This window comes from Pinus tabuliformis, chromosome 4_2 (assembly GCF_031772625.1).
Source record: "Pinus tabuliformis cultivar Carrire ecotype Pingquan chromosome 4_2, CPIR1, whole genome shotgun sequence".
NCBI classification, from domain to species: domain Eukaryota; kingdom Viridiplantae; phylum Streptophyta; class Pinopsida; order Pinales; family Pinaceae; genus Pinus; species Pinus tabuliformis.
In genome coordinates, this window is record NC_142304.1 from 536,682,466 (window position 1) to 536,754,554 (window position 72,089).

The following is a 72,089-nucleotide window of genomic DNA, read 5'->3' on the forward strand; positions in this document are numbered from 1 at the left end:
CACACACTTAGCTATGGACTCTACTAGGCCTCTGCACACTCAGCTACAGAGCCTCTACCTACTACTACGACCCAATACACTTTAGATCCACTTCTATCTTCTAACCATGCCTTTGCATCTATCTATTACTTACTTTTTTTCCCAAAAACTGTCCTTACACTTAGAGCCTCGCTCTATTTATACAATCCCATGGTCCGTGGGCCATGGGTAGGTCAACACAACTTTACATTAAATTACATTATTTTAGGGCAAACAACCCTATGACTCATCCTAGACTCTCACACTCCGTGCTCGCATTTCGTAGGGTCTTTACATTACATTGACCACCACTTAGGCTTTAAGCCCCAAAAGCATGCTATGGGGGGGATCCATTGCCCAACAACAAGGTGGCCCAAAAATCGTTATATGATATGAAGGCTATCCTCATAAATTCTCTTATGTTGCATCCGTTGGACCATTATCGATATTACTTCCTTTACCTAGCCGTGGCCCTTAGCACCATTGCTATGGTTTTGGTCCAAGACAATGATGAATGCAATGAACATATGATCTACTACCTTAGTCAAAATCTCCTCGACACTGAAACGCATTATGAACATGTTGAGAAGTTGGCCGTCACTGCCATTGAGGCTGTTCAATGATTTCAGCATTACATCCTTTTACGTATGACTAAAGTGATTTCTGAATGCAACCCTATGACCTATATCTTGACTTGTCAGTTGCTGGGGAGAAAGTATTATAAATGGATAGTTATCCTGCAAGAATTTGATTTGGTCTTCACTACGACCAAATCTAAGAAGTCACTTATTTTCGTTGAATTGATTTGTTCCCTTCGCTCCAAAGCTCTCCCTGTTGGTGCAGATGAACAACTCCCAAATAAGACCCTTTTCCTGATGAGCACCCTTCATCCATGGTACGGTGATATCATCGTGTCTCTCCAAACCTCCACGTTTCGGTCCACATTGACCAAAGATGATCGTTGAAGGATTCGGCATCATTACCAACCCTACCATATTATTGGCGATACTTTATACCGTGTCGTTGTCGATTTTGTTCTTTGCCAATGCCTCACGATCGAGGAAGATGAAAGAGCTCTCAATGATTGCCACTCTGTGGCATGTGGTGGTCATATGTCTAGTTATGCTATAGCTTAGAAAATACTTTGTGCTGGTTATTTCTAGCCATCCATCTTCAAAGACTGCATTCTTGCTGTTTGTAAATGCCACGAAAGTAAAATTTACCAACACAAGATGTGCACCCCACCCGCTCACCTACACCCCGTCATTATCATTGGTCCCTTTGCCAAATGGGGCATCGATTATATGACATGTAGCCCTCGTTCGGCAGGGGGGCATGATTATATTATCGTTATCATAGATTATTTCACCAAATGGGCCGAAGCGATGCCTACATACTTTGCAGATGGTTAGACGGCAGCTCAATTCCTCTTTAACCATGTTATTTCCATGTTCGACGTACCCCGAGCCATTGTCACAGACCATGGCTCCCACTTTAGAGATTACATGATGGCAGAACTAACATCTGCATTGGGCTTGCACCACGATGGCTCGACCCCATATTACCCTCAGGCCAACGGCCAAGTTGAAGCCGTGAACAAAGTTTTGGTCACCATGCTTCAGCGTACTAATGGGATGCACAAGTAAAATTGGCATCTCATGCTATTTTTAGCTCTGTGGGCTTACCAATCTTCAACCAAAGACGAAACTAGTTTCACACCATTCCAAATGGTCTATGGTCTGGAAGCAACATTACCGATCTAGTGCGAGATTCCTTCCCTCAAGCTAGCTGTTGAACTACTCCCTAAAACATCACCTCAAGAGGAACGCCTCTTATATTTAGAACAATTGGACAAGACTCACCATCTTGCTGCCTTGGTCATCGAAGCACAAAAGAAATGGGTGAAATCCCATTTCGATTAGTCGGTCTCCCCTCACGCTTTCTATGAGGGTGATTTGGTCTTGTTATACAACCAAGCTAACGATAAGCTAGGGGTAGGCAAGTTCGAACATATGTGGCATGGGCCCTATATTGTAAAATGAGTTTTGCAGAAAAGGGCCTATGATCTTATTGCTTATGAAGGAAATCCTCTCGATAAGCCCCGAAATGGGCTTTACCTCGAAAAGTACTATGCTTAGGTCATCTTGCATGGTTACTTATGTACATTAGTGTGTGATTCATTTTTGTACAACGTGGTTTTTTGTGATAGTTTTAAAAGAACTTTCCTGTTTACTATGCTTTTCTTTCTTTGTAGATGTCTGCAGCTCCTCACGTTGGTTTCATCGATGGTACTTGCCGTAGTATCTAGAACCTATCATCCACAGCATGGGCTATCTATGATGCTAATGGTGAGTTGATTGACCTTCAAGGTATCTGCCTAGGTTGCACAACAAACAACATTTCTGAATACAGTGTGGTCATTGAATTGTTGTCAGAAGCCATTGCTCTAGGCATCAGAGAATTGGTTGTCAACTTGAATTCATAGCTTGTCATCCTTCAACTCAACGGGAAATATTCCGTCAAGAACCCTCAAATATTATGAATGTATCTCCATATCCATCTATTGGAAATGAATTTTGATTATATTACATATCATAATTTTCCTAGATACATGAATACATTGACAGATTCATTAGCTAATTATGTGTTGGATAGACATTTACAAAATATGTAAAATATAAGACAAACCATTTATCCCATAATAGATAGGAAAATACAATATATATATATATATATATATATATATATATATATATATGGTGAAAATGTTTGATACATAAGAACCCCAAAAATAATATGTGTCTGAAATAACATCAGCAGCTCATAGGCCTCATACTTCCATTGCACGTAGGCCTAAAAAAATATGTAAGTGCTAGTGTTGGGCGCGGGATCCCCCAAGGGAATTTTTGGGGCTAAAAGCCCATATTTTGGCTACAAAGTGTAAATCCAATGTAAATACTCTGCATTTTGTGGGTGCTGAGCGCGAAGTTGTAAATGAGTCATAGGGTTGTTCGCCTCAGTTGTGTAATGTAATGTGGCTTTAGAGATCTACCCATGGTCCACAGACCATGGGATTATATAAATAGAGCGAGGCTTTACACTGTAAATCAGTAAAAAAATAGAATAGAGAATAAAGGATGAAGAATTGAGTCTTGTCTGAAGTGTAGAGTCAAGTCTTTGGGTCGCAAAGTAGGAGAAGGCTTTGCAGCTGAGTGTGAAGATGCCTAGTAGTCCGCAACTGAGTGCGCGGACCCTGCAGCTGAGTGCGCATGGTGAGTCAAGTATGTAACCATTGAAGCATTAATAAAGAGATGTTTCACATCAATTTTGTGTATCTATTTCTTGTTTTTATGCTTCGAGTATATTGGGTATAAATTGCATTTTCACTATTTATATGGTGTGCGAACTTATATGATTGTGTTGATTATGTAAATGTGAGAAAGTATTTGTTTACACAAAGATAACTAACAATTGCAAGAAGATAAGCAAGATCCGTGGTGTAACTTAGGGAAATAGCTTAGATTTCTGTCATAGGCAACGCGAAAGCACCTCTGCCCCTGGTTAGGGCTGCACAAAGGTGGGTATAATAGGTCACGAAGGTATCATAGGTCAGGATAGTGCATGAAGTGACTTGCGCGAAGGTATTCACAGTTGGACTAAATCGACCCCTCAAACATCTCGAGGGTGCGGAAACTTGGTTCTAGCATCACCCCATACTACTTCAGGTGAGACTTTAGTCCACGCTTCGTAGGCTGATGTCGAAAGGGCCAGTAGTGTAGGGATTTGTTTGGCTAATTAACTCCAAACCTGGGTCAGGTTCCCTCAAGCCAACAAATGGTTCATTTGCTAGGAAACAGAGGCACATGAGTTGCAAATATAGTATGATGATAGTAAAAGGATGACGTAGATGGTGGCCCTTACACAGAGGCTCGCGTGAATGCAGTAGGCAAAAGTGCTCAAGGAGTAGGTAGACATTGCACGTTGTCCTGAAAGCACATGTACAACCATAGATCGATGAGGCATTCGTCATTACAGCCTTGATTGAATCTAAGCTCACGCAGCTGTAGGGAACACAGGAATAGGTGCAAGGTAGTAGTTCAACTACAACAGTCTCTAAACAACATGTCCAGGAAGTACAGCAGGCAACTACTCAGTGCGTTGCTGATCTTGTAGTGGTCCAGGAAGAGTTGGGAGGTCTCCATGCGAAGATCTCCACATCGACAGAGTGACTTGAGGGCGAGTCATGATGTTTTTGTTGGGGGCCTGTTGGGCACAGGATCCCCCAAGGGAAGTTTTGGGGCTAAAAGCCCAACTTTTGGCTACAAAGTGTAAATCCAATGTAAAGACTCCACATTTTGTGGGAATGGAGCGCAAAGTTGTAAATGAGTCAGAGGGTTGTCGCCTCTTAGTTTTGTAATGTAATGTCAGCTTTAGACTTGACCTAGTTTTGTATATTGGGTATAAATTGCATTTTCATTACTTATATGGTGCGCGAACTTATATGATTGTGTTGATTAAGTAAATGTGAGATAAGTATCTAGTTACGCAAAGATAAATAACAATTGCAAGAAGATAACAAGATCCATGGTGTAACTTAGGCAAATAGCTTAGATTGTTACCATACGTAGTGCGAAAGCACCTCAGCCCCTGGTTAGGGCTGCGCAAAGGTGGGTATAACAGATCGCAAAGGTATTGCAGGCTAGGATAGTGCACGAAGTGACCTACGCGAAGGTATTCATAGTTGGAATAAATCGACCCCTCAGACATCTTGAGGGTGTGAAAACTTGGTTCCAGCATCCCCCGATACTACTAATTAACTTCGAACCTGGGTCAGGCCCCCTCAAGCCAATAGCTGGACCTAGGAACTACTCAGCATGGTGGTCATGGTAGCACAAGATAGCTTGTGCAACACGACTCAATAGTCAGTGGATCCTATTTGAGACTCCCATTGTGTGTCTCTAGTACTGACAGGGCATGTCTCCTATTTGAGCATACTCTGGGATACCATGAGTTAACCCCTCGAGGTTCCTCGTGATCTCATCCTCGTTGTCGCTCCCTTCTTGATAAGGGGCAACAACGTTAATAGGGTGGGGTACACGCCTAGCTATCAAGGACATCCCGACAGACCATTCTGGTCCAACATTTGCATAAACAAGAGAAATTTTATAAGCACACATATACCAAAAAGAATTAAAAATATTAGAATTAAAAATTTGATTTTTACCTTCATGATTGAAGTCCTCTCCATCTGGTAAGGGAATATTTGGATCTCCACGGAAATCAATGCCGCTGTATGGCTAGTCCTCCATGACAATCTTCTATCATCATAGCCATGAGAAGAATGCAGGTCGGTATGACATATGCTGACCCCTAGTGATCCTGGGCATCAAACGACTCCAGCGGGCCATCTGCGGATCACGTGGCACAGGAAGATCAACCTCAGTCAACTGATACTGGAACAATGGAACTCATTCCAGGAAAAATGTCACAAGTACTGATCCGAAGCTAAATTGCTTTAGATTCCCTACCTTGGCCTTGGACAACTAGCGCTTGATGTTCATCTTCATGGCCTCTGCCCTGTTGAAGATGGTAGGAGATGTGCAGTTAATAGCATAAAGGAACTTCGACTTGTTAGTCTCATGTTTCACCTGGGACATCGCCACTCTGTTGATAGTCAACAGAAGCACCCTCAGTGTCAAATCCCGCACACTGGAAATATCTATCTTCCCACTCTTAGATTTCAGAGCCTCAGGGTAGTGTTCAGCAAGTAGGGAAGATATGTTTTCCCCGATTGGACGTGACCCATACAAGTTTACTGGCTCACCTCTACGAGACAGTCTAGTGATGAAGTAGATATCTAAAGTTGTCAACTCCAACTCCTAGTCCCCAATGACAAAAATCTCCCGATTAATGTCCCAAAGGCTTATCAAGTATCGAAGAAACTCGAATTAGGCCTACATCCCTGGTGTACGGAAAAATTTGAGGAGCCCACAAGCCGTTAAAGCCTCCAAGAAATTTGGATCATTCATTGCTTGGGTGTCAACATCTTCATGTTCCCTTTCCTTCCAATCCACCATTTTTGACGATTTCTCTCTTACAAAAGCCATTAATTTGAGTCAATAATCATCCTTGGCACATAAAATTCAAGTTTAAATGGTCAGTTTTTGAGAAAAAAATGGTTTTGCCTTATCCATGGCGTTGGCGCGCCTATTTTAAAAACAATTACACCGATTAACATGGATGGTTGTGCAAATCACCCTCAGCCGGCGCGATCTTGTGCCTAGAAATCGTGCTGACCAAGGGCAATTTTTCTTTTCAAAAACCTCCCTAAAAATTAAAAAAATGGCTAAAAACATAAATGAATGGCATGAAAATGGAGCTCAATGCTTCGGCTGTTACCTGGAGAAGCCATACATCATCACTGTCACAAAACACACTCATAACCAACATATAAACACCATAAATAACAATGATACAACAACCATAAAATCCGCATATAAACTAGTACCTGTACACATGAAATATAAAGGAGAAGGAAATCTTATTAATGAATGCATAAGCCAACTAGGTATGGGACTTCCACGAACCACCCAACCATAAATTGGCTGAACCAAATATTTCTTTCAGCAAATCACCTCGTGCCATATTCCAAGCATGAATGTGGGAATCATAACCAAAATCAAGTAGGGCTTACTGAGGCTACACCACGTCACCTTAATCAATAGAACTAGGCTTTACAGAAATCCACATTGGATCAGTAGGCCATAAAAAACATAAATGCCACCGGATTTCTCCACCTAGACCGTGAAGGTTTTTTTGTCACCTAGTCTCTAGGATTTACCACAATCCACACTGAATCACTAGGCCCTAACTGAGACTTCACCCTCTAGGATTTACCATATATCTTTCCATTCACTGGCTAAGGATTCCTAGGCCTGATTGAGGTCACCACCTCTAGGATTTACCGCATATCTCACCATTCACCAGTTGCAGATTCCTAGGTCCATCGAGGTAACACAAAATCCAGCTTTACTACAACCCACAATCCGATTCGAGGGTTACTAGGCCAAATATTTACTGCAATCAATATTATGATTCAATGATCACTAGGCCATGTGATATTTCCTTTAGAGACCACATCACTGAGTTTCAAATCCATCTAGCAATCTAGCTCAACCAAAAACATGAGAACCCATAACACCATGGCTATACGGAAATGGAAAGACAAGGTTGAAGAACACTATCACACTTGGCGAAACCCATGCCAATGACAACAAGAGAACTAAGAACACAGATGCATAACCATGCATGCCAAAACTAGCAAGGAAATCACACATGCAAATCGATGCCTACAATTAATCCCATTGTAGTTTCTTAATCCTTCTCGTCCTTGTTTGATATTTGCATCCTCTCCCCTTCTTTTATTTTTCCTTGATTCAAAGCTGAAGTGCTCCAAGAAAAATATAAGTGTCCAAGAGTGTGTCAGAGAGAGAATAGAGAGGGAGCTCCAAAACTGAAATGGCAAAAGGTACCAATTGATCCTCGGAAGCCTATTTATTAATGAGGCCTCTATTTTCTTCATTTTCCTCCTCACATGCAACCAGTGACCTTTCACTTTCCTTTTCTTCTAATTTCCTTTATTTTCATAAATAAAATTCCAATTAATGCGTCATGCCTTTCCAAATCCTTTACCATTGCCTTTTCCAATTTCCTTATCCATAATAAACCAAATGAACACCCACACTATGATGCTTTTACCCAACATTAAGATTGGAATAAGTGCCTCATACCATGGTTATTATTTTACTTTTATTAACTTTATTACATGGAATTTTCACTAGGGATGTTACACCCTCTCTAAAAGATATGAAATTACATTCAATAGGGGAGTGAGTAGGAAAATTAGGTGTTTTAAATTGAAGTGCAACTTGATTGTTGGAATTAGGATTTGGTTGCACAAATGGTTGGAACCATAGAGAAGGATAACATGGTGGTGCATTGGAGATGACTTGCAGTCATTGTGGCTCAAGCAATGGAGTTTGCATGGGGAATTTCCTTAGAGAGGATGATCCAAACCATCCTTGAAGCTGAAGGAATATTTGGCTCGAGAGAGAGGGCCACTATGGCCATAAGGTGGAGTATTGAGTCGACAGAGGATTATAAGCCTACCATGGAACTGTAGGGTTATAGATATGCTAAGGAACCTACTGCAACAAATAAATGCTAGTCCAAGTATTAAATTATGATGAGTTTTGAGTTATACCTAGCGGTCCATTTATTTCCTTACTTGATTCCTTACATACCTGTTGTAACCCTAAATATTATGGGAAATTTATCACATGATCCTCCTTGCATTACTTCTATTCTTCCTAAAAATCATCCAATTATAAATCTAGAGAGGATTTTGTAGAAAATTTCAAAAATTGAAAGGAAAGTTCATGAGAATTATTAGGAATCTTGGATACTTAATGCATAATTCACAAACATCATCATATTGTAAGTTAAAAACATCACTTACTCCTATTAGATTTAAATGTTCTAAAAATTCATCTTTAATTCCTTTGAGTAGGAGTGTTTTCATGGTCTCTTTTTCCAAATGTTTATGTTTTTATTTTTGAAGGTGTTGTGACCATCTACAACCCCCGTTTTATTAGTGTTAGCAATAACACTAATAAATGGGGACCCTTCCAAAAAATCAAAACTTATCATTCAATATTGCTTTTTGTTTAAAATAAAACAAGATATCAAAGTAAAAATTGCTAAAACGTGTAAATTTACCTTTTCCATACCTAAGCGCTATATGGCCGTAAAACCAAAGAAAAGCTTTGAAAGAAGAAAGTCTTAAATATTAGGTAAACCTTTTACAAAAACCGCTTTTCAAACAATAATATCGCATCACAAAAGGTCATGGCAGACATCTCTTACACAAAGAACTCCTTGAAAATGCGATCCATGAGAATGCGATATCACAAAGCCTTACAACCTCATCGCACATCGCAGATTTGAAATTCCGCATTGCCACTTAATGTAAAACACCCAAATATCGCCAAATGCGATAGCCTCTTGCAAATCTCATATCACAGCTGCCCGAAAAACAATGGTTGTTAATGATAATAGGTTTTGCGATATCGTGATCTAGGACATTGCGAAGCAAATTGCAAAATCGGTTTATCGCAAATCTAAGGGCTCAGAGTTCTATGACAGTACTTTCCGTCGTTCGATGCAAAGTTATGAGCATTAAATTTTAGCTTAACGGTCCATTAGTGGTTATTTATTAAAAATTATTCGGATCAGGGTAAAAGGACCATCTCATGCAACGTGATATCTTTGATATGATTTAAAGAATTAAAATCTTTCCCGTCACCTTATCTTTGTTCTTTATTCACTATCATCCTTATCGTATCTTTGTTCTCTGCCTCCAATTTTTAGGAGCAGTACACAGAGCAGCACACAAAGCGTAATGGGAAAGAAATGCAAGGCTCCTGCATATGAAAAGTCAGAAATGACTCCGTTATTCATAGACACCACTTGTACTAAGGAAGGAGGGATATCTACCTAGGAAGCCATTTTCCGACTGTTAGAAGAGGAAAGCTCGAGAATTATGAAGGTTACAGTTACAGCAGATGGATGCGGCTCCTTCGAAGCGTCCCTAACTGAGCTTGCATGCTCATTTCTACATCGTATTGCGGTGAGGCTGAAGATACTCCCCTACACTGATATGGTTAAATGGGTCATAGATCATGCATATATATCTGATAGAGAGTTCAAGATAGCCAGTCAAATAGTCATGGGGTCATTTACCCCAAGCAATTTGAGACGCATGTATCACTTGCCAAAACCTCAGGCTTCCTATAACAAGCAATTTGTAGAAAAATTCGCCAAGGAAAATGAAGATTTGGTGGAGTGCACAAAAAGCTGGTCTACCAAGGAGGAACCACTAAAGAAGGATAAAAATGCTATGTATGCCACTAGCTCTCTCTGTTCTCCTTATTATTTCACCGCTACAATGTTATGTAGACTATTTTAGAAGCCAGATATCAACAAGTTTTTGTCAAAATGGTTGCCTTTATTGGATGCATCCACCAATGCCACCATAATGGATTGGGCCCAGATTTTATTAAATAATTTAGCCTCTGCTATTTTAGGATATCGAACTAAAAGAAGTTTTGCTTAGAGGGTTTACCCTCCATTCTTTTTAAGTGCCTATGTCATGGATGCCATTTTTTTTGTCTTCGATTTTCCTATCATGGGGTGGAAATGGACAGTACAGAACCCTCTTCCTATTCAAGTTTATCACAAAGAACTGTGGGAATCCAATTTCATCCCACATTTCTACAAGATTTTTCATCGGGTGATGCTCCCTATTCATAGAATACTTTACAACAAAGACGCCCCAAGATTCTCCCCAGAAACTGAAGTTGATGTTCTCCCTGTGGGAAGGTGGTTCGGGGAGGAATTATTCACATACATCAGGGCATTTTGTAGCATTACTTCCCCCCACGTGCTTCCTTTGTATGTCCCAGACAAAGTAATGGCTAGACAAATAGCTTACCAGACCTGTGGTGTTAGGGGAATGAGCAAAGTACTCAAGGATTCTAAGAAGGCCATTTGACCTTAATTCCCTGTAGTCTGTGGGGCTTTTGAATTATTTTATTTAGGTCATGATTTTAAGGAGGTTGATAATATGCTATGTTTACAGCTACCAAAGTTCCCGGGGAGGCAGTACGATCCCTTTGGTGTTGTAAAGAATTTTACCACAGTGGTTAAAATAAAAGTGTTTACCAATGAAGAAGATTCCTTTGACAATGTCTTTCTACAGAAGTACACTTTTAGAGAGGTCTTACATATGGCACAAATTTAGTTTGATCAAGAAAAACTTCAAAAGTTTAACAATCACAGAGAACAGAGGTTAAAAGGGTCCCATTGGACAAATTGCATATTGAACCAATAAGGGAGCCCACTCCCAGTATTAGCATAAGTGGAATTTCAGAAGAAGAGAAGTATAAATCCAATTCCGAAAAAGAATTGGTTGAAAAGTTCGATGATCAGTTCAAAAGTGAAAACAGCAGAAGTGAAGGGTCAGTTAAAGATACAACCCAATCTATAGAGAAGCCTGATCAGTAGGTCTTGTCCCTAGAACAAACTAAACCTCCCACTTCCCTTCCAAAGCCAATAAAGCCACTTATAATGGATCTAGAAAAGGAAAGGAAAAATTTTAATGAGTTAATCAACACTGAGGAATAGAGTGCAGAGTCATTGACAAACCTAGGAGAGACAGCCACAGAAATGATAGTAGAAGGGGCTATTAATACTTTAGAGATTGAGCATATTCTTGTTGCTCCATCATTCGAAATCATACTGAAAATAGAGGATATTCCTCCTCTGTATGTATTTTATAGCCCGCAACATAAGGTTGTCGTCAGGAGGCAAAGGAAGAAAAGAAGAATAGATGCCATGCTCTCTCTAGAGGCTGAACCTCTGGATGTTCTATGGAAAGACCCAACTACAGACCCATCAAAAAACCTAACTAGACTCTCTCAGATCGCAGGGGCATATGCTTCTGCAAAAATTGATAAGGCAACTGAAGTTCAAATCCTTTTAAAAGAAAAGGAGGATAGGATTCTATTTTTGGAACAACAACTACAGTAGGCTAGTATCAGTCAAGAAGTAGAGATACAATTGACAAAACTCCAGCAGGACTTCCAACAAATGCAATTGGATTATCAAAGAAGTTTGGAAAATAAAGAAGAACAGTTACAGACCATGACAGGACTACATAAGGATGATCCTAAGATTGAAGAATTTATCACAAAATCACTCGCTCTTAATGCCCAACTCTTGCAACAGGAAGAAACACTCTTCCAAAAGATATCGCAATGGAATTCCCATTGCGAAAAGAGCGATAACATTACAAATCAAGTCGTAGACTTACGACTTGATTATGATTAAATTTTTAAGAAGGTTTTTGACTTTTTGAGCTGGCAGAAATCAGATGAAGTAAAAAGAGTGGAATTTCCCAAAATTGATGAATCTCATAAAGAAATGTTATTTGCAAAATGGGATTCCCAGGTTAAAGAAGCAGAGCAGGCGATGGAGGAAGCAACGACAGCAACAAACAACGTCATCGAGTGCATCAATGAAAATCTGTACAAGGAAAATTTGATATCAGAGACCACTCTAGGATTCCTCCCAAAGGCATAACAGTTTCAAACAAGGTGGAAACAAATAGCAGAGGAAAAGGATGAGTCAATTAAACAGGTAAAGATATTAAACTAGGACACATACTGGCAGTACCTGGTAAAGCCACATAGCCAATGGATGACCCTGAAATGCCTCATAACCTCCACCGAGAAGATAGTGCCAACTCTTGCCAATTCCGTATTTGCAGGGCAATTAAAAGCTGAAGTCGACCAACCGATGCTCTTCAAGCCAATGCTGGATATTTTCAACCTAAAAGAACAGATGCATGATTTATCATAGATACAATTTAGTTTTATTTTTAGTTCATTTTTGCTTAAAATGAGGAAGGTGGTTTAAACCTCCTCATCTATTTTTGTAATATTTATTTTTAGATTTCATTAGAGTAGTATTTAAACCCCTCTCATGCATTTAGAGAGGGGTCTAGAGTTTTATCAAAAACAATTCTTTAGAACATGCAGTTTGCCCCCCACTATGGATGTTTTGATAAAATGAATGGAATGAGATTTATTTTTATATGAGTTTGATGTCTGCTACTGAAATGAACTTTTGTACTCTTAGTGGATGTTGAGTTATTTGAAGATAAATCTATATTGCTGAAGCTCATGAGTAGAACCTATTACCAATGGTATTTTTATCTCCTAATACTTTTTACTTATGTGCCAAGTGATCAATTATTTTCAATTATTGATATATGAAAGTCTGAATGTTCAGTTGTCATTATTGCACTTCTGTATGGTGATAACTATTCTTTTTATGCTAAGTATATGAATAAATATTATGCGATATGTTTCTCATAATTGTTTCAGCTAATTTCTTATACGAAGAAATCATTTTTAATGGATTCATTTCTCGTAGTGATTGAGTGATTTTTATTATCAATTGCTGTTAGAAATTACTTTAGATCGCATAAGTGAAGCATTACTCCCAGGATAGTTTAAAGTTAGATGTTTTCTTTCATTAGAATAAATTGCATATGTTAGTTAATAGATAGATTAGATTTAGAATAAGCATTCACCCCATAAAACCAAAAAGAAAAACATCATCCCGATAACACACCATCATAAACAGATTGGGAAACTGGTCCCATCACCCCCAGTCGGAGCCATTATTCCAAACAGAAAAGGAACTGCTTTCAAGATCCAGACCGGGTGGTTATACCCCTTGTTGTAGACCTAATTTTTGGGCCTTCAACATATTTGGCGCTAGAAGGAGGGCATGACTGTGAATGGCAAGTAAATCTACATCTTCACGCCATTCTAAGAGTAAAACTCCCTCACCCTCACCTTCAACTTCTCACTCGCATTCCGAATCTTCCATCACTAAACCAAAAGTTGAAAAGAAAAATACAGAGCACATTACTGAAATCCCAAAAAAGCCAGATCATTCCTCTTCAGATCCCCCTGAGTTACAAACTTTGATTCATAAGTTATAGGGAATTTCTTTATCTAAAGAGGAATTTGAGTTTTCCCAAGGTAGTGTCACTTCTCATCTGACCCCGACTCGATACTGACTAGAGCATAAAGGGAAAAGTTAGGAATCCCACCTATTGAGTTTCCTTTACCGAGTCATATGAAAGCTAGAAAAACACCAGTAGAATCTTAGAGTGAGGTTTTATCATCATCTTCATCTACCATCCCATCCATATCATCGCAAGTTCATTCATCCACCCCACAACTTCAGATCATGGTTCACGCTGGTATAGGAGTGACATCCTCCTCTACCCAACCACCTTCATTCAATGTGAAATCTTCTCCTACTCGTACCCTAATGATGGCAGGAAACCCTCCATTATGGCTATGGGCTAATCCAGGAGTTGTGAACATGCCTGCACCCTTATCGCAATTACCAACTCATCCTGAGAAATGGCTCCCTAAGTTCAATCATGACGATGGTCTATTAGACAAAGAGCACATAAATAATTTCATGCTGTCCATAAATTTAAATGGAGTAACAGAATAGGATGTAGTTGTAAGATTATTCCCTTATACTTTAAAAGAAGCAGCAAGGTCGTGGTATTTCTCTTTACCATTATGCTCCATTAATAACTGGGATACATTCCAAGATCAACTTTTAACTAAATTTGGAGATGATCGATCTACAATGACTTTAATCAATGACTTCTCCAATTTAAAAGCTGAACCAAGAGAACCAATTAAGGATTTCAATTCTCGCTTCAACAAATTGTTAAATAAAATACCAGCAGCATCGAAGCCTAGCAACGAAGTCCAAAATGAATGGTACATTTCCGCTTTGCCTTCAAATTCAGCCATCTTTGTAGATAGGGCTGCCAAACCAACATAATTTAGCTGAAAATATGAAAGAAACGATAGCCGTAGAGAAACGTATCCTAGCCGTAGAAAAGAAAAATGTTGTAGATGAAAGAAAGTCTGAAAAAGTGTCTTTTAGAGATGACCCTAAGAAAAAACAATCAAAAGACTCGTTTGACCTGGAAGGGTTACAGAAAGTCTTGAAAACCATGTCTAACGAAATGGTATATATAAAGAAACAAGTAGCATAAACCTCTTCCAAGAAACCTTATAAACCCTTTAAGAGAAACCCTTCCACTGATCTGAAACCTCCAAATGCTATAACAAACGTAGAATCGGAAGGGGAAGAAGAGGAGGTTTCAAATGAGGAACATATTGATGATGATGAAGTTGTAGAACTACAAGGAATGTGGGACTTCATTCTTCCTGATGAAGAAGATCAGAATGCATTACCAGTTACTACCAGAAGTAGGAATCAACTTGATCCTCCACAATCCAGTTCTAAACAGAAAAACCCAAACCCAGCTTCTAAAGATAAAATCGCAAGTAAGAAATCCTCACTAAAGGCTGCTCAGACAAACCTAGTCCAATCTGATTCAACAACTACATCTAAAATTCTTATCATTTCCGATGAAATGGAGTGTAACATTGTTGAAGACATGAAGAAGACTAGGGCCAAAATTACTTTTCATGAGCTGAGTAAATTAAAGCATCAACAGAAACTACTTTTGAAAGAGCTGCATGTAGTACCTATTACGCCTCTACCTGCCGCTGTAATCTCACAAGCTACTCATAAAATGGGAAGACCTCCAACTGGTATGTCAAATAAAGTCGATCCAAATGACATTGCTTTAATTGGAGGAAGGTCAAAATCCCATTCTCCTCCATTCCTCCTTACCTTTGAAGTTTTCAATAAAAAATTCCATAATTGTTTGGTAGACTCTGGTGCTTCATCTAATATTTTTCCTAAGATAGTTTGCACAAAGTTAAATTTCCAACCTCAAAAGTTTGCAGTGTGCATAGTACAACTGGATCAGTCTCAAGTCGAAGTTATCAATGAGCTTAATCAAGTGACCATAAGATTTTCATCAAATCCAAAGGTATGTAAAATCATTGATATACTTGTTGCAGATATTCCTGAATTTTATGGACTAATTCTTAGCATGGATTGGTCATAGAAGCTTCACGGTCACTTTGCGACTGACTGGTCTCATATGTGGCTCCCTTATAATGATAAACCAAATTAGATAAAGGTTGAGCGAGAAAGACACCAAAAGTATATAGTAATGGAGTTAGAAGGAGAAAATGAAGCTATAGTGTACAACAATAATATGATTGGAAACTATTATGTTGATTCATTCTTAGGGAATTTCAATTCTCATACTTCACCTTTTTTAGAAAATTCAGTTTTATCTCAGATAGAAATTTTTTCTCAAACAGATACTTCTAGATGCATTCATTTTGTAGATAGGCCATTAAATAAATCTTTGTTTTGGAAATTATTTTTCGATGGATCTAATTCTAATGATAGAGCAGGAGTAGGTTGTATATTAATTAGTCCAAAAGGAGAGAAAACCATGCTAACCTATAGACTCAAATTCGATTGCACAAACAATACTGCGGAATATGAAGCTCTAGTTCAAGGGTTATACAAGGCAATCAGGCTAGATATCAAATATCTACAAGTCTTTGGGGATTCTGAGATTGTTATCAAGCAGGTAAGAAATACTATACATTGTCTATCAGGACACTTGAAGCATTATCAATCGTTAGTACAAGATCTGACTTCACACTTTATATAATTTAATATTTCATCTATTCCTAGACTCCAAAATGCTAGTGCTGATATCCTTGCTAATGTAGCTTCCAAGCTCACTCCCTTAGAATACTATAGTCCAGACAGATTCTCAATTGAATTAATATTTAGACCCTCTATCTCGGATAGTGTTACCAACTAGAGATTTCTTAATGATGATCCTGATATTGTAAGTTTTTTGACTTTAGAAGGCTCTTACAATAATCAGATAATTGATGAAGACCAACGTGACAAGCAGTTAGAACAAGGAAACACCAATAACGCTATACCCAAATCTGTAGTCAAGTTGGAAGACCTATATTATTTAAAGGACAGATTCAAAAGGTCCACCAATTCAAAACTTCAGAGTTCAACTCTGAGATATGAATTAGTGAATCTAGGAACTGACATAAAACCGCAGAATATCAATTTAGGTCTTGTTCTAACTCCTGAGGAAAAATTAGCCTTCATTTTAATTTTGAAACAGTATAAAAATGTCTTTTCCTGGAATTATGATGACCTCAAAACTTACGACACTTCAATCATACAACATACAATTCCAATGATCGCTGATGAAAAACCAGTCCAACAGAAGCTGAGGAAAATCCATCATAATTTGGAAAACCAAATTAAGTCTGAGCTGAACAAATTACTGAAAGCCAAAATTATTTTTCCTGTTCGAAATTCTAGATGGGTTTCCAGCCTGGTACCAGTCAAAAAGAAAAATAGAGATATCCAAATTTGTATTGACTTTCGAAATCTCAATAAAGCTTGCCAAAAGGATAATTTTCCACTACCCCCTATGGAACAGATATCACAAGCAGTTGTGGGGTTTGAGCTGATGTCATTTTTAGATGGCTTCTTAGGGTACAACCAAAGTTTAGTCCATTCGGATGATCAATTGAAAATTACATTTAGAACGAAATAGGGCACGTATTCATATCAAAAGATGCCATTCGGGCTGATTAATGTTGGGGCCACATTCCAAAGGGCCATGGATATTGCATTTAAAGGATTAGTGAAAAAGTCAGTGGTGATTTACTTAGATGACATAACAGTGTATTCTAAAAAACGTAGTAATCACCTCAGAGATTTAAAGTAGATCTTCCAACGATGTCAAAAATATGGGATCTCACTTAATCCAAAAAAGTCCCTTTTTGCATTAAGTGAAGGAAAGCTTCTCGGATTCATAGTGTCTAAATATCGAATCCATATTGATCCAGATAGGATTAAGGAGATTTCTGAGATATCCTTACCCCATAACAAAAAATTAATGCAATCCTTCCTTGGTCAGATCAATTTCGTTAAAAGGTTTGTCCTTGACTTCTCAAGAATTGTGTCACCTCTCTAAGCAATGATTAAGAAAAGCTCTCTCTTCAAATGGGGTTAGGCAGAACATGAAGCGTTCAGCCTAATAAAACAAGTGATTATAAATGCCCCATCTCTAGCAACTCCAAAATTTTTTGATCCTTTCATTTTGTATACATTTGCCTCTGAGAAATCGTATGCTGCAATACTCACACAAGCCAACCAAGATAAAGCCGAAGCCCCAATTGCCTTCTTCAATTCAAACTTGCAAGGAGCTGAATTAAATTATTCTGACATTGAGAAACAGGCTTATGCTGTATTCAAAGCGATCAAACACTTTAGACCCTTTCTTCTCAAGACTCATACAAAAATAATAGTACCATTTCCAGCGGTAAGAAATCTTTTGGTACAGAAAGATGTGGGTGAAAAGAGAGAAAATTGGGTCATAGCCTTGCAAGAATATGACGCTGAAATCAAGCCAACAAATATTGTAAAAGGTCAAGGTTTTTGCAGGATGTTGGCTGGAGCATCACACATATCAGAAATACAGTCCCCAGACAGTGAGGTACAAATGTATGAGGTAAGCCTAAACGATAATGAATCAAGATATGCTGATATCATGTTTTACTTAAAGAATGGATATGCTCCTTCACATTTGAATCATACAAAGAAAAGAGCCTTGAGATTAAAAGCTAAGTAATATCAAATTGTAAATGATGTACTCTTCAGGATGAATTATGATTATGTTCTTCTTAGATGCCTTGAGAAATCTGAAGCTGAAAAAGTATTATAGGAACTTCTTAATGGACTAACAGGTGGACATTACACAGGGGATGCGATAGCACACAAAATCTTGCGCGCAGGCTACTACTGGCCAACATTATTTAAGGATTCACATAGCTATGTAAGAAGATGTCAGATTTGTCAAACTGCTACTGGAAGACAGAGGAAACCAGCATTGCCATTACAGCCGGTCAACATTGATCAACCATTTGAATAATGTGGATTAGATATAATAGGTGAGATCGTTCCTCACTCTTCTAAACAGCATAAGTACATCCTTACAGCTACTGATTACTTTACCAAATGGGTAGAAGAAGTTCCACTCAAGTTAGCCAAATTTGAGAGCATCATCAATTTTATATATCAATTCATAATTACCAGGTTTGGCTTACCTTTGGCTTTAATGTTTGGTAATGCAACATATTTTTCTGGTAATGCTATGACTGAATTTGCACTCAAAAGAGGTTTTAAACTTAACTATTTTTCCAATTATTACCCCCAAGGAAATGGGTTGGTTGAATCAACAAATAAAAACCTTATCAAAATAATTAAACGGACTATTGATCAAAATCATAGAAACTGGCATAAGTCTTTGATGTACGCTCTTTGGACAGATCAAAAAACTCATAAAACTTATATTGGCACTTCTCCTTTTAATTTAGTTTATGGGAAAGAAGTGGTCCTCCCAACACATCTAGCTATTACTTCTTTAGCCTTAGTTCAATTCATCAAAGAAACTCATTCCTCATCCTTGCAACTAAGAAAATTGTAGATTCTTAAGCTAGAAGAGGAATGAGAAAAGGCCAGAATTACCCATGCACATCATCAACAATTAGTAAAGGATTCTTTTGATTCAAACTTTGTATCTAGAAAAGATTTTCAGCTTGGAGATTTAGTATTGAAATGGGATAAAGCCCATGAAGAGAAAGGAAAGCATACTAAATTCCAACGGATGTGGCTTGGACCATTCCAAATTGTTGAAATAATAGGTCCATTAGCTTTCATGTGACAAGACTTAGCAGGGAAAAGAGAGTCTTTACCTGTTAATGGGCAAATCCTTAAAAAATACTTTCCATAGAAGGTGACCTCTTCTATTTTTGTAAATTATTATTTTTAGTTTGTTTTTCTTTTTGATAATAAAACAAGTTGAAAATGTTTACCTTTGGTTTCCATGAAAAGAGTAGTGTCTCTTGTCATTTTTTTTTTAGCTTGTATACGTGGAAGTGGTTTGGAAAATTAATCTTTATTTTTGAAACATATGGTCAAGTGCTATAATTATGAAAGTTTTTACTTGTTATTTTGTTTCACCTTTACAAGTTTTGATTAAAAACAACCTTAAGTAGAAGTTTGCTTTATATCAATCATGAAGAGAATCAATAACAAGGCAAAGATTCTCTATAGAAAAGCTACTTTTAAACTCTACAATTGTTGTCCAGAAGGACTCTTAAGGAACCAATGACTTCCTCCCCACTTTAGGAAATTGCAGCATTCAAAGAGTAATCCAATTATGCACTTTAAACTTAAAGAATAAGAGGTCTCATCAAGAGCTAGCTTATCATGATCATAAAGATTATAACTAACTGACATTGCCAAACTGCATACCAAAACAGGGTAATGGATCTAGATTGTTACAATCAAAAGACAAGGGGTCTCATCACGAGCCAACTTGTTCAGCTAAGTTATAAATCAAGTGAATGGCACTGTCAATATGGCCACCAAACCAAGACATTGTTCTTTAAGAATTAAAATAAAATAAAAAGAAATAAGTGTATATGAGGATTTATCTTTGAAAATTGCATACTTCTTAAGTAGGATATTAGATCATTGCTGGGTAACAGCTAACCTTGTCGAGGCTATGGATGCTTGTTGGCAGTAGAGGCTCTACCTACAACAAATGAGTACACCTAAAACCAATCTATAGAGATGTCTTTGTTTTTATCTTTACAAACCAAGTAATGACTGATGTAAGTACAATGACTTACTTTGGGAAGAATATAATCAGAATTAGGATAGTTGGAACAAGATGTGGTTGTTAGCAAATAGCACTATTTACCTTATATTTCTACAATAAAGTTTGATTTTCCAAAACCATTTCTATTTTAGAAGTTTTAGAAAATTTAAAAAACCATCAGAGATAACTGGTTCTTTCAAGTGAATCACCAATTGTTGTGACCATCAACAACCCCCCTTTTATTAGTGTTAGAAATAACACTAATAAATGGGGACCCTTCCAAAAAATTAAAACTTAGCATTTAATATTGCTTTTTGTTTAAAATAAAACAATATATCAAAATAGAACTTGCTAAAATGTGTAAATTTACCTTTTCCATACCTAAGCGCTATATGGCCATAAAACCCAAGAAAACCTTTGAAAATGGAAAGTCTTAAATATTAGGTAAACCTTTCACAAAACCGGCTTTTCAAAAAATAATATCGCATCACAAAAAGGTCATGGCGGACATCTCTTACACAAAGAACTCCTTGAAAATGCGATCCATGAGAATGCGAGATCACAAAGCCTTAGAACCTCATCGCACATCGAAGATTTCAAATTCCACGACGCCACTTAATGTAAAATGCCCAAATATCGTGAAATGCAATAACCTCTCACAAATCGCATATCGCAGCCACCTAAAAAAACAATGGTTGTTAATGATAATAGGTTTTACGATATCGTGATCTACGATATTATGAAGCAAAACGCAAAAATTGCTTTATCGCAAATCTAAGGGCTTAGAGTTCTATGACAGTAATTTTCGTTGTTCAATGCAAAGTTATGAACATTAAATTTTAGGTTAACGATCCATTAGTGGTTATTTATTAAAAACGAGTTGGATTAGGGTAAAAGGACCATCTCACGCAAGGTGATATCTTTGATATGATTTAAAGAATTAAAAGCTTTCCCGTCGCCTTATTTTTGTTCGTTATTCACTATCATCCTTATCATAACTTTGTTCTTTGCCTGCAATTTTTAGGAGCAGTACACAGAGTAGCACACAAAGCGTAATGGGAAAGAAAGGCAAGGCTCCTACATCTGAAAAGTCAGAAATGAATCCATTGTTCACAGACACCACTTGTACTAAGGAAGTAGGGATATCTACCTGGGAAGCCATGTACCAACTGTTAGAAGAGGAAAACCCAAGAATTATGAAGGTTACAATTACAGTAGATGGATGTGGCTCCTCCGAAGTGTCCCTAACTGAGCTTGCATGCTCGTTTCTACATCGTATTGTGGTGAGGCCGAAGATACTCCCCTACACTAATATGGTTAAATGGGTCATAGATCATGTAGATATATCTGATAGAGAGTTCAAGATGGCCAGTCAACTAGTCATGGGGTCATTTACCCCAAGCAATTTGAGACACATGTATCACTTTCCAGAACCTCAGGCTTCCTACAACAAGCAATTTGTAGAAAAATTTGCCAAGGACAACGAAGATTTGGCGGAGTGCACAAAAATCTGGTCTGCCAAGGAGGAACCACTAAAGAAGGATAAAAATGGTATGTACGCCACTGGCTCTCTTTGCTCTCCTTATTGTTTCGCCGCTGGAATGTTATGTAGACTATTTTGGAAGCCAGATGTCAACAAGTTTTCGTTAGAATGGTTGCCTTTATTGGATGCGGCCACCAATGCCACCATAATGGATTGGGCCTGGATTTTATCAGATAATTTAGCCTTTGCTATTTTAGGATATCAAACTAAAAGAAGTTTTGCTCAGAGGGTTTACCCTCCATTCCTTTTAAGTGCCTACGTCATGGATGCCATTTGTTTTGTCTCCGATTTTCCTATCATGGGGTGGAAATGGACAGTACAGAACCCTCTTCCTATTCAGGTTTATCACAAAGAACTGTGGGAATCCAATTTCATCCCACATTTCTACATGATTTGTCATGGAGTGATGTTCCCTATTCATAGAATACTTTACAACAAAGATGCCCTAAGATTCTCCCCAGAAACTAAAGTTGACATTCTCCCTGTGGGAAGGTGGTTCGGGGAGGAATTATTCACATACATTAGGGTATTTGGTAGCATTACTTCCCCCCACGTGCTTCCTTTGTATGTCCCCGACAAACTAATGGCCAGAGAAATAGCTTACTAGACCTGTGGTGTTGGGGGAATGAACAAAGTACTCAAGGATTCTAAGAAGGCCATTTGGTCTCAATTCCCTGTAGTCTGTGGGGCTTTTGCATTATTTGATTTAGGTCATGCTTTTAAAGAGGTTGATAATATGCTATGTTTAGTACTACTAAAGTTCCCGGGGAGGCAGTACAATCCCTTTGGTGTTGTAAAGAATTTTACCAAAGCGGTTAAAATAAAAGTGTTTACCAATGAAGAATATTCCTTTGATGATGTCTTTCTGCAGAAGCACACTTTCAGAGAGATCTTGCATATGGCACAAATTCAGTTTGATCAAGAAAAACTTCAAAAATTTAACAATTACAGAGAACAAAGGTTAAAAAAGGTCCCATTGGACAAATTTCATATTGAACCAATAAGGGAGCCCACTCCCAGTATTAGCATAAGTGGAAGTTCAGAAGAAGAGAAGTATAAATCAAATTCCAAAAAAGAATTGGCTGAAAAGTCTGATGATCAGTCCAAAAGTGAAAACAACAGAAGTGAAGGGTCATTTAAAGAAACAGCCCAATCTACAGAGAAGATTGATCAGCAGGTCTTGTCCCCAGAACAAACTGAACCTCCCACTTCCCTTCCAAAGCCAATAAAGCCACTTATAGTGGATCTAGAAAAGGAATGGGAAAATTTTAATCAGTTAATCAACACTGAGGAACAGAGCACAGAGCCATTGATAAACCTAGGAGAGACAGCCACAGAAATGATAGTAGAAGAGGCTATTTGAAAATCTTTTTGAATATTCAACATGTGCTTAAGGGGAGCATGGAAAGTATAGTGAAAATCAAATCTAAAGAGGGAGCTTTGGTCCGCCCTTTTCCCTTGATTTCAAATGGGGAGAGTATCTTGGTGTTTTAATAATGGTTTTTTGATGTATCTAACAGGTTTCTATAGGCTGAGGTTATCAACACCAACATGGTTGCCATCAAGTCCAAAGGGGAAGATTGTTGGCATTATGATGCATGTGTCATCCTTGATGGAAACTCACTTGTAACCAAAAATATATATGGTAACTAGATGAATCCATAGGTCAATGCATAGGTGACAGAGTGATGGAACAAAATAAAAAAATTATGGGACAAAGGTTTATAGATTAGAATCAGAAGTTTGATAAACGTGAATATTTGAAGATCTATATGCGGGTTAGTCAAAGCCAAGTCACGTATACACGCAGGTACAAAGAAGAAATGTCATGTACATGCTGGCACACTAATTTAAGAATACCAAGGGTCCTTTCCATGGTATTAGCCCACAATATTGAGTGCAGTAACAGTTACTTGATCCCGTCCAAGATTACCACTGGCCCTAGTGTAGTTTTGACCCATGGTATTGGCTAAGGCTCTAACTATATAAGGAGTTGAATATCAAAGTGCTAAGTGTGCATGTTAAAGGGTTCTTAATGAATACTTCAATATGAAGTATATTTGCATTGTAAAGGCCATAGTTGACATATAGATCTGAAATAATTATGCAATGATGAATACAATGATGGATTAGGATCGTGAGACCTGAAATGACTTTCCATTGTATGATCTGCTCATGGATTGATTAGATCCAAGTATTGATGCATGTTTTTATCTCTGAATATTATGATTTGGATCTTTCTGACGTTTTGAATAGTTGCACAATTTTAGGTCAAAATTTGTATATCTATATGCAAGTTGGTCTCAGTGAAGTCGCATATACACACGGGTTCATTTCTTCAAAGTCGCGTCACGTACATAAAGGAAACCTAAAATTTTCATATATGTACGTAGGTTGGTCTCAGTGAGGTCACGTATACACGTGGGTTCATTTATTCAAATTCACGTACATAAAGGAAGGGTTTATGTTCATAAACGACTGATCAGCATCATCAGTGCTGCTGTATCTCTGTTATCTATCAATGATGTCCTCATGTTGATCTGGGTTGAGTGATAATGTTTTAAGTAGAACTAATTGAATGATGAAATTCAATTTGGTTACATGTTGATTGGTTGAAAATATTATTGATGCTGCTAATTGTATGAGGGTTCTGTAATCTAACATAATATAACTCTGGTCAACTCTAGTCTGATTCAGAATTACATGTTTTCAGTATATTGAGATGTGCTTTTCCCATAAATTGATGATTGTGTCATGCGGAAAGAGTCAATTTTGCGGACAAAACTGACCTCCCTAGAAACTAAGGCGTTTCTAGTGACAAACAAAACAATAAAACACTATCTTTCCCTAAATATGCATTTAAAATAAAAGCAACCAGGTGTTTAAGGCTTACCTTTAGTCCAACGCTGTTTGTAGCAGCCAAGCCTCTTCGATCCAGATGAGCTCCTTCTCCTTGAAGCCTGCATACAAAAACAAGCAAACAATTACATAGCACCTGAATAACTCATATAATAAAACATATTCATCATAAAGACCAAGGAGTTTATGAAACAAATTATATATAACAACTTGTTGAGAAAAATGAACTTAATTGTATTAATTGGAAATAAAAGAAACCTTACAACCAATGCCTTGGTGTTGTGTAGGTCCCTCCCAGGGTCTAACAAGAGTTCTCCTCTACTTTGATCAGCTCACCCACTTCCAAATGAAGCTAAGAAAGGAATGGGATCTCTCCTCTCAAGCTTTATAAGGGAGTCCTAATTTCAGCAGCATCTACCCTTAGGAATGTTCAACTTTCAACCTCCTTTGCCTCTGGCCCAATGCCTGTATTTATAATGCTTTGGAGGAAGTTAAATAGGTCCACCATCAATGGGATAAGCCCCTCTTTCAAAGGGATAGCTCCCTTCTTCATGGGATAAGTTCCTCTTTCATTGGGATGCATGAACCATCTGGAGGCACTCAATCCACGTCAAACCATCTTCTAGAATTCTCTAGAATCGACCGCAAGTAAGTTTTTTGAAGTAAAACTTGCGCCTTTTGACTTTTACAGGGGTACGCATCCACCCCTTTACAGACAGAGCGTACAAGTACGCAGGTATTATGTACTTGAGGTGCGTGCACGCAGGTAAGAGTAAGAGAAAGTGCGGAACCAGAGTTATATTGATTTTTTAAAGGCTTTCTCTCTTTTTTGGAGTTTGACATGAGGAGCAGAGGTATAAGACTTGCCAAGGAGGACAGTATGGTTATTGATGGAGCCATACTGACTGCAAATAGTCATGGTGACAAATTTTAGTGTAACAGATTGCCACCTAAAGTGCGAGGTCTGTAGTAGATTAGGGTTTTATATCATCTAGGAAGGGTGAAGCACTTTATCATTTCGAGGATTATCTTGTGGAGAGCCCAGTCGGAACCTGCAAATATTCAACACAAAATACATATATGAGATCATATCATCGCTGAGGTAGGCATTCCCATACTCAGATCAAAAACTTAACTAACAAACTAACTACTGCTTTGATATAGGAATGATTTCGCAATACATCATAATCATAGACACATGTAGACACAGTATGGATGCAGCCATCTGTTTATAATTAGTCTACTGTATAATGAATACAAAACTCCTCGCAGCCTGGATGGCGGAAACTAGATCCAGGGTCTTCATTTCTGCTTCCCGAAATAGTACGATTCTATCCATGCGAATAAATGAGTTAATGTCGAACATGGTAGAAACCACTTGATTACCAGTCAATGATGTAAACTGTTAACAAGTGTGAGAGAGACCACCAGTGATGTCAATGGTTCTCAAAGTACCCAGTACAATCCATGAGATGTGAATGAATGTGTTGATGTCGAACATGTCACAGAATCCCTTGATCGAAGGTCATTGATGTAACCTGTCGTCAAAGGCGAGAAACTTGCCATTGAGGCATGCAGATCCCAAGGTACTGACGATTTCTAGATCATCTTTCTAGATAATGAGCTGATGTCGATAGAAAGCGATCCGTCGTAGGCAAGCCCACAACACGAAATCATAGATCAAGTTGAAGAAATGTAGCTGTAAGGACTGACTCAGGGATGGTCAAGATGGATGACAGATATTTTGCAGATGAATGGTTTATTTGCAAGACTCCTCTTGAACACATAACGACACTACAGATGGTTTGGTGACAATTGTCCCAAAGTTAATACCTGGAAACCGGCTGAAGACTTTCAATGTGGTTTGATCAACTATTAGGCAAAGGATTTCCCAACCCAGGTGAATGAAAAGTGTCGTGTTCAAGAGTGGTGATAAGGTTTTTCCGAGATAGAGTATAACAAATAGGCTCATTTTCCTCTCTTTTCCCCCACCATTTCTGGCAAGTACCTCTTTATTTTTTACAAGCTTGAGGAGGATAACATTTTCTTGATTATAAGCTCATCCTTCGGATGAGTCCAACTTAGTTTAGATTCGAACCCTAAGAAGGAGTGGTCCGTTCCTGTTTGTAATTGAACAGGTCCTTTACTGTGAAATTTTAACGAGTCCAGTATAGGAGAAACTCGGTGTTTTTCAATTTTAGAGAGTCTGAAAAACTTAAGAAGACTCCAGGGTTGACCTTTTTCGTAAATTTGTGTCTCCCAAGCCCGAAAAAGTATAAAATAATACTTGAGAGAACCGCTTGATCTTTACGACCAAGGAGTACTTTCATGATTAGTGTCTTTGATCTGAAAAGTAGAAAGCGATCAAGGACACGTCGTTTTATTTCCAATATCGAATTTGAAACGACAAAAATCCGGCAATCTTTTCATGTTTTTACGGTCAGAAAAGGGCTGTAAGAGGACCGTCTTTTTAATTCCGTTTTAACGAGCTAAAAAGAAAACTCGGCAATCTTTTCACATTTTAGGAGTCAAAAAAGAGCTTAAAGATGACTCTAAGGTTTCACTTTTTCGTAAGTTTTAACAAGTTCGAAAAAATGATAAAAATGTACTCATGGTTTTCACTTTTTCGTAAGTTTTAATGAGTTCGAAAAAATGATAAAAATGTACTCATATGGCCAAATTTCAATTTAATTTACGAGTAGGAAACGACGGAAAGAACTCGACATTTTCATTTGTTTTACGAGAATGAAAAATAGCAAAATAATCTCGGGATTTTCATGAATTTAACGAGTCTTGAAAATAACCAAAATTGACTCGAGATAGGTTTCATTTTTACAAAAGCTTGAAACAGAGAAAAACTATGCTTCAAAGTAGTTTCATTTTTACACAAGCTTGAAACAGAGAGAAAATTGTGCTTGATGCCCCCTAAGCATAACTGCTAGAGCGCATGCCCCCCAGCTTCATTTCATTCAACCAGTTGGATGAAATGAAGGTTCAGTTACGAGATCATTTGAAAGACTCGACCTAAAACTGTAAGAAAATTATGCAAAAAACTGAAATAACTAACCTAAATATACAACTTAACATTTATGAGATCTAGTCAAACTCTCGACTCAATTAGAGGAGGATTTGTTTCATTTTTTAACGAGCTTGACACAGGAAAAGAACTATGCTCGGATTCGGTTTCATGTTTACGCAAGCTTGAAACGAAAAACTATGCTTGTTATAAGTTCGCATGCCCCCAGCATAATGATGCAAATCAAGGTACATGCCCCCCAAGCTTCATTGCATTCAACCAGGTGGATGAAATGAAGGTTTACTTTCGAAATGTTGGAAAGACTCGTGGGAGTTGTTTCATTTTTTAGTGAGGTTGACACAGGAAAAGAACTATCCTCAAAACCCTTGTTTCATTTTTTAAACGAGCTTGACACAAGATAAGGAACTATGCTCATGTCTACTCTCTACAATCTACCTAACAAGGAACTATACTCTAAAAACCTTGATTCATTTTTTAATGAGCTTGACACAAGACAAGGAACTATGCTCTAAAAACCTTGATTCATTTTTTAACGAGCTTGACACAAGACAAGGAACTATGCTCATGACTACTCTCTACAATCTACCTATATAACCTATCCTTATTTTATTTTTTAACGAGGTTGACAAAAGACAAGGAACTATCCTCGAACCTGATTCATTTTTTAACGAGGTTGACTCAGTAACAGAAACTTTCCTCAAACAACTGATTTCTACAATCTACCTATATAACCTAAAACCTACCTGATTCATTTTTTAATGAGGTCGACACAGTAAAAGGAACTTTCCTCGTACAACTGATTCATTTTTTAACAAGGTTGACACAGGAAAAGAACTGTCCTCATACTCACTGATTCATTTTTTAACGAGGTCGACACAGTAAAAGGAACTTTCCTCGTACAACTGATTCATTTTTTAACGAGGTTGACACAGGAAAAGAACTGTCCTCATACTCACTGATTCATTTTTTAACGAGGTCGACACAGTAAAAGGAACTTTCCTCGTACAACTAATTCATTTTTAACGAGGTTGACACAGGAAAAGAACTGTCCTCATACTTACTGATTCATTTTTTAACGAGGTCGACACAGTAAAAGGAACTTTCCTCGTACAACTGATTCATTTTTTAACGAGGTTGACACAGTAAAAGAACTGTCCTCATGGCAGCCTGTTTCATTTTTTAACGAGGTTGATGCAGGAAAAAACTATCCTCGTGGACACCTGTTTCATTTTTTAACGAGGTTGACACTGAAAAAGGAACTATCCTCGAAACAGCCTATTTCATTTTTTAACGAGGTTGATACAGGAAAAAAACTATCCTCGCAGACACCGATCATGGCTTCCGACTGGAAGAAAGACATGTCGACGAACACACCTTGATCATGGCTTCCAAGAGGTCTTCATCAGAAGGAAGAATAGTTCTCTGGAAGGAACACATGTCAAGGGACTCAAAAGGGATAAGAACATCGCGTTCAAGTAATCCCATAGAGTTTTCCATGTCAATTACCGGATCTAAATCAAAGGACGATGAGCATACAGTGAGAGGCTCACTTACATCAGTAACTGAAAACATGGGACCAGTTGCCACATAATTAACCCGTGGCGGGGTAGATACCACTTTAGAATCAGGAACATTTAGGGGTGTCATATTATTGGTAGTTGAAACAAGACTAGGGAACGAAAGCTGGTCTACAGTCACAATATTTCCATTGTGAGGGAAAGACATCACGCGAAAGAGTGTCGATACGACAGCTTTCATTGCATAAACATAGTCTCGCCCAAGGAGTAAATTGAAATCCAAGGGACCTCGAACTACCATAAGATCAATACAGACAGTTTTACCTTCCAAGGTAATAGAAAACTTAGGAAGGATACCTAAAGGTTCACTAATGGTTCTGTTAAAAGCTTTCAAATTTTGCGTAATAGGCGAAAGCTGAGGGGAACCCAAAGCTTTCCAAGCAGTTGAGGATAATATACTAATAGAAGCACCTTCATCTACCTATGTACGATGTATGTCCCTACCACCAGCCTTGACAATGATTTGGAAAGGGATGGAGGAAGGAAGACGAGGTTCTGTCAGTCTATTCCAATCAAAGGAAAAGACCTTAGTACTTGGAGGGGGTTCTGTAAAAATAGGTGAAATGCCCCCCGGCGTAGAAGAATCTGATGTAACAAAAAGAACCTGATCGGTATGAAGTTCACTCTCTAAAGGGAAAGTGGGATCGACCGAATGTGAAATTGAATCAACCACTTGATCAACTAATGGATCATCAACCTGAGTGACATGAGTTTCACTCTCCAATGGAAGAGTGTGATTGACTGTACTTGAAATTAGATCAATCACTCAGTTAGTTGACGGTAGGTTGGGAGAAAGTTTACAGTAACCAGTTGGAAATTCTTGTTGTGGAACAGTAAGGTTTTCCAACAATTTTGAGGCTTCATCCATGTGAGGGAAAATGTGAGTTTGATGACTCCCTTTGCATAACTTACAAGGAAACCTAACTTTACCCTTTTTCCCAGGAACCTGACTATCACTGGTTGATGGATCAATGGAAAGTTGATGAGATTTTTCTGACCATACCTCCAAGACCTTTGGTATACCAGGACAATTGACAAGGAAGTGGTCACCCTTACAAAGCCTGCAAGGGTATTTGGGTTTACGATGCATGTCGAAGTTTTCCTCAACACAACTAACACTTACAGTCGTGGTTGGTTGGTTGACTTCTTTCTTAGCTTGCTTCTGCTTCTTCTTCTTCTTCTTCCCTTTCTTCTTCTTCTTAGCCACCTGGTTACTAGCATCGAGGCTTTTACCAAGCGAAGAGGAAGAGATGGAGGAAGAAAAATTAGGCGAAGAAGGTAAAGGGTCAACAGAAGGTTGGTGATGTTGAGATGGTGAACTCTGTTGAGGTGAAGCATTCGGTTGAGGTGGAACAATTGGAGCATTTTGGGCCAACGAAGTTGAAAATAACCATATCGGTAATCATATTGTAAATCCAGGTAATGACAAAGTAGCCATAAAAGGAGGACCAACATTTCCAAAGAAAGGAAAAGTACTAGGATCCTCATTAAGAGGGGTTCCTAGGTTGGTAAATTCCGGAACAGTTGCCATTATATTCAACTTCAGTGAATTTTATTAACAATTTTATTCACAATTCACACCTAACAATTAAAATTCACAATTCACACCTATGGTCTCTAAAAGTAAAAACAAACAAATTAACACGCACTATCAAATCTAGGAGTCAAACCACACACAAACAGTAACTTTCCGTACCGAAAACACTAGTTGGTGATGAAATCCAACATCGCAGAATTCAATACAGAAATGGCGGTTGGAATAGTTACCCCGGCAACCTGCTTAATGAATAGACTGGACCAAGTTCCTCCACTTTAACCGTCTCGAGTGAAGTGAACCCCCCAGAAAATCCAAGTGAGTCTAGCCGATGTCTGCTCCAGGTACAGTGGGATCTTCCCACCACTGTCACCTTAGGAAGAGTCCTAAAGAATATGGCCACTAAGGTTACCAACTGAGACAAATATACCTGGGGGAATAGTCTACGATCCGATACGCACGCAAGGGCAGAGTAGCAAGCTCAATCCCCTTGAAGGTTCCTTGACATAATCCAAGGCTTACCAACAAGTGACCCCAGGCTCCTCGACAATGGTTAATTCGAGGTTTACCGTTTTTAATACGTGAATATCTGGCGTCTTTCCCAATGAGGAAGGATTGATTCCCACACTGGTTCGGACACGATCTCGTGCTTCTTCTTTAAGAGGAGCTTTCCCAGAGCATAAATGCAACAATTGGATTTCTTCCTACGGCAAGATACAACTACTTGTTTGTTTTACTGTCTTGGAGAGTTAACTAAAACCTATTCCAAGACACTAGCCTAAGCTAGATTGGTGGAAAGAGCCCTAAAAATGTAAAAATTACTAGATGAATTTTAATTAAGCGCTGTGTTATTTAGGCTGTTATTACTCAAATGGGTAAATGGATACGAAACCAATGGTGTTATGACCCAACTCAAAACTGAATGCAATCAAATATGATAATGTAATCTTTTCAATTCGATGAATCCTAACTAAAGTAAGGAGAGAGTTTCCATTCACTTCCAACAATGCAAAAAATTGATCACTAAGAGAAAATATAACAAATTCTCTAATGCACTAATTTCATCAAGAAAAACTAATGCAAATCAATTCCAAAATAGTTTTTTTTTTAATTTTTATTTTTGTGTAAATTCAAATCAAAGAAAACTGATCTAAATCTACGATTGATTGTTCAGAATGTAAACTATGCAATTGTAATCTATGCACAATTCACTTGAAAAGTATGCAAATATAATCTATGCACATTTTTCATTCATATTCTGAAAATGAGAATTCTAATTATGCAAACGTGATCTATGCAAGAGAATTCTCAAACACAAGACGATTCTAATGTAATCTAAGAATCAATCAAGTGCAAGTCGAGAAAATTGGGTGAGAGTTCCAAAGATCAAAAAATAAAATCACTCAAAGGCAATTAACACTCATACACAATTTAGCCTCCCCCGGCGAATGAGGGGGGAATTTTTTTGCAAAAACAAAAGCAAAAAGATGCAAAATTGTGAAAAGACTGAGAAAACCTTGAAGTAATGACCAAAGGAAATCAAATTTAGAATTTCTCAAAAAGAGACTCAAAACACCCAATTGATAAAAGCTTAAAGCAGGAATGCCAATGAAATTAACCAAGGAAAGTTTCTGACAAGTCACATGCAGGTCTGGGCAGTGGCTAAAACCTATAAACAAATTCTAAACTGATAAAAAGAAGAAAATTTAAAATTTCTCAAAATTTTGACAGGGTACGCAGGTAGCCTGTTTACACAAGTGCGGTCACGCTCTGTGCACAAAGCAAAAGTGCGTACAGGTACGCACTGTGCTTAACTCAGAGGGTGCGTACCTCTCCCAAAACTATGAAAAATAAAAACTAACTCAAAATTAACTAAATTCACCCAATCCCACAATCATCAAGTCAAAAACAGAAACAAATCAACGTTTCTCAAATCAAAGTATCAATCAAAAGAGAAATCAATCAAATCCATGGATTCCCCAGCGGAGTCGCCATTTTGTCATGCGGAAAGAGTCAATTTTGCGGACAAAACCGACCTCCCTAGAAACGAAGGCGTTTCTAGTGACAAACAAAACAATCAAGAACTATCTTTCCCTAAATATGCATTTAAAATAAAAGCAACCAGGTGTTTAAGGCTTACCTTTAGTCCAACGCTGTTTGTAGCAGCCAAGCCTCTCCGATCCAGATGAGCTCCTTCTCCTTGAAGCCTGCATACACAAACAAACAAACGATTACATAGCACCTGAATAACTCATATAATAAAACATATTCATCATAAAGACCAAGGAGTTTATGAAACAAATTATATATAACAACTTGTTGAGAAAAATGAACTTAATTGTATTAATTGGAAACAAAAGAAACCTTACAACCAATGCCTTGGTGTTGTGCAGGTCCCTCCCAGGGTCCAGCAAGAGTTCTCCTCTACTTTGATCAGCTCACCCACTTCCAAATGAAGCTAAGAAAGGAATGGTATCTCTCCTCTCAAGCTCTATAAGGGAGTCCTAATTTCAGCAGCATCTACCCTTAGGAATGTTCAGCTTTCAACCTCCTTTGCCTCTGGCCCAATGCCTGTATTTATAATGCTTTGGAGGAAGTTAAACAGGTCCACCATCAATGGGATAAGACCCTCTTTCAAAGGGATAGCTCCCTTCTTCATAGGATAAGTTCCTCTTTCATTGGGATGCATGAACCATCTGGAGGTGCTCAATCCACGTCAAACCATCTTCTAGAATGCTCTAGAATCGACCGCAAGTAAGCTTTTTGAAGTAAAACTTGCGCCTTTTGACTTTTACAGGGGTACGCATCCACCCCTTTACAGACAGAGCGTACAAGTATGCAGGTATTATGTACTTGAGGTGCGTGCACGCAGGTAAGAGTAAGAGAAAGTGCGGAACCAGAGTTATATTGATTTTTTAAAGGCTTTCTCTCTTTTTTGGAGTTTGACATGAGGAGCAGAGGTATAAGACTTGCCAAGGAGGACAGTATGGTTATTGATGGAGCCATACTAACTGCAAATAGTCATGGTGACAAATTTTAGTGTAACAGATTGTGCTGGTCAACTCTAGTTTGAATCATAAATATTTCCTCCCATAGTTTATATCTTGGAAAGACATGGCCAAGGAAACTCCTTGGAAAGGCATGGCCAAGGAAACTCCACATGGCCTACCAATACTCTCATAGTCACTGATAGACTCAAAGGTGAAGTTTCCTTGAAAAGTTGAAAAAGGAATTTAAGAAATTCAAAGGATTTGGTAAAGAAGGTTGAACAATTCAATGCTTCTATTATCAATTTATCCATTCAAGTGATCAAAGAAGTTGGCTTACTCGATGCCCCATTTACAAATGAAGTAACCAAGGAAAATTATTACTGTGTTTGTGTGTAGATACACCAAAAATATTCTAAAGTACAGATATAGTAAGTAGAGAAGATAGGTCTTGAAGCTATCTCCCAGTTTTTGGTGAAACCACAAAGTTGTTGGCTATTGACCAAACAAACTACCTCAAGGATCCAACAAGACTTTTCAACATCAGAAAATCAAGTTTATGAATGTCAAATCAATATTCATCGCAATCCACTAGAATTTATCTCCCATATCCTCCAGCTTCACCTGCAAAGGAAAATGCACATGGAGGACTCCAGTTCAACAATCACCCGCAAATAGCTCACTCACATATCCTATTGTTTCAACAACTTACATGTTATATTTTCTATTTTCTATTTTATGTTGTAACAACATGTATTTTTCATTATTTGAATATTTTGTACTTGTATTTAAGGTCATCCCCAAGGAATGTAATGGGGTTTTGAATTTTTGAAAAATAATCTATTTCACTATTGTGAAGATTTATTTTGAGAAATACAAAGAGACATAAAAGGTTTAATTATTCCATTTGTTGAGGTGAAAAGTGGTACTATGCCTTTTTTTATGTTATGAATGAAATCTCATTTAATTTTTCTTAATTAATTAATATTTTATAAGTGTACAATTAGCACGAGGGCTTCACTAGGGGAGCAATACCATACAATGTGCATATGTATTGGAGGATATATATTGAGGAAAAAATGACACAATATATTGAGCATGTAATAGGGGGGTAAAGGGTTTTTACAGTGGTAGGTATAAAAAATGGAGCTCACAGTTAATGAAAAAATATAAAGAGTTATAAAAAATGTTAATGAAAAAGTGGATACCTACAATGTCTAATGAAAGTAGGGGCTTTTTAAATTAGGAAAGTGTATTGGGTTCATATTGGTAGGGGGTTAAATAATGTGATTTTTAGATATATTTTCAAATATGTAATCAAATTAAGGGTATTATTTAATATGCCACGAACACACGTGATATGTCAGAGGTTCATTGAGTGAAGCCCCCATGACAATTAGTGATTGCAGTGTTGCTTTTCACTGATCATTACATAACTTTGATAATTGATTAAATAAAATTAATTGTAGGAATGTTGTAGCTATATGTTAGCTTCCATTTGGACTATTTTATGTACAGTTGGTTCAATACTCTTTTACTTTGATGATCTATGTTGGGGCAATTATATGAATGATATATCACCACAAATTAAATTATCAACCACAGAATCATAATCAATAGAGATGATGTGCTATATGTGTCAATAATAGGTAAGTTCCTATGTTTGATAAGTATAGCCTAGATAGAAGAATTAAAAAACAATAATCCATTTTACAAGTTTCGATCTAACTTCCTCACACAATTAGAAAGAAAAACTCAGAAATAAAATCACAATAAGCATGTAATATAAAGGTTCTTTCTCAGGTAACAAGTCTGTCCATTTATAGGCACATGAAATGAAAAGATGGATTCAACTCTGTTTTCCTATAGCAACCGATTTCAATTAACTTACTACAATCAAACATAAAAGCAATCATTTCTAATATAATTAGTTATAAAGGAATCCATAAATTCTTATATGGGAAATGTTAGGTATGATAAGAGTCTTCACTTAACAACACATGTAGATGAATGGTGAGATATTTGATCTTAACTCTTCCGGTTCTTCAAAAGATAAATTAACAATTAAACATACAGCTTTAGAAATCAAACAAATTACTTGCATAGAACAAAACTATAATCACACCAAATGTTTTGAAGTTAAACCATAAAACCAGATTATATTCACAATAACTATAATAAAAACTTACCTTGCTGGCTTCAGTGGGCCCTTGCCGAGCTAACAAGGAAATTTAGGAGAGAACTATAGAACTAAGGAATCTATTGACACATCGAATTCATCAATCACTTCTCATATCATTGATTTTAAAAGAAAGGATTACAAAACTTAATTTTCCACTATAATAATACTTTTTAAGACTCTGTATCTTCTTACTAACTTTTGCCTCTGTAATAAACTTCACTGTTATTCCCCTTTAACACCTATAATCTACGATCCTTCTCTTATAGAGGAATGACCATTACATTCAATTTTAAAAGATGTGATCAAATCATTATAAAAATATTACAATTTTCTCTCCTTTACATATTTGGCTTCATCCTCATGACACATAGTTCATGAGGATAAAACGTATCTTGAGTTTCCGTAAAAAGGTAAGGCTTTGACCATCAATTCCATTGGTCTCATCGAAGGCATCTCACTCAAACCATCAAAGCTAAAGAGTCAGATCTCGTACCGGATGAAAAAAATTAGTGCAGGATGGATGAAGGTACTGGATGAACGTAGGTACCAGATGAGCACAGTTGGTATCGGTCGAGCACAGTTGATACCGGATGAACACAGTTGGTACCGGATGAGAAGGAGTAGGGTCTAAAAATATATGTGAGCCAATACAAATAGTTAAAGAGTATAAAGAATCAATTATTTCGTTCCTACTAACAAGTAATCATAAAAATCAAGCTTTAAATATAAAGCACCTCATATATAGATAAGGTTGCTAAAAGTTATGTTCTTGAAGAAGATAGGCAAGTGGTGAGTAGGCTTTGAGATGAATTTGGTCAAAAATAGAGATGAATATAGGGTATTAAAGGCATGAAAAAAGGAGAGTCAACTTTTCCTCATGCCTAAGCCATTGCATTTCCTCATGCAAAAAGTATTGAACCATTCCTCAAAATTTCACAAATGGAGTCTTCTTTCAACTTGCCTGAACATCAACTATTTGTATCTAATATATTCACACTTGAAGCCTCTTCTACAGTAGCTTCTGTGATCTCTAATCACAGACCTCCTAGTTGAACATATTCACCATCATAACTTTGAGTGAAGGTACAAGAAACACAGGAAATTTCTTCCTAGTACCTGATGAACACAAGAAATTGCTTCCTAATACTGAATGAACGCAAAATATTGCTTTAGTGTCGAATGAAGTTTCATAAGATACCCAAGTGCATAGTCTTAAAATTTGAATCTTGTAGGCTTCTCTTTGTAGCTTAGCATGTCCCGAGGGTCAAGATAAAGTAAGTTCTAGTGATTATTGGTTCTTCATGTTGATTTGTTTCGCTAGAAAAACTACAAATAGTGCACTGGTACAGGAATTCTGAAATTGCAATGGAAGTGTCAGAAAATGAGACAAAGTAAGGCTAAGGACTCTAAATGATCTGGAAGAGTCAGAATTGATGACTGCTAATTTGATATGTTGAAGGAAGTTGAAGAAAGTGAAATGAAGATGTTCAAAACATTCCCAACAACCACTCCCCCATGCCTGAGGTTTTTCATGTTCTCATGTAAGTAAGGTAAAGTACTGAAGAAATGAGGAGGGTTGCTGAGATGACTCAGTACAAAGGACCCTGAAAAAATAAGTAATGGAGCTAATGATATGAATACTGAAGAAAAATAATTCATCTCAAACTTATTAAAATGATTCTAAATTAACATCAAGCATAAAATAAATTTCAAATCACTCATTACGTAATATTTCATCAATCTTTAATGGTTTTATGCTCAAGAAAAGAAACTTTTTATAAATTTAAGAGTCTCTCCTTATTTGTAGGTAGGAGGCATTTTATGATCACAACAAATGATGAACCAGTGAAAAATTAGTTGTTACTAACCAAATCACAAAGTCTTATAGTCATCCAAGTATTATAGATAAGCTTTGTAGTTGAGTTTTACTAGTTCTCTGTAATCATAGGTCCCACTTCTAAGACAATTAAATCTTAGATATAGTATGAAAAATTAATGATAGAGGACTCAAGGTTACCTTAAGGCCATTCTTCAACAAAAATTTATGGAGTTGGTTTTTACCCTTGACTTCATCCACACATGCTTCCTTTTTATTGTAACACTATAAAGTAACCATCATATGTGTAGAAAAAAGCCTTGGTTTGGTTGACACTTTTTTAGGCAGAATGCCCCATTTCCCGCGAGCGTCCATAGCCTCTATGGGTTTGCCTAATGATATCACAGGTCAGTACCCACTACCAGCAGGCATCCATAGCCTCGATGTGTTAACCTATTAAACCTATTTTACACTAAAGGATCTAGTCCCATATTTACTACCATTTTAGGTTTAGCTTATGAACATTGTTTTTTCAATTGTTAGATGGGGGAGAGACTTTAGAAAGCCCCTTAAAGGCATAGAATGATACCTTTTAGAGTGACTTATATTACCCACATAATGTCTTAGACGCATATGGTGCTTATAGGTACTCAAAGGACATAGCATGCATAAGCCTTTTTTAATGAGGCTAACCAAAGAATAACTAAAAGACACCTAAAGTCCTACTAATCATAGTTTTCATGTATCCTTCCACTTTTAAGTAGCGTTCCACTATGAAAAAATACTTCATTAAATCTCTTGCAAGGCTTAAGAAAGATACTCAGAGATCATGTTTTGGTGTTATGGTTATAGTATTCAAGTTTCTTTTCCACCAGTATCATTGCATAAACCTCTTAAATTTGTTTTAATCCCCTTGTATACATCAGTAATTATATTCGCAGAAACTATTTTGTATTGATAATCAGAAATCTATATGAATAAGAAAAATGAAATCTAAAAATAGAAATAGAAACTATGAATAGTTTGGAATTATCCTTCAATTCAAATTTTATGAAAATGATTTCTTATATCATCTTTGTGAAATAATAGATAAAGCATGAATAAATCCTCAATAACTTAAGGAAAAAGGGAAAGATTTCATCAAATACTCCCCTAAGTGTTCCATTCCATTGATGAAGATGTATTTCAGCTTTTAAAAAACATTCTTTCATTATTTAAGCATCCCAAATCAAAAATACCCTTGGATCTTGCTTTTTCTTGCAAAATAAAAATTGATACCAGAATTCTTGATACTGGTTAGACGAAAAATGGTACTAAACAATTGGTATGCAATACTAGATGATGTTTCTATGTAGTCATTTCCAAATTTACCTACAATTCCAAACATAATGGTCATAGTTTTCTTTAGTGAAAAGAAAAACTAGAAACATATCTAACTAAAAAGAAATAATAAGTGGGAAAGAAAAGTAATAGTTGAACCATGCTGTAGTTGGAAATCACACTGTGTGGAAATCCTCATTAAAATAATATGCAGCTAAAAGAGACCCTAACAGAAATATGTAATGGGAACATAGATCTCCCATTTTCAACTAAGTAGTTTTTAGCTATTAACATCCCTACTTATTGAAAACAAATGAGAAAGATGTTGCACTATATGTTATAACTAAACTAACTACTGTATGCAACATTTATTTATTACCTTACTCTACTTGAGAAAAAGAAATTCCTCTCCTCAAGTATAGGAGTATTTCCAATGTAACCATGTGCGTTATAGGTGTAAAAATTCATTCATACTCAAGTTTAAAATATAGTATTCAATGCATACCTAAGAATGAAGAACCAATTGTCTTTAATGATGATGTTAAGAAGTCACGAAAAATGAAGGAGTGATATGGCCTTATAGTTTCTTGAAACCAATTTTCAATCAGATGAAAATGCACAACTTGGTTTACCTCGTTATTTGTCTCATTTAGCATATCCTCCTTTACCATGCCATGTAGATCTTCTATTACGAGATGACCATGTACTTGCGTTCTTAGAGGATTTGTAGATAAGCATGTAAAAAATTATTCAATCTCAGGTTCTAATGGTTTCTCTCCATTGGATGTGGTCCATGATTCCTTAATTTCTTCGACAATATGGCAAGGGTGAAGATCTTCCTATGGATGTGGTTCATGGATTTGTTGTTCCTCTATCACTTATGGAGAGGCAGATAAGTTCTTGACTGCTATCAAGATTTGTTCTTCCTAAGAAGTAGATATCCTAGCTGCCGCTAGTATTTGAGAGAATTCTCCCAAAATATTGATCATACTTGCATACTGCTTTATTGGTTGCTAATAACTGTCATGCACATGGATTGGTGTATAGAATTCTTATTAAAAATCCTAAATAAATATGAAGAAAACACACTTAAAACAAATGAAATCAAACCAATCATGTACTCGAAGTGTGATTGTGCTACTAGGATCCTACTGTAACCAAATTATTTGTTCACGCAATTTATTATTCTCTTCTTTCCATGAATCAATCTAAAGGAAAACATACTTGCAAAGAAAAATAAAAAAATGAAGCTTTAGATCCTCCCTTTAATTCTATGCATATGAAAAACAAACTAGAGAGTCAATTAGAGATAACCAGACTTCGGAGTAACCCCACCATAGTAGATACGTGGATCTTCACTCACATCTTACCATATTCTCTCCACCCTTAGGTCATCCCCAATATCACTCAAAACCCATAAAAAAACAAATCATTACCTATTATCATTTATAGCTCCCCGGCAATAGTGTCAAAAATGTTGGGGAAATTATATGAATGATGTATCGCCACAAATTAAATTATCAACTAGGGAATCATAATCAGCAGAGATGATGCACTATATGTGTCAATAACAGGTAAGTTCCTATGTCTGATAAGTATAGCCTAGATAGAAGCATTAAAAAACAATAATCCATTTTACAAGTTTTGATCTAACTTCCTCACACAATTAGAAAGAAAAACTCATAAATAAAATCTTAATAAGCATGTAATATAAAGATTCTTGCTCAAGTAACAATTTTGTCCATTTACAGGCACATGAAATGAAAAGATGGATTCAAATCTATTTTCCTATAGCAACCGATTTCAATTAACTTACTACAATCAAGCATCAAAGCAAACATTTCTAATATAACTAGTTCTAAAGGAATCCATAAATTCTTATATGGGAAATGTTAGGTATGATAAGAGTCTTCACTTAACAACACATGTAGATGAATGGTGAGATATTTGATCTTAACTCTTCCTGTTCTTCAAAAGATAAATTAACAATTGAATATACAGCCTGAGAAATCAAACATATTACTTGCATATAACAAGACTGTAATCACACCAAATGTTTTGAAGTTAAACCATAAAACCAAATATATTCACAATAACTATAATAAAAACTTACCTTTCTGGCTTCGGTGGGCCCTTGCCGAGCTAACAAGGAAATCTAGGGGAGAACTACAAAACTAAGGAATCTATTGACACATCGAATTCATCAATCATTGCTCATATCATTGATTTCAAAAGAAAGGATTACAAAACTTAATTGTCCAGTATAACTACACTTTTTAACTCTGTATCTTCTTACTAACTTGTCTCTATAAATAAACTTTACTGTTATTCCCCCTTAACACCTATCATCTATGAGCCTTCTATTATAGAGGAATGAACGTTACATTCAATGTTAAAAGATGTGATCAAATCATTGTAAAAATATTACAGTTCACTCTCTATATATTTGGCTTCATCCTCATGACAGACAATGCATGAGGATAACGCGTATCTCGAGTTTCCATAAAAATGTAAGGCTTTGACCATTAGTTCCCTTGGTCTCATCAAAGGCAGCTCACTTGAACTGTCGAAGTTGAAGAGTCAAATCTGGTACGAGATGAAGACAGTCAATGCAGGACGGACATAGATACCAGATGAATGTAGGTATTGGATGAGCACATTTGGTACTAGACGAGCACCAGTTGTTCCTGATGAATGTAGTTGGTACCAGATGAGCATAGTTGGTACCATATGAGAATAGTTGGTACCGAATGAACACAGTTGGTACCTGATGAGCAGGAACAGGGTCTAAAAATCTATGTGAGTCAATCCAAATAGTTATAGATGTTGGGTTGGGTTATATTCTTTCCACAACTAGCCCACATAGTTAATCGGGAGGTTAGAAGGGGGGCAGAGCCCCCCGTCGTTGTGGCGATTGAGTAGCGAGGGGAGTCATAGGGGGTTTGAGGGGTGCAGTTAACCCCACTCTATGGGGTTCAGGGCAGCGCCCCAGAAAATTTTGGTTTTGGACCCTATATTAGGTTGGGCAAACCTACCTATGGTTTTGTGCATGCTTTTCGCACATGGTTTTGGATGTGATGGTTTTTGGTCCATGGTTTTGGATGCAATGGTTTTCTGTCCATGGTATTGGATGCTTCAACATGTATAAATATGTATTGTAACATTGAAAGGAACATAATGAAAAATCAAGGTGGTAGTCCCAGTTTTGGGATCCAGGGGAAAATATCTATGTATATGTGTTTTATGTGTTATGCTCTCGCATTATTTTTTTTTTGTGTTTTAGAATTCGTATGCAGGTAATTTCTGTATGGGGTTAAAACCTACATTTGGTATCAGTGTTGTTTTGGCTTCAAGGGGATGCCTTTCTTGTTGAGGGGTTTCGCTCGGGCCTGTGGTAGACCCTGTTTAGTGGGAGATCTATGAGATTGATTCTAGTGGTGAAAGAAGATGGCAAGGAGTGGAAAGATAGAGATAGAGAAATTTAATGGTCAGAGTTTTGAGTTGTGGAAACTCAAGATGGAGGATCTGTTGGTGGATAAAGATCAGTGGATCATGGTATATCTGGGTACTAAACCAATAGGAGTGTCTGATGAAGAATGGAAGAAGTTGGATAGGAAGGAAAAGAGCACAATACGATTGTGCATCTCAGATTCAGTATTGTTGAATGTATCAGGGGAAGCTACAGCGAAGGCTTTGTGGGACAAGTTAGGGACTTTGTACCAATCTAAGTCTTTAGTGAATAAACTATTCCTATGGAAAAAGTTGTATAACCTGAGGATGAAAGATGGAGACTCGGTGATAGAGCATCTGAATGCATTTAATACTGTGGTAAGTCAGTTATCGTCTATTGATATCAAAATTTTAGATGAAGATAAGTGCATTAGTTTGTTGTGTTCTCTACCAGATTCATGGGATAGTCTGGTTATTGCAATAGGTAGCAATGCAACTGCCTTGCAGTTTGATGAAATAGTCTCATCCTTGCTGACAGAGGAGATGAGACAGAAAAATATGGAGAGCCAGAATGGTGATGCCTTATCTGTATGAGGACGGTCCTAGAACAGAAACAAAAATAAGTCATCGAGTGGGAGATCTAAATCTCCAGGAAAGCCTGTAAATGCGGTGTGCTGGAAATGCAGAAAGGAAGGGCACTACAAAAGGGATTGTAAATCTAAAGCTCCTGACAAAGGAAAAGGATTTGATGATGCTCCTTCTCCAAAGGCCAAAACCACCTTAGATGAAGGTGGGGATGTGTACTTGGCTTCTTCAAGTACACATGTAGATCATGAGTCATGGTTGATTGACTCAGGTGCATCCTTTCACTTCACTCCCCACAGAGAGTGGTTCTACGAGTATGATAAATATGATGGTGGTGATGTCTTCTTGGGGGATGATAGGAAGGCTAGAATCATTGGTCGCGTAAAAGTAAAGTCGAAGTTGCAAGGTGGAAGGGTTAGAACACTTCCGGGTGTTCTGCATATTATTGCATTAGCTAGAAATCTGATTTCTGTAAGCAAGCTGGATGATGCAGGTGTAAAAACAGTGTTTGAGAAGGATACCTGCAAGATGGTTTGGGGAGCTTTGGTATTGATGCGGGGAGTTTAGATTGGAACTCTGTACAAGTTGCAAGGTAGCACTGTTGTTGATGGGTGCAACAGTTCTGTGGTTCCTGAAAGTGGAGCAGAAAATCTAGTGGTCTCTGGAGAAAAGACCATGATGTGGCATCAAAGGCTTGGACATATTGGAGAGAAGGGCCTTTAAATACTTCATGGTAAAGGTATGGTAGAATGTATGAGTAATAACTCTTTGGATTTTGATTTCTGTGAAAATTGTGTATATGGGAAGTAGAATCAAGTGAGTTTCCCCTCTGGTGTTAAGAGGGCGAAACAAATATTAGAGCTTGTGCACAGTGATGTGTTTGGACTTGTGAAGGTTCCATCACTGGGTAAGTTTGTGTACTATGTATCATTTATAGATGACTTCTCAAGGAATACATGGATATATTTCCTTAAGAAGAAATCTAAAGTCTTTGATAGGTTTAAAGAATTTAAGGCTCTGGTGGAAAACCAGACAGAGAAGAAGATAAAGGTGCTGAAGACAGATAATGGTGGAGAGTTTTGCAGTAAGGAATTTGAAGAATTCTTTAATAAGTATGGTATAGCACAGCAGAAAACTACTCCATATACACCTTAGCAAAATGGAGTTGTAGAAAGAATGAACAAGACGTTGATGGAAAGGGAAAGAAGCATGCTTAATGGTGTCAGGTTAGGATAGGAATTCTGGGAAGAGGTGGTGGACACAACATGTTACCTAGTCAACATATCACCTTCATCAACATTGGAGGATAAGACTCCACAAGAGCTATGGACTGGTAACAAACCCTCTCTTTCACATTTGAGGGTATTTGGATGTGATGCATATGTACATGTTCCAAAGGATAAATGAACCAAGTTGGATAGTAAATCTGAAAAGTGCATATTTATTGGGTATAAGGATGGTTTAAAGGGTTATAAGCTTTGGAACCTAGTAACAAGGAAGGTTGTGTACAACCAAGATGTGGTGTTCAGAGAGGTTAAAGATGTTATTAAACATGAAGTCCAACCAAAGAAACCTGAGAAGATAGAGTTTGAGCTTAAGGAGGAAGAATCAGACTCTACAGCAAAGGAGGAATCAGAAGATGAACAGCCACAAACTCTGGGTGTGAGAAGATCAGTTTGAGAAAGAAGGCAACTAGAAAGGTATAGTCCATCTGCTTTTTGTTCAAATTTTTCTTTTTCTATTACTGACGATGATCCCAGAACTATGAAAGAAGCAGTAGATTTAGAGGATGGAAAACTATAGAAAGAGGCCATGGTTGATGAAATGGCATCTTTGCACAAAAATCAGGCTTGGAATCTGGTGGAGTTGCCAGTTGGAAGGAAACCCATTGGCATCAAATGGGTGTTCAAGAAGAAGACAAATGCAGAAGGAAAGGTGGAGAAATACAAATCTCGGTTGGTAGCAAAAGGTTATTCCCAGGTGCCAGGAATTGATTTTGGTGATAATTTTTCCCCTATTGCCAAGGTAACTTCTATTAGATTACTTTTATCTGTTGTTGTGCTTTTGATTTTGAGGTAGAAAAGATGGATGTGAAGACAACATTTCTTCACAGGGATTTGGAAGAGGAGATCTACATGAAGTAACCTGAAGGTTTTGTAGTGAAGCGTAAGAAAGAATTGGTATGCAAGTTAAAGAAGTCTTTGTATGGGTTAAAATAGTCACCAATGATGTGGTATCACAAATTTGATACATTTATACGGGGACTTGGCTTCACCAGAAGCAAAGCAGATCATTGTGTGTATTTTAAATTAATTGGTGACCATTTTATTTATCTGGTCTTCTATGTGGATGATATGTTGCTGGTTGGAAATGAAAAAGAAATTATCCAGGATTTGAAGACCCATTTGTCCTCCAAATTTGACATGAAAGATCTTGGTGCTGCAAACTATATTTTGGGCATGGAAATTAAAAGAGATCAGACAAAGAGGAAGCTCTGGTTAAACCAGAGGAAGTATGTCGAGACAATATTGCAAAGGTTTAATATGTAGGATAGTAAACCGGTGAAGGTTCCTATTCCTGTAGGTGTAAAGTTATTTGCTGAATAGTGTCCCGAGACATAAGAAGAGGAAGAGGACATGTCCCGTGTTCCATATGCAAGTGCAGTCGGTAGCCTGATGTATGCGATGGTCTGTACTAGACCAGACATTGCACATGTAGTGGGAGTATTGAGTAGGTTTATGTCAAAACTAGGGAAGGAGCACTGGACAACAGTGAAGCAGGTTTTCAGGTATTTGCGTGGCACTAGTGATTATGGTTTGTGCTACCAAGGAAGACTAGGATTGGATAGAGTGTTGGATATTCATGGCTTTGTTGATGTAGACTGGGCTGGAGATCTGGATTAGAGAAGATCTACAAGTGGGTATGTGTTTAACCTATTTGGAGGTGCAGTCAGTTGGATGAGTAAGAAACAATTTGTAGTGGCACTATCAACTACAGAGGTAGAATACATGGCAGCCACTCATGCAAGAAAGAAAGTAGTTTGGTTGCAGAGATTGTGTTCAAATATGGGGTTACTACAGGAAGCTATAAGGATAGACAGTGACAGCCAAAGTGCAATTTTCTTGGCAAAGAACCCTGCATATCATTTAAAGACAAAGCACATTGATGTTCAGAATCAGTTTGTGAGGGATATGATAGAAGAAAAAAAGGTGGACATTTTGATGAATACTACAGATGCATTGAAAAAATCTGTGAGCTCTGAGAAGTTCTCTTGGTGTAAAGAAACAATGGGAATTGCAGGGCTAGATAAATGACTAAGCTCTCTTGTGGCCCCCTGTGGAAAGAAAACAACAAGTGGGAGAATGTTGGTTTGTGTTATATTCTTTCCACGACTAGCCCATGTAGTTAACTGGGGGGTTAGAAGGGTGGTAGAGCCCCCCCTTTATTGCGGCGATTGCATAGTAGGGGGGGTCAAACGGGGTTTGAGGGGTGCAGGTAACCCCACTCTATGGGGTTCGGGGCAGTGCCCTGGAAAATTTTGGTTTTGGACCCTATATTAGGTTGGGTGGACCTACCTATGGTTTTTTGCATGTTTTTCGCACATGGTTTTGGACGCGATGGTTTTCGGTCCATGGTATTGGATACTTCAACATGTATAAATATGTATTGTAACATTGAAAGGAACATAATGAAAAATCAAGCTGTAGTTGCAGTTTTGGGATCTAGGGGAAAATCTATGTGTATATGTGTTTTATGTGTTATGCTCTCGCATTGTTTATTTTCTATGTTTTAGAATTCATATGTAGGTAATTTTTGTACGGGGTTAAAACCTACAATAGAGTACAAAGAATAAATTATTTCATTCCTACTAACAAGAAATATTAAAAATCAAGATTTAAATATAAATTACCTCATATATACATAAGGATGCTAAAATTTATGTTCTTGAAGAAGATAGGAAAGTGGTGAGTATGTTTTGAGGTAAATTTGGTCAAAAATAGAGGACAATATAGGGTATGAAATGCATAAAAAAGGAGACTCAACAATCTATATCTTGGCCTATGTCATTCTTATCCATTCATACACGATAGTAGTTAGCTCTCAGGGTAGGCAATTAGAAGTAATACTTAGAATAATAGTTTATTCCATAATAGTTATAATTAAATTAGAATTTATCATTTTATTAAATTCACCTTCCATTAGATTCCATTTTAGAAAGTCTCCTTCATAGGAGAAACTTATTTTGGTGGAAACCAAACACCATACATGTGAGAATCTCTCTTCCAAATAAGTATGGGTCTAATTGGGACCATTATCGGGTGATTTATCCTATTGTTGGTTTGATTACTCTAAAGAATAAAATATTTTACTGCTAGAAGGAAGGAAATATGATGATGAATAGCACAAGAACTTCTTACTTCTAATATCCATTCACTAGGATCATCATCACCTTCAACCCTTGAATTATATTCAAGTATCCCTCATAAATCACATCATATGATTCCCGAATTTGATCTTTGAGAGGTAGAACCCTTAATGTTAAAAGTAGAACCCACTCACCCTGGCCTAAAGCTACTGATTCTAAGGTCACTTCCAAGAATCTCAATTCTGACCTTCCTCTAGGATACTATCAAGAGTATTCCTTAGTAGGAAAGGTATCTCCTTAAATCATAAGCATTAGAAAACAAATCAATAAGATATTTGGAGAAGCATATTCACAATCATTTGGGTCAAACCAACTTGGTCCCTTTGTTTGCTCATCAAGAATTCTCACAAGATAAAAGAGTTAGAAAAATGATCTCAAACCATTGGAATTCCCTTTGCTCACTAGAGGAAAACATCCACACATTGAAGTAGAGATGTAGGAATCTATATCAGAAGGAGAAACTATTACTTTACTCAACTCTTCTCTACCATCTTAGAGTCCTACTTATCAACCAATTTTGTCACATTCTCCAACTTCTTCCAGATTACCTACACCACCCCTATTCATGGCCATAGAAGGAGGAGGAGGAAAAAATCCAAGATCAGCCTCGATAACATTAGGAGTAGTGGATATTTTAAGAGTACAAAATTATTTACCTAAACATCTTAAGGAATTCCTTTCGAAATTTAATCATGATAATAGAGAGGCCCCCAAGAATCATTTTAGACAATTCAACATGTAATATGATGGGTGTACGTAATTGATATGTTGTTTGTAGATTGTTCTCATGTACATTCAAAGGAAAGGCCTAATATTGGTACTTCACATTACTTGATATATCAGTTCATTGTCAGGATCAATTTTAAATACTATGTATCAAATGACAAATCCAACTCTCACACCCATCCATTCTTATTGACTTTTGAAATTTATAATAGAGATGCACAAAACTGTTTGGTTGATTATGGAGCATCCTCCAATATCATGCCATATTTAATATGTTTAAAAATAAATGCTAAACCTTAGAAGATAACCACCCAAGTTTTACAAATAGATAGATCAAAATTCAGGGTGTTATGGGAACTAAAAAATGTCCTTATTATATTAGCTTCTAATCCCAAAGTTCATTATAGAACTGATATAATCATCGTAGATATTCTTGAGTCTTATGGTCTACTTCTGAGTCGAGATTGGTTGGAAAAACTTAATGGATATTTTTCTACTGATTGGTCTCATCTTCGGCTCCCATAAAATTGTAATCCAAACCATATAAAAATAGAAAGGGAGAAGCACATGATACACACAATGATTGATTTCAATGATAACAATGAACTTGTCATGTTCACTAATTCTATAATTGAAAATTATTTTTCTCATATTTCCTTGGGTAATTTTGTTGCAGATACTACCCCCTTTTGTCATTCAGTTGTAAAATCATACATTGAAATTTTTTCTCAAACTAATTCTTCCATTGATCAAAATCTGGATTAGGGACAAAAATTTGCTTAAAAATGAATGTGTCCAGAACCACCCGAAACCTAAACGACCACGTCTGTCTTGGTGATACGATCCCAACACAACTCATTTCACTCAAAATGGAGTTTGTATTAGGAAGTTAGAGCCTACTAGCCATTTCGGCAAACAAAAAAATAATTGTAGGTACTTTCGAGTCAGCAATCCATACCATTGATGTGGCAGGTGACTGGTAGTTGACTAAGGAGGTCAAAGGTGGTTAATGCCCAATGAGGGCACATAAAGTGTTTCCTTATGGATGGTTTCTAGTTGGGTGATATGCCAAAATCTGATTGGTTTGTGGTGGACCAATGAAGGGTGCCACGTGGCAAGCTCGAAGTCCACCACGTGTCCCTCTGACTGGTCAAAGGTCAACAATGCGTTTTGGGAAAAAATTAGGTGGAGGTCGGGTTTGAACCCATGACCTCCCCTCCACAAACCACAACACTTGCCACTACACCAAACATTAAGGCTTTACATGTAATGGAATGCGCACATTATTAAAGGTTAAGTGAGAAGGTTAGGTATTAACCACTAGCGGTTAACACTAAATGCAAATGTGACCACCTCTACTTAACTGATAGTATTAAACTTTAACCACGGAGGATTAGTGTTAATTAAGACATGATTAGCCGTTAAATAAGCAGGTTTTAGTTGGCGAAGATTTTGGAGGATTCCGCCAAATCCGGAACCACCCCCAAATTTAGTGGGATTAACTGAAGTTTTCCAGATTTGGAGGATATTCCTAGGGAAAATTTGAAAAGAACATAACTTGATGGGATTTCAACCAATTTTAGAAAATTAATAGTCAATTTGGATTATTTTGATGTTTTGAAGCTAATAGAACAATTTTCAGATGCAATAGAAGAATTATACAGGTGACTCCACAGGGAAGTTCAGGGAAGCTTAGGGCCACCAAGGAAGGAGGTCATGCCCAGATGAGCCAGAGTCAGTTTTCAGAGATATAATAGTCAATTTTGGGGTTTTTGGCTCCTATGAAACTAATGGTACAACTTTCAAATCCATTGGAGTAGAGAAGAAGCTTGTAATCAGACATTTGACAACTAATTCCAAGAGGGCCTAGCCATTGAAGGAGGTCTTAGGAGATGTAGCCCAGTACTGGAGTGTGAACTCCTTGATCAGATTTGTCTTAAGATTTTTCTGTAGGTTTTAACCCCATACAAAAATTACCTGCACACGAATTCTAAAACATAGAAAATAAAAAATGTGAGAGCATAACACATAAAACACATATACACAGAGATTTCCCCCTAGATCCCAAAACCGAGACTACTAGCTTGATTTTTCATTATGTTCCTTTCAATGTTACAATACGTATTTATACATTCTGAAGCATCCAATACCATGGACCAAAAACCATCATGTCCAAAGCCATGGACCAAAAACCATCACATCCAAAACCATGCACAAAACCTGCACCCCTCAAACCCCCTGTGACTCCCCCTGCTACACAATTGGCACAACGAAGGGAGTGCTCCATCCCCCATCTAACCCGCCAGTTAACTACGTGGGCTAGTTGTTGAAAGATTATAACACAACGCAACATTCTCCCACTTGTTGTTTTCTTTCCACAAGGGGCCACAAGAGAGGTTAGTCATTTATCCAGCCTTGCAACGCCCATTGTTTCTCTACACCAAGGGAACTTCTCAGAGCTCACAGATTTTTTCAATGCATCTCCAGTATTCTTCAAAGTGCCCACCTTTACCAGCAACACCTTTTTGACTTCTATCATATCCCTCACAAAGTGATACTGAACATCAATGTACATCGTCATTGAATGATATGCAGGGTTCTTTGCCAAGAAAGTTGCACTTTGGCTATCACAGTCTATCCTTATAGCTCCCTGTACTAACCCCATACTTGAACACAATATCTACAACCAAACTGCTTCCTTGCCTGCATGAGTGGCTACCATGTATTTTGCCTCTGTAGTTGATAGTGCCACTACAGATTGTTTCTTACTCATCCAACTAACTGCACCTCCAAATAGGTTAAACACATACCCACTTGTAGATCTTCTCTGATCTAGATCTCCAGCCCAGTCTGCATCAACAAAGCCATGAATATCCAATACTCTATTCAATCTTAGTCTTCCTTGGTAGCATAAACCATAATCACTAGTGCCACGCAAATACCTGAAAACCAGCTTCACTATTGTCCAGTGCTCCTTCCCTGGTTTTGACATAAACCTTCTCAATACTCCCACTGCATGTGCAATGTTTGGTCTAGCATAGACCATTGCATACATCAGGCTACCGATTGTACTTTCATATGGAACACGAGACATGTCCTCTTCCTCTTCTTGTGTCTTGGGACATTGTTCAGTAGATAACCTCACACCTATCACTGGTTTACTATCCTGCATATTAAACCTCTGCAATATTATCTCGACATACTTCCTTTCGTTTAACTAGAGCTTCCTCTTTGTCCGATCTCTTTTAATTTCCATGCCAAAAATATAGTTTGCAGCACCAAGATCATTCATGTCAAATTTGGAGGACAAATGGGTCTTCAAATCCTGGATAATTTCTTTGTCATTTCCAACCAACAACATATCATCCACATACAAGACCAGATAAATAACATGGTCACCAATTAATTTAAAATACACACAATGATCTGCTTTGCTTCTGGTGAAGCCAAGTCCCCATATAAATGTATCAAATTTCTGATACCACATCCTTGGTGATTGTTTTAACCCATACAGAGACTTCTTTAACTTGCATACTAGTTCTTTCTTACCCTTCAAAGCAAAGCCTTCAGGTTGCTTCATGTAGATTTCCTCTTCTAGATCCTTGTGAAGAAATGTTGTCTTCACATCCATTTTTTCTACCTTAAAATCAAAAGCAACAGCAACAGATAAAAGTAATCTAATAGAAGTTACCTTGGCAAGAGGAGAAAAAAATATCACCAAAATCAATTCCCGGCACCTGGGAATAACATTTTTCTACCAACCAAGCTTTGTATTTCTCCACCTTTCCTTCTGCATTTGTCTTCTTCTTGAACACCCATTTGCTGCCAATGGGTTTCCTTCTAGCTGGCAACTCCACTAGATCCAAAAGCTCATTTTTGTGCAAAGATGCCATTTCATCAACCATGGCCTCTTTCCAGGGTTTTCCATCCTCTGAATCTACTACTTCCTTCACAGTTATGGGATCATCATCAGTAAGAGATAAAGCAAAATTTGAACAGAAAGAAGATAGACTATACCCTTCTGGCTTCCTTCTTTCTCGAACTAATCTTCTCACACCCGGAGTTTGTGGCTGTTCATCTTTTGATTCCTCCTCTGCTGTAGAGTCTGATTCTTCCTCCTTTAGCTCAAACTATATCTTCTTAGGTTCCTTTGGTTGGACTTCATGTTTATAAAAATCTTTCACCTCTCTGAACACCACATCTTGGTTATACACAACCTTCCTTGTTACTGGGTTCCAAAACTTATAAGCCTTTAAAACATCCTTATACCTAATAAAGATGCCCTTTTTAGATTTACTATCCAACTTGGTTTGTTTCTCCTTTGGAACATGTAGATATGCATCACACCAAATACCCTCAGATATGAAAGAGAGGGTTTCTTACCAGTCCATACCTCTTGTGGAGTCTTATCCTCCAACACTGATGAAGGTGATCTGTTGACCAAGTGACATGCTGTCTCCACCGCCTCTACCTAGAATTCTTGTCCTAACCCGACACCACTGAGCATGCTTCTTGCCCTTTCCATCAATGTCTTGTTCATTCTTTCTGCAACTCCATTTTGCTGAGGTGTATATGGAGTCGTCTTCTATCATGCTATACCACACTTCTTACAGAATTCTTCAAATTCCTTACTGCGAAACTCTCCACCATTATCTGTCCTCAGAAACTTTATCTTCTTCTCTGTATGGTTTTCCACTAGAGCCTTAAATTCTTTAAACCTGTCAAAGACTTCAGATTTCTTCTTAAGGAAATATATCCATGCATTCCTTGAGAAGTCATCTATAAATTATACATTGTACACAGACTTACCTAGTGATGGAACCTTCATAGGTCCAAACACATCATTGTGCACAAGCTCTAATATTTGTTTCGCCCTCTTACCACCAGAGGGGAAACTTACCTGATTCTGCTTCCCATATACACAATTTTCATAGAAATCAAAATCCAGAGAGCTATTACTCATATCTTCTACCATACCTTTACCATGAAGTATTCGAAGGCCCTTCTCTCCAATATGTCCAAGCCTTTGATTCCACAACATGGTCTTCTCTCCAGAGACCACTAGATTTTCTGCTTCACTTTCAGGAACCACAAAACTGTTGCACCCATCAATAACAGTGCTACCTTGCAACGTGTACAGAGTTCCAATCCAAACTCCCCGCATCAATACCAATGCTTCCCGAACCATCTTGCAGGTATCCTTCTTGAACACTATTTTTACACCTACATCATCCAACTTGCTTACAGAAATAAGATTTCTGGCCAATGCAGGAATATGTAGAACACCGGGAAGTGTTCTAACCCTTCCACCTTGCAACTTCAACTTTACTTTTATGTGACCAATGATTCTAGCCTTCCTATCATCCCCTAAGAAGACATCACCACCATCGTATTTATCATACTCGCAGAACCACTCTCTATGGGGAGTGAAGTGAAAGGATGCACCTGGGTCAATCAACCATGCCTCATGATCTACATGTGTACTTGAAGAAGCCAAGTACACATCCCCACCTTCATCTGAGGTGGTTTTCGCCTCTGCAGAAGGAGCATCATCATATCCCTTTCCTTTGTTAGGAGCCTTAGATTTATAGTCCCTTTTGTAGTTCCCTTCCTTTCAACATTTCCAGCACACCACCTTTACAAGTTTTCCTGGAGATTTAGATCTCCCTCTAGATTTATATCTCCCACTCAATGACTTACTTTTGTTTTTGTTCTGGGACTATCCTCGTACATACAAGGAATTGCCATTCTAGCTCTCCATATTTTTTCGTCTCATCTCCTCCGTCAGTAAGGATGAGACTATTTCATCAAACTGTAAGGCTGTTGCATTGCTACCTATTGCAATAACCAGACTATCCCATGAATTTGGTATAGAACACAACAAACTAGTGCACTTATCTTCATCTGAAATTTTAATATCAACAGACAATAACTGACTTACCACAGTATTAAATGCATTCAGATGCTCTGTCACCGAGTCTCCATCTTTCATCCTCAGGTTATACAAATTTTTTGATAGGAACAGTTTATTCACCAGAGACTTAGATTAGTGCAAAGTCCCTAACTTTTCCCACAAAGCCTTCGCCATAGCTTCCCCTGATACATTTATCAATACTGAATCTGAGACACACAATTGTACTGTGCTCTTTGCCTTCCGATCCAACTTCTTCCATTCTTCATCGGACACTCCCGTTGGTTTAGTACCTGGATCTACTGTGATCCACTAATCTTTATCCACCAACATATCCTCCATATTGAGTTTTCGCAACTCAAAACTCCGACCATTAAATTTATCGATCTCTATCTTTCCACTGCCCACCTTCTTCTTTTACCACTAGAATCAATCTCGCAGATCTCCCACTGAATAGGGTCTTCCACAGGCCCAAGGGAAACCCCTCAGCAACAAAGGCATCCCCTTGAAGCCAAAACTACTCTAATACCAAATGTAGGTTTTAACCCCGTACAGAAATTACCTGCATACAAATTCTAAAACATAGAAAATAAAAAATGTCAGAGCATAACACATAAAACACATATACGCAGAGATTTTCCCCTGGATCCCAAAACTGGGAATACCAGCTTAATTTTTTCATTATGTTCCTTTCAATGTTACAATACATATTTATACATGCTGAAGCATCCAATACCATGGACCAAAAACCATCGCGTCCAAAACCATGGACCGAAAACCGTCACATCCAAAACCATGCACAAAACCATAGGTAGGTCCGCGCAACCTAATATAGGGTCCAAAAACAAAATTTTCCGGGGCGCTGCCCCGGATGCCATAGAGTGGGGTTACCTACACCCCTCAAACCCCCTATGACTCCCCCCACTACACAATCAACGCAATGAAGGGGGCGCTTCGCTCCCCCTCTAACCCCCCAGTTAACTACGTGGGCTAGTCGTGGAAAGAATATAACACAACCCAACATTTTCTGTGTATATTTCTCTGCATTTCATTTTCTGTCCATGTCATTTAAGCAACCAATTAACTAATAATTTGCTCACACATGACACATAAAATACATATAACTTGACACATAAAACTCTTGCATAACTGGGAAAATAAGACGATCCTAAACATATGTTTTAACTGATGAGGGAGCTTGCATAGCATTTGCAAGTTTGCCCAAGATTTCAAATCATCTATATGTGTACATATTGAACACAATGTTGTACAAAAATACATAGATAAACAATTTTGGTTGTTATTCTTGGATGGATTCAAATCTAATGATGACACTAGAGCAAGATCTATACTACAAAGTGCAATTGAAGAAAGAACCATGATCACTTATAGGCTCATATTCCAATTTAAAAATAAAATAACATAATACAAGGCTCTAATATAAGGTTTGAAAAAAGCTATTGGCATGAAGGCACAATATATCAAGGTATTTTGGGATTGTAAAATAGTCATCAGATAAGTAAGAAACATTATTCATTGTGTTTCCAATCATTTAAAGAATTATCAACATATTTTTTTATGATTTGATCTATCATTTTATTGCTTTAAATATAAATCCAATCCCCAAATTTCAAAACATTGATACAGACCTACTAGCTAATGTTTCTTCAAAAATAATTCCCCTAGAAGAATTTTCTTTGGATAAATTTTCTAGTGATCTCCCTTTTACACCCTCAGTCCCCGACAACATAACTAACTAGAAGGTATTCAACCATGACCAGGATATTTCAAATTTTCTCACTTTAGAGGAAACCTATTGAAATTATGTCATTGACGAAGATATCCATGAAAAAGAGCTCAACCATCCATCTTTAGATGGAAATTCCAAATTAGAAAATTTTATCCCTAGATCTATAGTTAAATTAAGATATTTTTATTTTTTTAAAGATCATTTCGAGATACTAGAAAATTATAAAACCAATAGATCTTCTCTACAATATGAGGTAAAAAACTTGGGCTCTAAACATAATTCTCAGAACCACAACCTAGCCTAAGGCATCTCACCCTATGAAAAAAATGAATTCATCTAATTATTAAAACTATATATATATATATATATATATATATATATATATATGTATGTATGTATGTATGTTATCCCTATGGGATAGCTCAATTGGTCGAGTCCTCGTTGCTAAGTAACTTGACTATTGGGAGGTCACGAGGTCAAATCTCCTCGATTCCCTTGGGGTTAGGCTCGATATATTAGGCTGCCTTTGGTGGATCTATGTGAATTATTGCCCGTGGACATAGTGGCCACTCAGTGACCACGAACCATGGTTTCCTTATAAAAGATATAAAGATATCTATGCTTGGTTTTATAATGATTTAAAAATCTATGATACTTCTATAATCTATCATACAATTCCTTTATTGCCTCATTCCAAATCAATTCAACAAAAATTGAGGAAGATCCATTATAATATATAACCTAAAATTAAGTAGGAGTTAAACAAGCTTGTCGAAGATAAAATAATTTTCCCAGTTAGGCACTCCCAATGGGTTTCCAATCTAGTTCTATTGAGGAAGAAAAGTGGAGATATAAGAATCTACATCGATTTAAAAAACCTAAACAAGGCTTCTCAGAAAGATAATTTGCCTCTCCCCACCACGGAACAAATACTACAATTTGTAGTTGGATCAAAGATGATGTCATTTTTAGACGGGTTTTCTAGTAACAACTATGTGTTAGTATCTCCTGCTAATTGGTTGAAGACTGCATTACAAAAAAATGGTGCACTTATGGTAAGCATAAAATGCCATTTGGATTGATTAATGTAGGTGCCACATTCCAAAGAGCTATGGATATAGACTTTCTAGGGCCAATCAATAGTTCAATGGTTTCCTATCTAGATGACGTAAATGTATAGTTATAAGAAAAGGTCAAATCATCTTGATCAACTTAAACAAATTTTTGATAGGTGTAGAAAGTATCATAATTTCCTTGAACCCTAAGAAATTATTTTTCATTTTAAATAAGGAAAAAATTATTGGATTCATTTTTTCTAAAGATGGAATCATAATTGAACTACAAAGAGTCAAATATGTATCTAAAATTCCTTTATCCCATAATAAAAAAATCTATGCAATCATTCTTAGGGTAAATTAATTTTGTAAGGCAGTTTATACCTAACTTTGCTAAATTCGTAGCTCCTTTACAAAATATGATCAACAAGGTTGTTGTATTTAAATGGAATGCTTTATAATGGGAATCCTTTAACTTGATAAAAGAAGCCATTGCACAAGATATTGTGCTTTTATCACCAAATTTTAATAAGTAATTTATCCTTTATACTTTTGTTTCTAATCTATCTTGTGCAGTTATACTCACACAAAAGAATGCCAAATATGCTAAAGTTCCAATTTGTTTTATGAGTATTGCCTTTCGAGGAGATGAATTAAATTATTCTAACATTGAGAAACAATCTTACATTGTATTTAATGCTGTAAAGAATTCATTCTTGGTAAAATTTCATACTAAAGTAATTGTTCCATACTCTGATGTTAGTATTTTTCTGAAGGATTTAGGCAAAAGAGAGCATATTGAGTAACATCACTCCAAGAATATGACTTGGAGATTAGGCTCTCAAATATCATTAGAGGTTAGGTTCTCTCTAGGCTTACAACTGAATCCATAGACTCTGAAGCCCATGAATCCATAGAAAACCAGGATGAAAGAGATGTATGACAAGAATTCCAACAAATAAATTCTACTATAGATTCATTGTATTCTGTTGACAGTGTTGGACCCGCCAACATGTCAAGGGATCTCCTCAGTAAGAAGTCCCAACTAGACCTCAGACCGTTTGGTGTAGGATTCCTAGCAGTGGGTCGTACAGTATCGCCTTGACCACAGTTGTGTATAGAGGCAAGTAAGATGTCCCTGTTGGTAGCAAGGGAGTGACATATGCAGCAAGTCAAGCAACGTGCATTAGCGGTTCTAACACATGGAGGATAAGGTGAGTGCGCCCTTTAGAAATCTATGAAATCATGGAGTTAAGAAGGGAACACATGAGCAGAGATGCATCACAAACTAGAAGGCAAGTACGCTAGTAATCCAAAGTGATGGTTAAACCAACAACACATTTTAGTAAGATTCATACATACTTATATAGGAAAGCCATACATTCATGCATAAGAAAACTGATACATATATCATTCAGAGTAAACAAGATAGATGAAATACAATACGACATATGCATGAAATGTGTTGGATCTTTTATATTAAGAAGTGAAAGTTCCAGTCATACAATACAGCGATGACCAACCACTAGTTCCGACAGTGGAACGTTACAGTCACTATTTCCTGCTCCTCTAAAGAGATATACTATCTCTATAGTGGAGAAGCCATGGCTCGTTATAATACTCTCCAAGATTCCTCTATGTTACTCCTATCAGAAGCTTGGCTGACTAAAAGCCTTTATAATGAGTTATGAGGGACTATATATAGCAAAGGGTGGGGTGTCCCTTGACACTCCCCTTTGTGACTTTCAATCTATCCTCATGACTCTTCATCTACTCTATGACTGTTACATCCAACTATTGACACTTGAAATTCCAATTGACAAGACGTTACATACATTCTGCACATGTGCCCATGTGAGACAAAATTGGCTTGAGCAATCCATGCAAGACATCACTATGATTCAGACAACTATGGGAAGACCAGATCTTTGACATCCTCACGATGGTCGATAGTAGTGAACTAATGCCAAGCTTGGTAGTCTATGATGGTGTCTGTGTACTCTGTGATGACATATTTCTGGAAGAGAACTCTTGCCTCCAATACATCCGAGTACACTGCTCGGGCTCCTCTTTCCAACTCGTCTGATAACATGTGCATCATTGTCTTGAGTGTGGTCGGACCAACAACATAATGATGCATGGTGTCTGCACTAATCACCAAGTTTGTGCTAGTGGTTATGCACATCAACTCGTCAAAATACGAGTCAAGCTCTAGTCAGACTTGTGCCTTTGTCTTTGCCTCGGTGAGTGTCCCAATAGATGGGACCACATGTGCGTGCACAAAAACATCCATACTCCTGAATACTTGTGCATGGGAAGCTTGCAAACTAGTGATGAGATGCAAGAGATCTTCATAGTTCTAGATTTGACTCTGGATGTGTGCCTTCAGCTCGATTGCCCTAGGCTTCATCATCTTAGGTAAGTGTAATGGGGCTCCCTTTTATGTCATTTTCTATGTTTGCATGTAGTCAACTGTAATATGCACGTTTAACAAGATGCGTGATCTCCTAGAACATCATTGCTACCAACCATTGAGATGGACAACTGCCTTATGCACGACACCAAACTTGGAATACAATGCCTACAAGAATATCTCAAGGGACAATACTTCATCTAGTATCACCTTCTTCAACTTTGCTTGGGCAGATGCTGTAACCAGTTCTCCTCCCTGCTTGTCTGTCTATAACTCCTTAGCCATTCGCTCGTTCTCTGCTATCAAGAAGCGAACACTCGAGCTAGTGGCTTCGACATATGCTCTGGTAGCATTGGCCAATGCTACTGGATTCTTGCGCACATCTAACATGATCACTCATTTCTAAAAATTTGCAAGAGATGTGTTGTCATCCAGAGTAGATACTCTGCAAGATTTCAAAACTCTATGCTATGACTCGTCGAATGATATGTTGTGCATCTATTCTTCCGAATTGTCTCCAAGGATATCAATGTCTCCTTGGTCACTTGGGAATTACTCCGCTTCTAGATCCAGTGAAGCTGGTAAGTTGATCCCTTGGTGGTACGGCATGAGGTCGATGTCTTTCTCTAACTCTTGCTGCTCCATATTCATAACCATCTATTTAAGTGCTTGTTCAATCTCTTGAGACAAGTCCTTCTCCTATGAATGCTCACCCTGTCAGCTTGGTACCAGCTTTTCAGATGAATCTACTACCTGTACAGGCGTAGTTTCATTTGTCTATACATGCTATGCCCCCTGTTGTACCTGTTCTTACTGGACTTCCTTCTCCTACATGTGCATCTCCTATTCCTTTCAGAGTTGCTCCTTCAACTCATGCAACTCCTTCATTGTTTCCTCCATCCTTTGTTTTTCTCAAAGCCTTTGCACATTCCTCCTGTCGTGTTGTTGCCTCTTCGCCTCTATTTCCAAAGATGCGTTCTACACAAGTGGGTATGCTCTGAACTTGCAGCTTTGTTCCACTCTGCACTGTCAACAGCCTTCCTCTTGCCTTGGTTGCTCGGTGGTATGTTTACCTCTGTTGTTGCTGCTGGTGCTTTCCTGGATGCTGCTTCACGCTTCTTCGCTAACCATTCCACAACGATGTTGACTGATTCATTGGTCTTGGAGAAGCTATAAAAATATCTCCATGGGTCTTCCTCCACCCAATGACATGCCCCGTGGATCCACTAGAACTGTACTCTTGCGCAATGATCTTTAACAATACAATGCGGGTCATACAGATTGAAGCTTTAGACATTGAAAGGATATTTATTGATCTCCTCTATTTCGACATCTTCATGCTTGAGGTTCCATATCTCGTACAACCTAATCCACAATAGAAGAGTGGACCAAGGTGCCTTCTTCTTCCGATGCAACCTAGTTGACAGTCCTACCAAGAGGTGGTATGATACTTCTTACATGAAGAGCTTATCCATGGCAAACTTTAGCAAAACATGCAGAGGCCTCTCTGTGTTGTACATCCGTATGAAGGTGTTAGATGGTGAGGCATACCAATCTGCTATGTCGATCAGTGCCTCCATTTCTACCTTCGACATGCAAAGTGGATCCTGCTCAAATATCATCTTGTACACCAAGGTGACAAAATGATCTGACAGTTGTGTAATAACTCTTATGATGCTGCATTTGGAAAACAATTTACAATAAGTGTTAACAGAGGTTTTCGCTGATGTCCATGCTCACTTCAAGCCTAGGAACTCTTGAAGGGCACAGATTGCATCCAAGATGTAAGTGGACATGTAGATTTGTGTTTGCTGGCCTTTGGGTGGCTTTCGAGCTCCTGTTACCTGTTCCTTCACCCTGAGAGCCAACATGTGGGACTAGTTGCATGCTTTGCCTTCACTGGCCTGTTTGTCCAATGTGATCACCCAACTTTGTGGGAAGGTCTCGGTGCTCTCTTGGCCATACAAGTGACATGCAAAGATGACCAAGTATTGATATGTCTTCCTCAGTATATTCATCTTGTAAATCTATTTGGGTGTCATCCTGAATTTGGCTGACTCCTTTACCTAGTTCTTCAAGATATCCCTGGAGTTGGCATTGCTATTGGGTATGCTGAAGGGTTTCTCCATGGTGATCAATAGATTTGGCAAGTGGTACATCTACTAGTAATCCTGTGCCCTGAAAGTAGAAATCTATGTCCCTTTGACACTGCTGAAAGTCATCGTCTCAAGATCAGTGTGCGAGATGATCCAATGTATCATGTCCACGCATGGCAATGCGAGATACCTGCATGCAATTCGGTACAAGATGGACTTGTGAATGTTCACATAGACTTGGTGGTCTTCAAGATCTTCCCCAAATGTGTTGAAAATAGCAACAATAAATGCTAAAAATAGAAGTGCTAAAAATAACACTACTATAAATAGCAGTTTGGGTACCAGTGCTGGATTGAGCAACAGGGAATGAAAAATGGAAGTGCTAAAAATAGCATTGCTATTTTTAGTAGTTTGGGATGGATTCCTATTTTAGTCAGTCCCTAAACTAAAATAGTGAAGTAAAATTTGAATTTGAACTTAACAACTGTTTGAAAATAAATTAATTAATTCACCATGAGTTAATTAGTTGTGAAAAATCAAACATGAAGTCTATGTGAGGACATGCAACAGTTTCTCCATTAATTGAGGAATTTATCCATCAGTTAAAGAGATAAGGATGAGTTCTAATTTGAGTTGTAATTAGTTGGCTCAGTTAACTGAGTCAAGTCCAGTTAGATTGATTTAAACAGTTTGTTTAAATTAATGTGAGTTCAGTTAGTTAATGCATGCTTGCATATCACTGTTGTTCTTCAGATAACTAAATATTCTCTCATGAATAACTCATGCATGTCAGTTCAGAAAAAGACCCAGTTGAGATCAGATGAGGGACAATGTACTATCAGTTGGATGGAGTTTTCATATAAAGGAAGCTCATCCATGGAGAAGGATTTATCTCCTTCAGGATTGCACTGTTGGATCAAAGGTTAGTGAGTGTGTGAAGAGGCCAATTCACACAAGTGTTTGCACTGGACCCCAAGGAAAATTGTGCAAAGAAATAGGAGGCTTGGAGGGCAGAGGGGAAGGTTTGTGAGAAGCGTTTGACTGCCTATGAGTAGCAGAGGGATTATACTGAGAGTTGGATAGCTTGTGAGCTAAAGCTTTGTGTAATCCGGACATATTTCCACTTGTATTATAATACAGAGATTGGGGTTTTAGGCTGAGGCCAGGTTATTTCTTCTATGTTATGTGTGATTTCTTCTCATTCTCAATTATATATGTTCTCATTGATCATGCTCAAATTGATTAAGCTTCCACAAAGTGTTGTAGAAGTAGATCTTGTATTGTATTTTAGTATATTGCATAATCTGTTGATCTACAATGGGAATTTCTACATGGTATCAGAGCAAAGGTTATCAAGGAAGAACAATATACAAGCAGGGAGAAGTTCGAAGTTTTTGATTCCTGAATATAGAAATCGAGTTCTTATCACATCTCTATTTCACCTATGGTGTTTAGTGGTTTAAGGTTCAAGTATGCCCTTAATGGAAGCTCGAATTATATAGCCTGGAAGGATCACATGGAGGCAATATTAGAGGATAACGTCTAAAGGAATTCATTTATCAAGAAGTCCCCAAGCCGACTGATGCTACTCAACTGGCGGAATGGAAGAAATGTGTGGCTAGAGAAAGGAGAATCCTTCTGGAGGAAGTGCAAGACCACATATTCTCGAGTCTCCATGGGAAGGAGACACTGTTTTCAATGTGGAAAAATTTGAAAGATCTATATTAGAATAGCAGCGATCAGAGGAAGCTGGCGCTGAAAGACAAGCTTCGGAAGATCAAGTGTGAAAAGGGCGACATGATCTCTATGTATCTGAACAAGCTCACCACATGAAGGAATGAGCTTGGAAGTGTAGGGATCACGACAACTGATGATGACATGGTGAGTCTTGCACTCCTTGGTCTTCCTAAGAGCTGGCATAGCTACCAAGACTAGGTTAATGGAAGAGAGAAACTACCAGATTGGGAATGACTTTGGTCAGATTTGATGCAGAAGGAGATAAGAAGAAGCACCAGAGATGGTTCTTCATCCATGGAGGATGAAGAAAATTGCACCTTAGTGAGTAAGGCGAAGAATGGGAAGGAGAATATTCTCTTTCCTAATCCAATTCTTCCCAAGGTGGGAAGAAGTTTGAAAAATTGAAAGTCCGATGCTTTCGTCGTCATGAGGTGGGCCATTTTGCTACAAATTGTCCACTAAGGAAATCCAAGAAGGGATCCGTGGAAGGATTAGAAGGTGAGGCACTGGCCTCACAGTTCGAGTTGGATTTCACACTATTCGCATGCATGGTTTCATCCATGGTGGGAAGTGGTTGGTTTCTTGACAGTGCAGCTTCTTTCCACATGACCAATGATAAGATTTTGTTCAGTACTTTGGAGGAGAAAGATCTCCAGATACTCATAGCGATGGGTAATGATGAAAATTATAGTGTCTCAAGTGTAGGCACAATTGTTTTTCAGAGGGAGCATGGAGCTCGCATTACATTGACCGATGTCAAGTATGTACCAGGACTGAAGAGAAATTTTGTGTGGATCACGATGCTGGAAGGCAGAGGTTATGATGTAGTCTTCAATAAGGGAAAGGTTTTCCTTAGACACATCATCACTAGACAAGTGAAGTAGATCGGTTCACAGGTCAAGAACCTGTATGCTCTTGAGGTTCAAGATGCATGCAAAGCCTTGAGGAGCAAGGAAACTGATGGAGACTTGGTGGTTGAGAGGGAGAGTACATTACCTCTCAACATGCAGTGCCAAAAGAAGTCTCAGACGATTATGGAGGAGCCACGATTGGTGAAGCAGCTTCAGGAGGTTGTGGAGCAGCCACAACTAGAGAATATGAGAGGAGATCAAGTAGAAACATCTACTCATGCAGAGACCTCCAGTAGGGGGAAATTTTGAGCAAGGTGGGCAGAGGGATCACATGCATCCATACCTCTAGGTAGGGGGTAGGGCGATGTGGAGTGATCATCCCAAGAAGGCTGGAATAGGGGCAGGATCCTTGAGGTACCTAACCTCTTTGATTCGACTTTCCTACAGGAGCCCCGACGAGGAGTAGCAGGACTGGCTGAGTGTGTAGAGATAGATGCAGATGGAGCGGTAGAGAGAGCTACAGTGCAGGAGTCCCAGGACTGTGTAAAGCTAGCAGGCTGCAACAACGTGAGAGGCACAGGAGTGTTGCACCAGTGCAAGATGGCACAAAGAGGTGTGCAATGGTGCGAGATGCATGGAGTGTTACAGCAGCTTGGAGGTTAGAGAGGGAGCACTTGTTAGCAGTAGGTATAGCTTTAGCATCAGAGTATGTTTCTAGCCCAACACGGAGGTCAGTTGGGAGATTTTTTGTTTCTAGAGTTGCTGGAGCAACCACACTTGGGAGAAGTGTTGCATGCAGAACATTCCAAAGGTTCAGGATCGGGTTCGAGTTGAATGCCTTTCTTGTTGAGAGGGAGTGTTGAAAATAGCAACAAGAAATGCTAAAAATAGAAGTGCTAAAAATAGACCTGCTATTAATATTAGTTTGGGTACCAGTGCTGGATTGAGCAACAGGGAATGAAAAATGGAAGTGTTAAAAATAACATTGCTATTTTTAGCAGTTCGAGATGGATTCGTATTTTAGTCGATCCCTAAACTAAAATACTGAAGTAAAATTCAAATTTGAACTTAACAGCTATTTGAAAATAAATTAATTAATTCACCATGAGTTAATTAGTTGTGAAAAATCAAACATGAAGTCTATGTGAGGACATGCAACAGTTTCTCCATTAATTGAGGACTTTATCCATCAGTTAAAGAGATAAGGATGAGTTCTCATTTGAGTTGTAATTAGTTGGCTCAGTTAACTGAGTCAAGTCCAATTAGATTGATTTAAACAGTTTGTTTAAATTAATGTGAATTCAGTTAGTTAATGCATGCTTGCATATAACTGCTATTATTCAGATAACTAAATATTCTCTCATGAATAAATCATGCATGTCAGTTCAGATAGAGACCTAGTTGAGATCAGAGGAGGGATAGTGTACTATCAGTTGGATGGATTTTTCCTATAAAGGAAGCTCATCCATGGAGAAGGATTTATCTCCTTCAAGATTACGCAGTTGGATCAGAGGTTAGTGAGTGTGTGAAGAGGCCAATTCACACAAGTGGTTGCACTGAACCCCAAGGAAAATTGCACAAATAAATAGGAGGCTTGGAGGGTAGAGGAGAATGTTTATGAAAATCCTTTGACTGTCTATGAGTAGTAGAGGGATTATACTGAGATCTGGATAACTTGTGAGCTAAAGCCTTGTGTAATCTGGACATATTTCCACTTGTATGATAATACAGAGATTGGGGTTTTAGGCTAAGGCTTTCCCCAGGTTATTTCTTCTGTGTTATGTGTGATTTCTTCTCATTCTCAGTTATATGTGTTCCCATTGATCGTGCTCAAATTGATTAAGCTTCCACAAAGTGTTGTAGAAGTAGATCTTGTATTGTATTTTAGTATATTGCATAATCTGTTGATCTACAGTGGGAATTTCTACAAAATGTGCCTGAGAATGCATCATTTAACTCTTGCCATGTCAGCTTGGTGTCTTCATGGATCGGAAAACTCATAAACACTCGCTCACATGTTGCTCCAGTTGTGCTTCTGTCATTGTCCTTTGATCCTTCTTTCTTGGAGGCCAGTGATCCTAAACTATTGAGAGATGGACGTGTTGAAGATAATACTGAGAGGGGGGGTGAATTAGTATTATTAAGTCAAATTCTTTTTCCATTTATACAAATATTTGTATACGCTACTTCAGTTAATGAAACCAATGTGTATACGCAACTCTGACTAATGAAACTTGCGTATAACTTCCAAACTTATAATTTAATTTATTCTTCAGATGTTGACCATTAATCTGTGTGTCAGAACCATATAATAGTAAGCAGGAACAGAAAAGTAGAGCAGATAGTCACACAAAAGAACACAAGATATAAGGTGGATACCCAATGTGGGTGAAAACCACCTGCTGCAATATGTCTCTATTAGAAACTTCTTTTTACAATGATTTTGTACTGGTGCAGTCTTATACCAGCATGCAGGCTTCAACCTACAGAAGGCTACAACCTTCTCTCGTTCTCCAGCTTTTCCTGGAAGGGAGCTACAACCCCCTTAGCTCTTGTACTAGTTGAGGTACTAGTACGTAGGTGCTGACCTACAGAAGGCTTCAACCTTCTCTTTTCTTCCAGGGACCACGTTTCATAAATTTTCAGACTGGATCCATGAATATCAATCAAACATCAAGTAGATTTGTAACAACCAATCTCCTTTGTGCAAATACTGAATCAACCAATAACTTCATAGAATGCTGTAACCAGAAAACAGTAACTAGACACCAATTTTGAACCCAGAATACAGCAACAATAAACAGAAGCAGCTAAAACATATTTCAAGAGGCGTACGCTACTTCACCAATAAAAACCTGCGTACATACGTAGATATACCAAAGCCAACCAGCGTATATGCAATCTTCACTTACTTAACCTGTGTGTATACACGCCTCCGCTGTGTCGAACCTGCGTATAGATCTATAAAAGATAATTTATCCTTTTACTTTATCAGACATCCAGATCCAGCTATAACTCACCAACCAATCACCAGTATTACAGATCTTTCTCCTCTCAAGATATTCAACACATACGTCCATGCCCTTGCCAAATGATCTCCTTCCCTTTTATAGTCTTAGGCCTTACTCAAACCATGGTCCAAAACCATTGAGAAATAATACTAGGGACCCAACACTTGGGTTCAACACTTTAAATGCAATACCAAGGACCAAAACCATAGGTTCAAATATGTTGGACTAAATACCATGGACAAACCATAAATTTTCCCACATGTATGCGCTTTTCTTTGCATGAAAGTGTGTGCATACGTATATGCGCCTTTTGATTGGTACACCCGCATATATATGTGACTTTGTTACGAGGAACCTGCGTATACCTCATTTTCTTTCATTCTGAGAGCTTGAACTGTGATCTGCCATTTGAGTGAGTTTCCATCAAGGAAAACACTTATGTCATAGAGCCAAACCTGTTCCAAACCTGTTCCAAACCTGTGTCATAAAGCCAACAATCTCCCCCTTTGGACTTGATGGCAACCCAAAGTCACTCTAAGTCATTCTCCCCCTTTTACATCAAGGGCAAAGGGTTATGCTCCCCCTGAGTCAATGCTGAAATCTCTGTTGTGCTGTGTTTTCCAAGCTCCCCCTTACTTGTAGGCAAGGTCTGCAAGAAGATGTTATATAAAAGAAACATGACTTTATACATCATAAATGACCTTCCTATCACAAAAGACTCATACATACATCCATCTTCCATCCAAATGGGAATATACTAGTATTGACTCATCCACCCAACCAAGTGGGGATACATGATAAAATAAGAACATTACATCATTCATCCCAGGCATAGTGGGGAAACCAAAATAGGCCATTACATGACCTTGATAAAAGAAATATAAGACATAGAGGAAAAATATCTACAGCAAGACTTTGACAGTTATCAACAACAAACATCAGCAGCATTTGTCAATCATTATTCAGACCATTACCCATGTTCTCCTTCTGCACCTGTTCCACTTGAAATCAAACCAACTGTGAATTTGAGCCAAGATCTTCTAAGATAATGCCAACAATGCATTATTAGAAGAATATATGCTCCCCCTGAACCTGTGCTAGATGGTCTCTGTCAGACCCATATCAGACTCTTTTCATCCTAAGCCAGACCCCACTGCTCTTCTTCAAACCAACATATACGCGATTGTACCTTAATAAACCAGCGTATGTACACAGATCCTCCTCATTCAACTCATGTACAACCACTTTTCTCTGAAACAGACAAGATTCAATAGCAAGATGATGCATCAACTACCCCCAGCTTCTGTCTGAGGTATTCAAATGTCTCCCTGGGCAGTGGTTTGGTGAGGATATTAGCAACTTGTTCCTTAGAGGGAACATACTCCAATTTGACCTTTTGTTCAAGCACTTGTTCCCGGAGAAAATGATACTTGATCGGTATGTGCTTAGTCTTTGAATGCATGACAGGATTCTTTGAAATACTGATTGCACTTGTATTATCACAAAAAATGGAGATAGGTGGAGTACAAGTGATTTGAAGGTCTTGCAATGTTTGCATCATCCAAAGGAGTTGTGTGCAGCAAGATGCAGCAGCTACATATTCTGCTTCAGCTATAGATAATGCAATAGAACTTTGTTTCTTGCTGAACCAAGATACTAATCTAGGACCCATGAAGAATGCACCACCACTAGTTCTTTTTTTGTCATCCACGCCTCCTACCCAATCCGCATCTGTATATGCATGAAGTGTGAGATTTGCACCTCTAGGATACCATAAGCCATAGTTTTGAGTTCCTTGAAGATACTTGAAAATTCTCTTAATTGCCTGAAGATGAGTTTCTTTTGGATTTGCCGGAAACCTTCCAACTATTCCCATTACATGCATAATGTCTGGTTGGGTACCTGTTAGATAGAGCAGACTACCAATCATGGATCTATAGGTTGGTTGGTGTACTGCTGTCGATTCATCATTTGCATTGAGGCTGCATCCTGTTACCATAGGGGTACATACTGATTTCGAATCCTACATCCCATATTTCTTCAAGATCTGCTTGAGATACTTGGTTTGTGATAGAAAAATACCGTCTCTGTTTTGTTGGACTTGTAAACCAAGAAAATATGTGAGCTCACCAAGCATGGACATTCCAAACTCTTTCTGCATCACCAAGGAAAAATTTTGACTCATGTCTTCTTCATTGCTACCAAAGATGATATCATCAACATACACAAGAAGTATTAGCAACTTATCATTGTCAATTTTTATATATAGATTGATATCAATTGATCCTTTTATAAAACCTTGTTGATGGAGGTACTTATCCAACTGATAATACCAAGCCCTTGGAGCCTGTTTAAGGCCATAGAGAGCCTTTTTGAGTCTGCATACAAGCTTTGGATCATTTCCAAGAATAAACCCATCTGGTTGTTCAATATATACTTCTTCATCCAAGTCTCCATTCAAGAAGGCATACTTCACGTCCATTTGAAATACTTTGAACTTTTGAAAGCTAGAAAGAGAAAGGAACATTCTTATGGCCTCAAGTCTAGAAACTAGTGCAAAAGTTTCTTCAAAGTCTATCCCTTCTTGTTGAGCATACCCTTTGCAAAAAAGTCTGGCCTTGTTTCTAATCACATCTCCATTTTCATTCAGCTTATTTTTGAATATCCATTTTGTTCCTATGACATTCTTATCTTTTGGTCTAGGAACCAACTCCCAAGTGTTATTCTTTTCAATCTACTCAAGTTCTTCCTCCATGGCCTTGACCCAGCATTCATCTTTGCATGCCTCTCTTACATTTTGTGGTTTAATGGAGGAGAGCAATGCTAGATAGCTTGAAGCTTCTGAAATGGTTCTTCTTGTTTGTACACCTGCCTCTTTCTGCCCCAAAATTTGAGATTCTGGATGATTCTTCTGAACGTACCTGGATGGAGTCTTTTCTTCTATCCTTATCTGTTCTTCTGGTGCCTCATGGGTTTCTTCTTCATCATGAATCTGATTTGATGTTGATGGATAGTCCTCATCATCTTCGAAATCTTCAGATTTTACCTGCCTAGGAGTGTTTCCTTCTTCATCAACCACTACATCAATGCTTTCAACAATTTTTCCAAGTCTTTTATTGTAACACTTGTATGCTTTGCTGTGGGGAGAGTAACCAAGGAGAATGCCTTCATCTGCTCTAGGTTCAAACTTGCCAAGATTTTCATCAGTCTTCTTGATGTAGCATTTGCTTCCAAAAATTTTGAAGTATTTTACTGTGGGAGTCTTACCATACCAAAGTTCATGAGGAGTCTAAGTGCTGTTTACCTGGATATTTGTCTTGTTGAGAATAGTAACTGTAGCAAATGCGGCTTCACCCCAGAAGGTTGCGGGAGTTCCAGACTCATCAAGCATAGCACGAGCCATTTGTTGAACCATTATGTTCATCCTCCCACTACTCCATTTTGCTGAGGATTCCTTGCAGTAGAGAATTCCCTTCTTATTCCATGTTCTTCACAAAAATCGAAAAATTCATCCAAGGTAAATTCTCCTCCTCGATCAGACCTGAGACATTTGATTTTGCAATCTGATTCGTTCTCCACCAAGGCTTTGAATGATTTGAATTTTTTGAAAGCTTCATCTTTATGCTTCATAAGTCCTATCCAACACATCCTGGAAAAGTCTTCAATGAACAATATAAAGTATTCTTCTCCTCGAGGTGACCTTTTCCTGGATGGCCACATACATCAGTATGGACAAGTTCAAGTGGCCTGCTAGCTGATCCTTCCTTCTCAGGGAAATTAGTTCTGGTTTGCTTACCAAATTGACATGATTTGCATATTGTATTGTCTGGAATTCTGATGTCAGGTAGATCACGAACCGCCTGATATTTGCATGCTTTCCTTATCTGTGAGAACCTTAGATGCCCCAATCTTCTCTGCCATAGCCAGTGTTCATCATTCTTACTTAGATAGCATTGTTGTTGTCCTCCCTTGAGTATATATAAATTATTTGGAGTTCTTATGCCTTTGATCACTGTTTCTCCTGTATCAAGCTCATGAACAATGCATCCATTTGATCGAAATATTACTTCATTTCCTTGATCACACATTTGACTGACACTTAATAAATTATGCTTTAAGTCATCAACATACATAACATTTCCAGCCTTGACCTTTTCTTTCAAAAGCACAAAACCTTTACCTTTTATGAGTGCAGGGGTGTCATTTCCAAATGAGACCTTCTTTTCCTTTTCTAAGGCACTATATGACTGAAGTTTATCTTTATCACCTGTCATATGTTTTGAGCATCCACTATCGATGTACCACTGATTTTCCTGTCCTTCTGCATATAAGGCTATCCCACATATTTCTGGTTGCAATTCTTTCTTTTTCCATGTTTTGGGACTCAATTAAACTTGCTCCTGCATTCAGAATCTTCATGACTGAAGTTGTTACAAATAGAACATTCTACTTCATTCTCAAGAGCAGAAAAGTTATTGTAGGTCCTTTTCATGATCCCAGTCATACTCCTTTGTTTTTGAGCTTCTCTAGTCATGATTGTCTTGTAGGCAACACATTGAGCTGCTTTGTGACCAAAGTTATGACAAGAGAAACATTGGCCATTGAAGAAGCTCCTGCGATTATCAAATCTACCAACCAAATGATTGTAGTTTCTATTGACATCCATTCTTGAGGCAAATTGAGAATGATTTACCTGTGGTTGGTTGTAGCTTCTGTTCATCCTTGAAGTAGATTTCCCCTGATTTACCTGGTAGTCTTTGTTCATTCTTGAGGTAAATTGTCCCTGACTTACGTGGTGATCTGCATTATGCTTTTGCTATGGATTGTTAACCTGTTCACTTCTCCTTACTGCAACAAGATAACTTTTGGAGGTGGATGGCTTTTGTGCTTGCTTTTGTGC